The sequence below is a fragment of the Chenopodium quinoa genome, unplaced genomic scaffold (assembly GCF_001683475.1).
Source record: "Chenopodium quinoa cultivar QQ74 unplaced genomic scaffold, ASM168347v1, whole genome shotgun sequence".
In the NCBI taxonomy this organism is placed as follows: domain Eukaryota; kingdom Viridiplantae; phylum Streptophyta; class Magnoliopsida; order Caryophyllales; family Amaranthaceae; genus Chenopodium; species Chenopodium quinoa.
Genome location: NW_018742966.1, coordinates 1,414,185 through 1,486,273, shown reverse-complemented (window position 1 = coordinate 1,486,273; position 72,089 = coordinate 1,414,185). Strand labels below are relative to the sequence as shown.

General features: G+C 32.1%; 3 protein-coding genes across 7 annotated transcripts in view; 1 reads left to right on the top strand and 2 right to left on the bottom strand.

Moving 5' to 3' along the window:
- Positions 1–31,557: 31,557 nt before the first annotated feature.
- On the bottom strand, positions 31,558–37,666 carry LOC110729025 (4-hydroxy-tetrahydrodipicolinate reductase 2, chloroplastic-like). 4 transcript variants are annotated; one of them, XM_021908726.1, is made up of 9 exons: positions 37,565–37,666; positions 37,217–37,429; positions 35,625–35,862; positions 34,727–34,860; positions 34,563–34,637; positions 33,825–33,926; positions 32,775–32,884; positions 32,599–32,686; positions 31,855–31,923 (listed from the first exon to the last, which is right to left on the bottom strand). In XM_021908726.1, the coding sequence occupies exons 2-9, from the start codon at positions 37,415–37,417 to the stop codon at positions 31,855–31,857; spliced, it is 1,017 nt and encodes a 338-aa protein (XP_021764418.1). In that variant the 5' UTR covers positions 37,418–37,429; positions 37,565–37,666. The 4 variants fall into 4 exon arrangements, with proteins under 4 accessions (XP_021764415.1, XP_021764418.1, XP_021764416.1 ...); XM_021908724.1 differs by having other exon boundaries at positions 37,516–37,657; XM_021908725.1 differs by having other exon boundaries at positions 37,537–37,642.
- Positions 37,667–38,439: 773 nt separating this feature from the next.
- Positions 38,440–42,830, top strand: LOC110729024. Of its 2 annotated transcripts, XM_021908722.1 has the most exons (3): positions 38,440–38,585; positions 38,940–40,015; positions 40,375–42,830. In XM_021908722.1, exon 2 carries the CDS (start codon positions 39,331–39,333, stop codon positions 39,859–39,861), a length of 531 nt encoding a protein of 176 aa, XP_021764414.1. In that variant the 5' UTR covers positions 38,440–38,585; positions 38,940–39,330; the 3' UTR covers positions 39,862–40,015; positions 40,375–42,830. The 2 variants fall into 2 exon arrangements, with proteins under 2 accessions (XP_021764414.1, XP_021764413.1); XM_021908721.1 differs by having other exon boundaries at positions 38,940–42,830.
- Positions 42,831–69,365: 26,535 nt separating this feature from the next.
- The window catches only part of LOC110729023 (membrane-bound transcription factor site-2 protease homolog), a 9,563-nt gene continuing 6,839 nt past the window's right edge, over positions 69,366–72,089 (bottom strand). The window contains exons 10-12 of the mRNA XM_021908720.1: positions 71,453–71,610; positions 70,495–70,774; positions 69,366–70,390 (exon numbers count right to left, since the gene is read on the bottom strand). Coding sequence (XP_021764412.1) covers positions 70,771–70,774; positions 71,453–71,610 — 162 coding nt within the window. The 3' untranslated portion in view covers positions 69,366–70,390; positions 70,495–70,770. The remainder of the gene's footprint in view (positions 70,391–70,494; positions 70,775–71,452; positions 71,611–72,089) is intronic.

Genomic DNA, 72,089 nt, shown 5'->3' with positions numbered 1-72,089 from the left:
GCTAAGGTTTTTGTAATGATCGAGTCAAATTTTATATAAAGACTATACTAGATAACAATGCTATGACGATTGACGACCAATGTAACGTGGATGCGATATGATGCTATTCTTTTTTGTATACAACACTTCATCCAAACGGCCAACTCATTAACTAACATTCACATGGCATAACAATAACCTACCTTCGTGGTCCCCGGCGATCTCCTTTCCCTCCAAACCGGTCTTTTTCGAATTAACTTTAACGTTAGACGAAAATAAGATGAGTAAAAATATCTACTCGTAGTATAGTACGAAGTACATACATATTACATTATATAATATGGAGTAATCTTTTTGGTATGGTTTGATTTGATAAAGTCGAAGTTAGTGAGTGGTAAAAGAGACTTATTTCAAGTGGGGTACGAACTTGAAAGAAGAGACAAAATTATTGATGCTGAATACGAAGGTATTTAATTTGCCAAAGATGTAAAGTTATACGAAATATGTAAAGTTGTTGGAAGGAAAGGAGAAACAAAGGGGTACATTAGTATATGTGCTCCATATGTATGATGTTTCATACTATCCTTTTCAAAGTCTAGATAAAGTAAGAACATTAGATAATTCTATGTTTTTTTTTCATTTTGTATGAGATCTCCGTCAATAAGACTTATGACGGTCTCTCAACCGACAATGCACATCCATTTGATGAGCATTTCTCCCTGAAAGCAAAACATTTACGCTTGCAACACACACACACACACACACACACACATATATATATATATATATATATATATATATATATATATATATATATATATATATATATATATATATATATATATATATATATATATATATATATATATATATATATATATATATATACTACATTATATTCCTACCCAATAGGAGTATGTATTTAAAATAAAGCAAATCTGTATATTAATATAAGAGTTTGTTTTAAGTCTTTAACCACGTATGTCTTCATGTAGTATTCAATATTTATTTTAATTATACCGTATCAATTTTCTCATGTATGTCTCCATGTAGTATTCTACAAATAAAATTAAACTAGTCATAAATCGTTATTATAAATAAAAGGGAATAATTTTGAATATATTAAAATAATTATATATAAACTATTGTTTTTTGAGTGGAATGACTATTGCATGCATAATGCCTAAATAGTTATACATCTGTAAGTATGCATTAATATATATTTAATTAGTTTCTTATAATTAACCAAAAACAAAAAGTTTACGCACTAATATTATATTGCATGCAAACATTCGAAAACAAAAGGATATCGTGGGCAAATAGTTTAAGGCTCGAGAACATGATTTAGGGTGAAAATTAAGCTAAGATCGATTCAACTTTAATTTGTGAACCGAGATTGCGGCCTAGGGAGGGGTTGGTAAAAGAGACAAATTTTGAAATCTATGATTAACCAATTCAAGATTAAATTAATTAACCCCAATTGACATAATTTATGTATAATCTACGCAGTGTTCACATGCAAGCTCCATGACCTTTAGCCTGTTTTAAGATTTGGATGATACGTAATTAGTTGATTTTACATGCTGACAAAGACGGCATGAATTCACAAAAAATAAATCGGGAGGTAACATGCATTAGAGCTCGCTACATAACAAAACAATATCACGCATTGAGGGTGCATTATGTTCATCTGATTTTAAGTTACTTATTTTTATTAGCTTATTTTATCTGTAAATTAAACTTGCTTAACCCTTAACTACTCATACCATTTTGACTGATATATCTATACGAAGAAAGTATATTTTCCCAAACTTACTAACCTAGATAATATGAATAATTTTTCATTAAATTAGTAGAAATAAGGTAAATAGAACCGAGCACGTGATCAGGGGATATCTCTTTTATCGGTGTTGAAAAGATTTGTACATAAATTGTATTCTTTGACTTGATTTCTATGCAGCACATGTTCAATCATTAATATTTTTAATTATGTATGAATCTATGATAAAGGAATCCAATGAAATCTAAAACCATGACAAGGACTGAGCTAAACTATAATCCAAATTCCTACTTAGAGGCAGGCGGGTACAAAATTAATAACTTAATTAATTAACGACAAATAATTTATGTATTTAAACTAGATTGGGGACATTTTTAGTTTATGCAATGATAGTATGATACTCATATACTGGCATGTTGTTGGAGACGTTGCCAGTTTTGGAAACCGGAATACCATGCTAGCTTATGTTAAGCAAATGTTTATTTTTTAATCTTCTGATTTTTTGTACATTTGACTGTGACAATGTATAACACTATTATATAATTTCCCAGATATATAGTATTGTGCTTATGAAAAATTATTTAATAATCCCCCCTTTATTTATCACATCATTTTATTTGCTTATTTGATTTATAATAATTCGTTGTTATAACATGAGAAAGAATTACTCCATTATTTATTAAATTATTTAGTAATTTAGAAAACATATTATTACTCATATATATGCACTTGTGATAAATAAGTCTTCGTCTAGTCACCTTATCTTCACTTATTATTTCAGAATTAATTGTTTCTTTGTTGTATTTGTGCATTTAAATAATTAAATATCATTAAACAAGATTTACATTACTGATAAAAACAGTGTTTTACATTATTCTTTTACTTTACATGAAGAGGACACAACTTCAAAAAGTGTGATTTTTTTTCAAATAGGAATAACCTAAGTAGAAATAACTTTATCAACAATATAAATTAAGTTTAGGAAATTGAATATATTGAAGAAAATCAAGTTTTAAAGTAGAACCGCCCATGAGCAATTATTAACGCTTATAATTAACCAACAATAGGGATACATTATTAATCAAAACAAATTAATCTATAACACTATAATTAACCATTTTGACATATCAAACCCTATTTTCTCAGCATGTATAAGTTTTGACATGTCTACCTACAACTAACAACTAGTATACCAGATGATTTCCTATAAATGTCCCTTTACAATTATTCAAGATTTAGAATTGACCAAGACTTTAGGACCAATTTGAATAGATTGGGACCCAAATGTTTCCACCTAAAAGGCCATATAATTTATTTGCCCATACCATTACCATGTCTCTAAAATTCCAAAAGAACAGCAACCGAAAGGAAGACGACTTGAAGAAATTAAAAAAAATAGAGAAATAGATAAGTAAAGAATCCTAACTTTTCCGCAAAGAAAGAAAAGTAGTCGTTGATGGTTTTATGTAATTGACTAAATGAATATGATCGAAATAATTAATATTAGGTGTATCAAAAATTCAAAAGAATATAAACCATATAATAGTACGTAGTATAAAGTTAGGAATTTTACCCAATTAAAACGAAATATGGTACATTTATGGGGAAGTATCAACGACCAAACCAACAACCCATGCACACGTACATTACTTAGGTAGACCCTTTTTTTTTTTTTTTTTTTTTTAACAAATACTTGGGTAGACCTTAGAAAATGTTTATAATATCTCCGGTCCAAATTACCTTTGGGTATTATTTGTGAGATAATAAAATATTCTAAATTTGCGAGTAATTTGGATCGAAGGTAGTATGTAAGAAGTAATTTTTTTTTTTATTTAAAAATTTTAATTTTGATTTTAATTTAGGAATCTAAAAAAGAGAAAAGAAGGATAACTGTGGAGATGGACACGCCAGCTAGTTGTACCATCAACTTACGTGGTGCTGACTTGGTTATTCACATGCAGTCAGGACAACTCTTTCGTAGTTTTTGACTAAGAATCTTGTAAATTATTATTATTATTATTTTTTTATTTTTTTTTGGGAAAGTAGTTATTTCTAAATCTTTGTTTCTGGTGTAATTTAGTTTGATTTGTTGTCTCGGTTTAACTAAAATTTTGGCTATATACGGATTTGTCATAATATTCAATTGTTTTTTAAAAAAAAATTCTTCATAATATTTACTCTATGAATTTACAATTGAAAATAAGTACTATGTAGTCTAAAATAATTATTTAAAATAAGGGGAAGGGTAGAATCGAAGGGATCATACAAGTTCTAAGTGAACTAGTGTAAACAAGTTTTGGTCTCTAATTTTCCACAATTTAACATTTTGACCAATATAATGGAACTAGCTAGGTTTATTTATTAAAAGGTTATTTTATAATTATTAATGTTCATTACATACCAAAGAATGAATTTCTTGCTTTATTTATCATTGATAACTAGCTAAGCATGCATTCACCAATTTCATACATCTACATATATACCTAGGTTGCTTTTCCCTAGTTATGAATCAATTATGCGTGCCATGGCTGCGGAACCATGCTTTAGAACTCCTTGTACTAGCTACGTACAATAATTAGGTGTATAGTGATAAATATAGAGTATCTTGATAAATACGACAATTGTGTATTTCATCATCTTTTATGACTCTCTTTACACCAGGAAAAAAAAATCGCAATGAGAACTACTGAGCATCATCCATTAACTGCTGGCTGAATAAAGATTATGCATTGCATATTTGCATGCATGAAAACAACGAAGGATGCAGTACTGGAGTAGTGGAGTGCATGCAATGTAACCAGATAATTCTTCAAAAAGAAAAAAGAAAAAGCAGCGGGTCAATAATAATATTAAATGTTGAATAAATAAGAAAAGGGAAAAATGGGCTCCAATATGATAGTGCAAATCAAACACACGCGTAGTGGTGTCAAATTTCAAACCGAAACCGTTTAACTGCCCGAAATCGACCGACCCAAATGAGAACCGAACCGATTAAAAACCGATTTTTTTGAAACCGAAAACCGACCCGAACCGTATTTTAGTAAACCCGAAATCAAATCGACCCAAATAATGTTAAACCGTATAAGAACCGAACTCGTTAACAAACCGAACCGAAAAAGAACCGAACTGAAAGAAAACCGAACCGAAAAAGAACCGAACGGTATCTAACCCGAAACCGGTTCCAACCCGAAACCGTTTAAACTGGCAAAAAAATCGATTACACCGAACCGTTAGCAAACTGCTATCCGTTTGCACCGAACCATTTAAAAACCGAACTGATTATAAACCGAACTGGTTATAAACCAAACGGTTTATGAACCAAACCGCTTCTAAATCGAACCGTTTACAAACTTTTTTATATAATTAAATGGATTTTTTTTTTTTGACGGGGATATAATTAAATGGATTAAATATTAGAAATCTTAGAATATTTTTTTTAAAATAGCAAGGCAAATCATTCATTAAGGTCTTAAGGATAATCAGTGTTCACAAACAAGAGCAAAACAAGCAGGCTCAGGCCCTGCCTCAAACTATTAGCAACATTACTGCCTCTAGTCATGTATACATTTGAGATGATGAAACCAAATGAAAAAAAAGCTTGTAATATTAAGTACCAAGGCTTGGCTGAAAGCGTAATAAATAAAATTAATTCACAGAGACTATTAAGCATATGATTACATTAATTCTGTGAGTAATAATGAAATAAAGATGGGAGTGTGCTAGTGACATGAATATACTATTAGGCTATGTTTTAATTCAGATTCAACTATAATTTAGTAAACTTGAAATGGAACCGATATGAATAACGTTAAAGTGGTTAAACAATCGAAGAACCGAACCAATTATAAACTGAACTGAAAAAGAACCGAACCAGTTAAAAACTGAACCGAAAAAGAACCGAACCAATTATAAACTGAACCAAAAAAGAACCGAATTGTTTCTAACCCGAAACCGTTTCCAACCCGAAACTGTTTGAACCGGGATAAAAACTGTTTACACCGCACCGTTAACAAACCGCAACCCGTCTGCACCGAACCGTTTACTACCCGGACTGTTTACAACCCGAACCGAATTAAAACCGCTTAAGAATAAACCGAAACCGAATCGAACCGATAACTATTTAAACCGAACCAAAACCGACCCGTGAGACAATTAAACCGATTCCAAACCGACCCGATTAAATACCGAACCAATTTCAAACCGAACCTAAACTGAACTGTCAAACCGTTTTGACAGTGCTACACACGCGTATCTAAGTCATTTCATATCAAAATCTCTTCATGCTTTGGCCGGGGTCGGGGTCGGGGGCCGTGACTTCATCTGTTTTCTCAACACACCGAATCTTGTTTTGCTTTTTTATCAAGCTAACTACTGCTATTTCAATATTCGCTCCGTTTCATAATATATTTCCATGTTTTTCTAATTTAGAGTCTATTTGCATTTATTGAATTAAACTGATTGGAGCTGAACTGAATAGAGCTGAAATAAATATTTTATGAGAGAAAAAATTAAAATATGAACTGAACATAAATTAAGCTGAAGTGAACAAGCCCTTTCAGACTTAAAATATTGTTTCTGTTTTTATTTTTGAATAGTACATAAAGACCATTATACTCTTTTTTTTTTTTAACTTTATTAATTGAATTTTTTAAATTACCCTTGAATTATTCACTGACATTGCACTTTCACTCTAACTTTTATCTATAATTGATGTGCTTTTTATTTTTTTTCAATGTATTTCATCCACTTTTTTCTCCCATTTCTTAAGTACCGTGAAAAAACACAAATATAAAATATAAACCGAAACCAGAGAGTACTTTTTTTTTTTCTTAATAACTAAACATGCATTGCTCCATTTTAATTTTTTTTTTGAACTACACATTGTGACTATATGATTGGTTAATTATTAATACTACTATGTATTAATTACTCCGACCCGTTCACCTCTTTTTAAAATACATGTTTTACTTGATCTTAGCCAAAAGGCCGAAAAAGGTATAAATACATGTTTATTAACTAGCGTGAGTGCTGCAAAAGAAAAGTTAAGCAAGTAATTACAAACGAAGGAAATATAATTTTATCAACATATTGAGAGATGAAAAGTAAACAAAACAAGGATAATATTGAAAGGAGAAAAAGGGGTGTTTTATTTGATTTTTAGTCACTATTATGATCTACTTTCTTTGGTACTATATATCTAAAGTCAAGAAGTGTAATATTCAATATTTCCGGTTAGGACAAAACATAGACATCATAGTTAGGAAGTAGGGAGTAATGAATACTCAATACTACTATAAGTCGTAGTACTAGTGAGAGTTGAGAGTGAATGTAGCCGCTTAGTAAAGAAAAAACGTTGTCGTACGTATATATATTCTATATAAGACTAAGGAGTGAAAATGTGTGGAATTGAAGCCTAGTCAGACATGATTAGGGATGTGTTGGACATGATTGTATGCCTCATCAGCTCTGATGTTGCACCTTACTACTCCCACCTCCCCCCCTTATGCCACTTTATTTGGTTTGATTTGTTATTTTTAATTGTATAGTAATTGATTTAAAATATATAAAATCGCGTTTTTATTAAATTAAAAGGGGATGTTTTTATAGAGGTCGTTAGAAATATGACTAACATGGTTTTTAATTTATATTATAATTTTACCATTTGTTTTAATTATAAAAAGTAATTCAATTTGTATAGGACATATACTCATACAAAGATAAGTTATTAATTTATTAGTTAAATATCAAGATCATTGAGTGCTCTTATATATACCCGTAATAAATTAAGAGGATAGATGTAGGGATTTTTGAAAATAAGTGCATTGCTTTTATAATAATGCCAAGCCACTTGATTTGATTTAATTTGTTATTTTTAGATGTAAAATAATTAATTTTAATATATGAAAACATGATTTTATTATTACTTGTATTGTAAACCAATAAAAGGATTGATGAAGTTGTACTTCGAAATTGAAAAATACAATTAAATGTTACTTTGTATAAAATATTTTAATATTTCACAAGTAAGATATTTTTTGATTCGATCTAATCCAAAAGAAGAGAAAAAAATAATAATAATCCGTATATCCGTATATGCATGGATAATAAGAGGACATTGACGTGATCCTAAGCTAGAGACTAGTATAACAATGAATATTAATTTGGAAAAACAAACAGAAAGTATATTCTTGTAGCTTCCAATAAGGTGACACATGCATCATGTTTACAAATTAAATTAGATTAGCTACAATTAAAATTGCATATATATATATATACACTATTGCAATATATAGACTTGACTTTAGATTATTTTCTTTCAAGTTGAGGAAGACAACAAACTATACTATTGCAATTTGCAAAGATGACGTAATTAATAAAACAAGGAATTCGTTAGTTAAGGTGTTTAATTTGCATATTGCATTCTTAGGGCTTTAGTTAACATCATGACAGTTTGGGTAAGATTAGGCGAAGCCGGCAGTCCACATCTTGTTTTGTGATGGTTAATTGAATAATTGTGGTTTTAGGATTGGATATTTCAAGTAGTTACTTTCAAGATTTATGACTTCTGAATTATGACCTTTAAATATATAAAAACCAACAATTTTCATGAGTTAGTCATCCCACTTTGATCAATGGGATTTTTTTTATTTTTTTTTGTGTGTGTGTGTTTAGAGAGCCACAAGGGCGGGGGTGAGAATCGATACCAGGATCTCCTGAAATCAGGAGGGAAGCTCTAACCACTTGAGCTATCCCTCACTCTCACCTTGATCAATGGTTATGAATAGAGGGGGAAGTAAGAGAACAATCTTCACTCTTAATTATAAGTAGTTCGTGAGGCTCAAACTTAAATATAAGTAGTTTGATTTTAATGCATTTGTTTGTAGCTTCCATGCTTGGTCTAATTAATCAAACTAATGTACTCCAAATATGCACTCTTGCACATTTTAAATATACAAAGCTAAGCAAAGCTTACTTTTCGATCCCTAGCTCAATACATATTGTAAGAAACCCAACAGCTAATGGTGATAGAAAATCTTATATGATACAGATTACCTAAGTGTAGGAATACTCAAATTAGTATTCACAAAATTAATCATTGAAATCAAATATGATAAAGAATACAAATTAAAGTAATAACGTACATGCATCTTGAAATGATAAAATGTTATATAAAGGTTTAGAATAAGGTAGTGGGACGTAGTTACCCTCTGAAAAAGAGATCGAATATAATACATAGATCACTTATAAACATACAAATTATTTCGTATTTCACAATGAATTATTCGTCAATATCCATATATACACCTACCCTAAGTATTTTATTAATTGAATTTTGAATTGAGTCATGTACTCCATAATATTGAGATTAGCTGAAAATTTATGTCCGTTAAATTGATTATACACACTCCATGTCTATTTAGATCAAATTAAAAGCCTAAGCTAATGCAATAGCTAATTAATGTTCTACACAATACCATCATATATAACTAAAATTTATCTTGATTGTAATGATATTGTGTCATCAACATATTTTTTAATTAGTGCATCCAAGCAAACATAGAATTTGATAATATGCAGTGCATCAATTTTATTTTATTTTTCGTTTGTGATCACTCTATTATATTTACCTATTTGAAGTCCTAGTAAAAAGGACACATGAGAAAAAGGTTAAGCAAATAATGAGAAAAATTACCCAACATATACATAGTTTGATGACAATAATCAAATCACTTTCCTTACTATTTCTCATTGACATGTGTCTAAACCTTACATATTCATAATATGTGTTACATGTTACAATGTTTCACCAAATGAGAAGTTTGGACGTGTCAGTCAAGGAAAAGAAAGCAAACATACATTATATATCCTTCATTTTTCCTTTTCATCATATTAGCAAAAAAACAAACTAGATAACAATTACTATAAATTGGTAAATGTCGTTATATACCAAGCTAAGAATTATTATTATTTTCACATAAATTAACTTGTATGTTTTCATACAAAGTATTTCCTCCGTTACAGGTTATGTGCAACGATTTGACATAAATCAGAGAGGGAAAATGTCTAATCGTTGCACATAAACTGTAACGGAGGTAGTATATTATATAATGTCGTGGTTCATATTTTAAATCAACACTCAATAAGAACATGCATGAGATATAAAATAAGGAGACATAACATGGAAGAGTGTGACTAACAAATTCTAGGACTTGACAGTTATTAGCTAGCTTTTTCTTATTAAGTTTGTTATACTAGTACTCCGTAATAGCTAGGAGCTTTTATTTCACTTAATTATATTGTCTTACACGACATTAACATATCATGATATGTGGTTTCCATTAATTAAGTACCTAACTATCTCTTGTGAAAGGCTATGTCACATGGATTGATTATCCTTTTCGTTGATTAGTATTCCAATTGTCTATTTTTCATTTTCCAACGTGTTATTTAGCTATTTTTATATTGCTAAATATTATAGTACAACACATTTTGTTATAAAACTTGAAAATTTTAATGTAATTTTTTTAAAAAATAATTTTACAATGATTATGATATTGTACTTTGTAAATATATTTATTATTATTGAATTATTCTCAACAAATTTATCTTCCAAAATCACATGTATTTACAACGACATACATTATTTAGCGATGTAATCATTACACTTATACATACTGAACACACCATCCAGCTCTTACTGGCCGTTCACATCATACATTAGGATATGTTCTCTTCAGATTATTTCCAGTTTAGTTCGGTTTGGTTCACTTCAGTTAAGTCCTTAATTTCCTTCTCTCATAAAATATCTAGTTCATTTATTTCAACTCCAATAAGTTCAGTTCAGTCAATCAGAACAGGCCCTAAGATATTTAAGATAGATATATTGTCTTACAATATGATACTACATGCTTATTTAGTTTAATCTATCATTACTCATAAGATAAATAAAAAGTGATCATAGTATGATGTATAAATTCGGTAAAAAGTCAAAGCGTCACTAAAAAAATACTCATAGAGTAGAACACATTGAGTATGTGTATACTTCATGCGTATACATATATATAATATATACGAAGTATGTTATAATGGATGTGAGAAAGAGCAAATATTGAATGTATAATTGACAAGAAAACACACACACAGATTTACATGGTTCACCAACGATGTGTTGGCTACGTCCACGGACAAGCGGGAGTAACAATTTTATTAATCTTGGGAAAACAGAATACGGATTCAGAACATATTTGAGACCAGTCATAGAAAACAAATTGATTGTCTTTCATATTTCTAATGTTATCTCTCCCAAATCTCACAGATGAGCGAGACATTCACAAAAGACTCTCGGATTTCTGAATAATCACTCAACTAATCTGATTCAGCTAGGAGTAACCCTAAGGGGGATATATAAAACTTTCTAAAACAGAAACTGATTTGGACCAAAGCCCAATTAATAACCGCACGAACCAAAGCCACACGACCGTGTACCTTGACCCACACGACCGTGTGATATGTCTTGTAGTAGCGGAACTACATGACCATGTACCATGAACCACATGGCCACGTATATTGAAGAGTACATATATAATAACACTGACTACACTGTGGTGTACAATACACTTCATAATCGTGTGCCTAATCGGTCACCGATTCAAGGCATATTTCTCAACAATATAGTCAATGCTTGCTTTACTACACATTTACACGTTGCATGTAGTGATGCTATTTATAGTGAAAATAGATGTAATGCTGAAATTAAAAACTCTCTAAATTGAGTGAAGAATGTAGCAAAGCGAATCATGTGACTTGGTTCTGATGCTCCTATGATTCAGCTTGTATAGATTCTGGTGATTCGGTTTTTTCCTACATACAACTTGTTACTTTGTTAGTCAGACGTAACTAACGTTAATTTTTGTTAGGAATATACTTCTTATAAATTTAGCGTGTCGTCCACAAATTCATGCATTATTTATTATATGCATTTAATGTTAATTAATATGAAAAACATCAGAATCATCGTATTATGATTGGAGAATTAGTTGAGTTGGATGAAAAAACAGCTAACTAACCCTATACTCTTGCTTTGCGAGATGGATTTTTGGTATTTGCTCCTTTTACATAATTTATTGTCACGTTATCGTGTTGATATATCCTTTTCGGGTCTATAATCGTATATATAAGTTAGTTTTGAATGAGACACTGACAATACATTGATTTAAGGTCAACAATATTATTGTACGCATAAAATAGATTGCTAATAATCGTGAATATTATTCATCTTTTTTTTTTTTTTATTATTTTTTCTTTTTCATTGTGATACAATTTTAAACTCAACTTGCCGTATATGAATATATTAAACTCAACTTATTGCCGTATAAATACTTTCTTAGTATTGCCATCACTTGTAAGTCTATCTTTTTTATTACAATATGATAGGTTTTCACAGCATATGCACAGATTCTTTCATAAACATCGACCTAACATGACTACATGAGATCAAATATCTTGTCCCCTTAGTATAATTGTGTAATCACATTTATTGTTAGTTTTTGTGTTTCAAACAAATTATCTAATCCTTTATAATCAAGATACTTTTATTATTAAAATAATCTCCCTAGGTTAGTTACATCATGTGAAAATAGTGGTTGATAACTTGATACCATACAAGTCCATCAAAGTTTCATTTTGTTAAAATGTACAAAAATAGGTGGAGTATGTAGTTGCTAATCACTGGTATTTTATATTTGTTCATTATTTTGATTAATTATCCCAACCTCACATGTGGGTTCATTCTTCTAAAGCATGCATGTTGCACAAAAAATACATGATAATTAATGTCATATTTGTATCAAAATCGCTAAAATAACCCTACAATTTTTGGACCACCACTCTCATATAAGTTGACCACTTGCTTCTTTAACAAGGGTTTTAAATAATAAAACTAAAATGTCAAAAAAAAAAAAAGAAAAATCTAATTTATTTTTCAATTCTAGTAATTAGTGCAAAACTTTTTGGCATGAAAAAGACAAAGAAAATTTTGTTGTCAAATCATTTGTCTATTAATATTCACTCAACCCATATGCATAGAGGTAACTCATAGGCATTACTTTTACACAAAATATCTAGTTTAATTAAAGTTATTATATATATATATATATACATATATATTAGGGCTTGTTCACATTTAGTGAACTAAACTGAACTGAATTGATTGGAGCTTAATTGAACTGAATGTTTATAAGAGAATGAAATTAGGAGCTGAGCTGACTTAACTTAACTTAACTTATTAGATTTGAATTGAACTGAAATTAAGCTAAACGAAGTAAACAAGCCCTTAGACAAACTTATCAAGCTGAGGTGTTAACAATTTGAATAGGCAAGGAACGATGATGAAAAGAAAAATGTACATAATTGATGATAAACACAAAATTAATAGTCAAATGGTTTAGAGCTAGAATGACAAAATAGATGAGTAAAGACTACAATATGTATTTTAATTTGTATCATATTCACCTTGTTAATAAATAAAGATCCTGACCATATACTACCGTATATTTTAAAAGAATGGTTTAAGTAGTTGTTTCTGGTTATTATAAAACGGTAGACGTTATCCCGACTTGTTTAATTACTTTTAAAGAGAGGTTGAATCCTAAAATTAAACATAGGAATATGAGAAAAAAAAATGGTGAAAAAGAAATCCATAGAATTGATAAGAGCAAAGATCACGGCTTGGTTAGAGGGAGTAAAACAAGGGGAAGAAGTCAAGTAGGGAGGCAACAAACTAACCAAACCAACTCAACGAACCAAATTTCCTTTCTTGTCGTCTTTTTGGGTCCACCGTTATTGTCCGTTATTCACAGTTGCCACGCTATTGCCACGTGTTTCTCATTATATGGTCCAGCACCTGACGGTTGACTGTTTTTATCGTACGGCTCTTCTGTGGGTCCCTTTATCCTAACCGTTTCCATCTGCCGACAAATCCGTTTTTTTTTACTCTACCGTTTTTTATTTTGGTATTATTACTGTTAAGGGTGCTCCGAATTAATACGTGTATTATTTCTATTAATGCTTTTTTTTTTTGACACCTATTAATGGAAGTATGGAGTATAAAGTAAGTTGTCTGTAGCTTTGACTAATGGTCTGTTCTATTAAGCTTAATTTCAGTTTAGTTTTAATCAATTCAGTTCAATTCACTTCATTTTCTAATTCTATTCTCTTATAAATAATACATTTCAGCTATATCAGTTCAGCTCAGTATTTTTTAGTAAATCGGAACAGATCCTAAGAGGCATCAAGAATCGATCCGATTAAAACTAATTACAAAAAGAAATTCAAATTTCACCTTGCATAAATACAAGAATTTCAAATGACTCGGGGTTATATCTCTTAGTAAGGCCTCGTTCACTTCACCTTATTTTTGCTGAAATAAAATTATTTTTGTTAAATTTAAATTACTCTTACTGAATTGAAATTAATTTTACTGAACTAAAATTATTTTTACTGAAATAAAATTAATTTTAGAACTAGAATTATTTTTATTAATCTGAAATTATTTTTACAAAATATTATTTTTTCAAGGTGAAGTGAACATGATCTAATAACCGAAACCAAATTCGTGTTTGTCCCTCTAACCGGAGAGTGTAATTAGTATAAACAAAATTCACTTTCATTCTTTGGTATTTTTAATTACTATTTTTAGAATTTTACACTATATACAAACAATTATATATTTGACCTTTGTTACTCCTATTACTTTTATGTTTGATTCATCTCGATTAAACTTTCAAAACGTAAACTTATTACTTCATACGTGAGTACGATATATCGAGTACAAATATACTCCATAAATATATATATATATATATATATATATATATATATATATATATATATATATATATATATATATATATATTTATTTTGTTGTTGTGGAAACTCCGTATTATATGTACATTGACAATCGAAAAAATTGTTGCCAATAAAAAAAAAAAAAAAAGAACAAGGATTTATTACAGCGTGATTAAATTTAAACACTCCGTAATAGAAGTGTTTAATAATACGGAGTAATAAAAAAAGATTAATCCAGCACCCTACTAGTGATTAAGTGATTTGCGGAGGAGGTAAAAGGGGACACATGACTGGTTTGGCCGGTCATTGACCATGCAAATAGCCGGGGACACGTGACCCCCTTATCAGATTTCTACGCACATTCATTTATACAATACTTTTTTTTAAAAAAAAAAAGTAAAAAAATTGGGACAATGGTGTGACTTAAATAAATTGATTTTTTTTTTTTTTTTTGAAATAAAAATAAATTGAAAAATTTAAGGCTTATTTGACCTTTTTTTTTTCAGTTTTGTTTTTGGAAGAAACGGGATACAAAAAAAAAAGGGTGTTTTCACTTTCCTATTGTCAGTTTTCAAAATTATCATGATTTTAATAAGTTTAAATAATTTTTGATTCATTATAGGTCATATATTATATACTTTTTTAAAAAAAAACAAAAAAACACAGCAATGTCAAACGAACCCGTAATTATTTGTTGCTCTGAGATTTATAGTGATATTTAAGATATGAGATAAAATACCTCTACATCGCTGTCCTTTGTAGACTTTAAAGTTAGTTTGGTAGCTTAGGCCCGACACACTCCGCGATCATATTTCTACACAAGTGTTGTGTAGGGTCGTAGGAGTGCTATTTGAGCAAGTCGATCATGAGGAGAGATTGCTTGACTTGAGATCGATAAGTTTTGAGTGGAGCTGAGTCGTCGATCACGAGCGGTTTGTGTTTAAAGGTTTAGGTCTCTTGAATTTTTAATGATTATTTAATAATTTATAAAATTTTCCTACTAATAAATATTAATCTAAATTTATTAAGTATTAAGGTATTTTTTGTTTTTTAATTATAGAAGAGCATGCAAAAAAAAAATTGAATTTCTTTTACACATATCAGGTTTCGAGCTAATTTGAACGAGCAGAACCAACTCAAGTCGAGTTTTGACCATGTCGAGGTCGAGTTGCTTGCGAGCTGCACATACTCGATTAGCACCCTAGTATTGTGCTAAACTTTACAAAAGACTGGCTCTTGCACATCTCAAACCCATGCGTCATTGTGTTGCATTGAGTCACGTCTTACTTGTGTGCCTAAGCCAAATATTGCTTATTACTTTATTAGCATGCTTTGTTATGTTAGGCTAGTGTGTATCTCTTATTGTGCCTCACCTTGATAAAGGTAGTGTGTGTCTATCCCACGGAATAAAACGCTACGCTACAATAAGTCGTGCTATGACTACACTGTGCGTATGTGCCTATGTTGTTTACCCGTGTAGTTTTTTTTCTTCGTGTTATTAGGTTGTGCTTATGTGCCTTGGGTCAACGCGTCCCAATACCATCTTTACCAAAAAAAAAAAAAAAAAAAACTTTATTGTTGTCATCTAAAACAAAATTCAAATATAATCCATAAATGTGTCCATCGGTCAAAGTTAAAGGAACAATATTAATAAAAAATAACAAACAGAAACAAAGGATAAATGTGGATATGACAAACGAAACAAGTAAGATTGAGATGTTTAAAGGTTGCTAGCAAGGTGGATGTAGTGTCCTAATCTAGGAAATAATACTCTAGTAGCCGACTAAAGCTAGCCGCAGCAATAACTAGTAAGTTGGCACCATCTCACTAGTTTGTTAGTTTTTTTCTAAGTGAACTATTATGTCATACTATTAGACAACCACAACAGTTATTTTGGGTATTTTAGTTAATGTTGACTCATTATTAGTTAACTTATCTCAAACTTTAACTACCGTATTACATTAACATTAAGTGAGGTAAATTACACTTGTCCAAAACTAGTTTATTAACTGTTCAGCATTTCTACCACCCATTATATGCTACACGCATAATGCATGGTATAACCACTTATATCAAAACACTTACAAGGTTAAGAATTACAGCTTTGGCGTGCGGGTTTACTTTTGATGTGCTCGTCACCAGGCGATCTATAAAAAAATAATAGTCAAATAGTCAAAATAACGTGATCGTAATTTATCAGGAAATAATAGTCAAAATGATGTAGTCAGTAGTCACTAGGAAATGATAGTCGAATCATTTTTCATTATATTACTTTTCTTTCTTCGTTTCATTTTTTTTTTGTTTTGGATAATTCTAATTTAATATTGAGGGGCCTTAAATTATTTTGCAACTAATATCGCTTTGTTGTTAACTTGTTATGGTAGTTGTTGTATAACAATTAAAAAAATATGTATATTGTTGATTTGAATGAAAAGATCAACCAAGTATACACGATCCTTTAATTTGTTTTCATTCTTGTATTGTATTATCACAAGCTTTTACATGAATAAAATTTCAACTCAAAATCACGTCACCTTATTAGTTTGAGACTGATAAAGACTCATGCATACATCTTGTAATCTCTAGATAATAATGCTTTACGTCGCCAAATTTGTTTTATACGCCAATTTTGTTTTATATGCATGCTTAATTAATCATTTTTTTTTGGAAACGGCTTAATTAATCAATTAATTAACTGTAGATTCAAGATTCAACCAACTAACAAGTCCATAATGATGTCCAAATATTATCATATCTTGTTAATTAAATCTATATTTCAAGAAGTGATCGAGAGTGATAGTTTACGTAAGACTAATTATCCCTTTTTATTTATGTGTGCATGTTTACAAGATATTGACGTTCAAACTCCACCTACTTCCGTATCGATCTCAAGTAACGTATGCATTCACAAAATAACAATGACAATATATTACACGGTGAGGTATAATTCGAGATATATGATCTTCTTCGTACGTGTGTCGCGTTACATGGAACGCAAGCGTTTGGACACGAAACGATCTATGTATAATGTATTGTCGATCCAATGTATTGTCAATCGCATATTTAAATCGACCCGTTCCTTCGATTCATGATGCAAGCCATGTAATATGAGGTTGTTCTTTGTTATCCCCTAATCAAACAGTGAGTCAGAAGTTGGATTCACATTGACAATATGTTTTACAAATTATTATTACGGAAAATAATTTATAAATCTATTAAAGGACCAACACAACTAAGGTTAAATTGATAGTTGAAGTCCAAAAAATATGTTTTATACTCTATTATGACCCCTCATTACACGAGAGTCATTTGTGTTTGAAATGTGAATATAATGCATTGTGAATCTTCTACATGCCATTCGCGAAATATTCCACTTGAAAGTGGGGGGAGAATAAGATTCGAATTGAAACCATAACCTCTTTGTCATGCTTGCTCTAATACCATGTCAAGAATGTGAATCTTTCGTTTGTATTATCGTGTAAGGGGATAATATACAAACTAAACAACTGCCTAACAAAACCAATTAATTAAATACAATAGAAATTAGGCTCAACAAAATCCCATATCAAATTTTTTTGAGTAAGAACGGTCATATGTTGCAAAATAAAAGGAATACTTCGTATAATGTTAAAAAATATGAGTACTTTAACAAAAGCATCTAAGGGCCTGTTCTCTTCATATTATTTTCAATTCAATTCAGTTCTTAATTTTCTTCTCACATAAAATATTCAGTTCAGTTCAGTTCAGTCAATCATAACAAGCCCTAAATTGAATATTTTGTATTCACGTGGAGATCCAAAGCAAATTACTAAGCTTTTTTGTATAAAAATAATAATGTAATACATAATACACAAAATTCTTTCAATAAGTAAGGAACCCTACCAATTTGACCTAATAACTATAGCCTAGTCATGTTTGCGTAGGATGTTACTCACATACGTGTTTTTTGACTAGGTGTCTATAAATCCTGCCCTGTTAGTCTAAGGCCAAAGTATTATATTGTCATGCTAGATATATCTTAGCTTGCTTCCTTATCTTGGAAATTGATGAGTTGGTGAGATGGGGAGTGAATTCGACTCATCTTGGCCACAACAAATGAATATGTGACCTAACAATCCCTACCATTACCATCCTTTATTGATCCATACCAAATATTAGTTAATCATATTAATTTCGCACACCATATATATACATATGTACGACATGTCATCATCAATAATAGTAGTAGAGTAGGTTCTATTAACCTGATTTTCACTAATGTAATACGGAGAAACTAATATGAGCTCATTTAACTTTGTGGGAACCTTTATTAATCCTTAATTGAACCAAGTTTTTATGAAATAATAGGTGGAAATAACTTGAAAATAAAGGACGAAACCTAAATGTCCAATAAATATTTTGTTGCTCTTTATTAGTTCTTGCGTTAATACACCAATCAATAAATTGTGCTAAATATGACATAAAGTTTAGTAATATAAAGAATTTTATCTGATATATTTTGCAAAAATAATAAGCATATCATTACCATATCATAAAAGTGATAGGCTATGGTAAATGTCAAGCATACATTTTCAATAAAATTATCAAATTGATGGTATACGATATTCCACTTTTTGATCAGTCATACCACATATTATGAAATTTGAAACTCTTTCCTCTTTTTTTCTCACTTTCTTTGATGTTGAGACTTGAGAGGAATGGCTGACGGCCGACCCATGAAAAATGAGTGTGATGAGTTGGGATAATTATTAGGCACATATGAATAGTTGCTTTCACAATTTCACATAATTAATATTGATATGTAAAAGCTTGTACTACTCCCTAACAAATTTTGAAATAATATTAAGGTGCTGAAAAGTATATTTAAATTTATACTTGAAAAGTAAAATAGTACACGCTAAGAGTGGAGTAGTAACATGTTCTTTGCATTGTGGAAGATCTCCCGCTTACATCGCTGGAATCTATAACCTAACTAGCTAGAAAGACGATCTAAATATCTAATGATTTGTTTTAGACTTAGAGATAAAATTTACTTCGTATATGATTCATTTGACTATATTATTCGAGAAATTGATAAATTTTGCAATGTTATAATTTTTCACCAATATCAAATAATAATAGTATCATAATTATAATTTAATTCACTTTGGTTCAAGTCATTTCTAGCTATTCACTTTATAGTTCAATTCAATCCAGTTCAACTTAAAGGAACAATACCACTAGTCCACTAATACATGTGTTATTTACTAAGCGACCTTATTTTTTTTTTTTTATTCATCTTTAGAAATAATAAGTTTCTATAAATTTATACAAACACGTTAATATGGGTTGTACCCTAGGCTTAATAAGTACCTACTTGTATAAGTTAAAATACGTAGTAGTTTAAATTTTTTCAAAGAAATATAACGAATTTGAATATGATTAAAACATGATAATTGATAAACTCATTACCACCTCATACGTTAAAATCAAAACTTTTATAATGTACTCTTGCAGTTGCTCAAAGTGTAGCTATTAAATCCAAGTGTGTGCATATGATAGATGGCCTCGTAAGCCTAGATTGATGATGGGATATCATATCATATCATTCCAACAAATTAGTGTCGTCTTCATTTCTTTCAATTTTTACAAACACTCTTTTTTATTGCAAACTGCCAGACCGTCCTCTTGCTAGACTTGTATACGTATGATTTATGAAGTTGTCAATTATTATTCTTATTATGAGTGCCTCATTATCGAATATACCTCGTTTATCCGCTTCAATAATGATATTATTCTTGTCACTCTACGTTCATTCATGTCTAAGAATTAACAAGATAATATAATTATATAAATATATTTTCATAGATATAAACCAACTCCCAAATTGCGCTTTGAATAATCTATGTACTCTGGAGGGAGTAAAAGCTAATAAGGTTTTGCGCGGGATCGGATACATCATTAATAGATAGTTTATTTGAATTATTTTCTAAATTTAAAGGAGGTTTCATCTCAATGTCAGATTGATAATCATGTATAGAAACAGCCTTAAATACCGCCATTCAAAATGATCAAAACCGCCAACATTTAGTGTGAATGAACAACCATGCCCTTAGTACTTCACTAATATCTTCGCTCTTGCCACCCATCACTAACACCTTGACACCACCATCCTAATTGACAACTTACACTGACCACCACCACATTAACTGGCGATACCGCCACCACCATAATCCTGACCAGCGATGTCCACCACCACCACCCTAACCTGATGACCCACCACCTTTGGCGGGAAGGTGGTGGGTCGTCATAGAGGGGGGTGTGGTGGGTTGTCGGTCAAAAGGGGTCGTGGGTCGCCGGTTTGAGAGGTTGTGGGTTGTCGGGAAGATGAAGGGATGGTGAAGTGGTAAGGGTACGATTGTCCATTCACACCAAATGTTGGCGGTGGTGATCATTTTTGTTGGCGGTATTTAACAATCCACATTATAAAATTAGCTTTCTCTTCTTATATCAACATGGGATGTTCACTCACATATGTTCGGTTTGAAGTGATACTTGTACTAGTCGTATATATTTGAACACTATTAGTACTCATAAAACTTAAGAAAGAATAATATAATAGGCAAAGTTTAAATATCATGTCCCAAACAAGAACGAAGAAGTGGGGATCATTATGTTTGAGGTAGGTAAGCAATGGATAAAAAGTGGTGATGTATACATTCATATATTTTTTCACAGGCTTTGTGGTCGGTTTTTGTACTCACACATCCACTACTTTAGCCACATAAATACTATCTAAGAGTACTAACATAGTTGCATATAATTAATCAACTGTTGGAAAGCAAAGTTCATTCAAAACAGAAATCAACAAAGATCACAAATTCAGTACACCATGCATGGATAATCTTATGCAACGTATTCATGTAACAGTATGTATACTTGATTATTTTCTGTTGCCTAAATAATGTAATGTTACCTTTGAAGATTTTGAAAATGACAACTAGCTAATGTACTATTTTATTTTTGGACAAGTATTATGTAAAAATGTAACAGTTTGAAATTTGGCAAGTTATGCCATGTGATTTTCAATCTTGATATACCCCACTTTGATCGTCCTTTCATGCGATACTTTGATCATTCATGTCATGTGTAACGTAGTAGTTTTACTATAATTTGCAATTTGCACCGCGAAATTAGTACTGGTGTACACACGTAGATTGTATTATTGGAGGATTTCTCTATAAATCTTTGACCCATTTACGCTAGGTCGCTAGCAAATCAAATAAGAAGGGAGAGTCAGTCAACTTATATAATAGTCTTAAAAAAAGATTATATATATATATATATATAAAGAGGAGTTTTTAGAGAGTTACGTAGGATTTAATTTTTTTAGCTCGAGCCATAAATATATAACAAACTTTAGCACTCAAGTTTATATATATACTCAAGTTTATTTTTAAAAATTCAATCAAACCGTGTATCGCACGGGGTTCATCTAGTTTAAATACTTCGTATATGTGAGATACTCAAAGTCGATTATAATGGAATTTTAATACCGAATATAAAGGAAAAAAATCTTAAAAGTAAGATAAAAAGTGTATGAAAATGTTTTCTATTGATTGGTTAGTTCAATAGTACTTTATAAAATTTATTTTCTTAATTATAGTACTTTTCATTCTTTTCAATGGCTATTATTCCTATACCTATCATGCACGTCAAATTGTATTAAGATATCACAAAAATGTAACTTTCAATTTATTATCTCTTAAACTGAGATTGATTTTTCAAAGAAGAAATTCCAAACAAAATTCTTTGTAGAGAATTTTTAGCAAGATTTTAAAACTATTTAGTCAAAAAATCTAGCCAAAAATATTCAATAATGTTGAACAATTTGGGATCAGAAATATATATAGTCTTTTAGACACAGTAAATTAAATTTTTGATAGGTCTAATAACAACTTTATAATGTAAAGGGTCATTTTCGTTACATTACGTGACTTGTGTCATTCATATGTGGACATGCATATTACAAAGTTGAGACAATAGATTTTCTCCAAATTTTCTCAAGAATTCTTTTGGATAAGATGACATAGAATTTGGAATGAACAAAAAGTAGGGCCAAATTAAACAGAATCAAGGGATAAACTTAAGGAAGCTTCATCATATTCCATATTCCAAATTGACGGTTTTAAACTTTTAATAAAATTAAGTGAGACATTATATTATCTTTCTCAAGTGAGTGGAATTTGTTCAAGAATTAATTGAACATGTATTAGTCATTTGTGCAATAGGAACCTAGCACGTGTTGATTTATGTATTAAAGGTAGGTTAAAATTAATATACTAAGATGACATACGACCTAATTGAAAGTTTGTGATGATCCTTAAGCAAAACAAAGCATAGCATGATCTACTACAATTGAGATGAGGAATTTTCTTTGATGTTGACATGGACAATCTTATCTGGCCTAATCGGTTGTCCAATCAAAATAAGGGTAAATAAATAGAGAGACCCGTATTGTTCCAATTTTATTACAGAAGAGCCGATAGAGGTTTATATAAAATAGTTAGTATATGAACATCATTTGTAAAAAGTTGTTGATATCAGAATATTTGATAGTCTATCAAATTAATGTAATTATAGAACTTAACATGACCTGCAGTCATGTATACATTGTTTATGTCAATTTGCATTGTTTTGCGTAAATAATCTCTTTAAACGTCCTTAAACTAATTGCTAATTGCACAACATCAAATAATTGTACCTTGCAATGCTGTTTAGAGTGGTTTACTTTCATTTTTTGAAAAGCCATTTGATTTGGTTTTATCTTTTTATTTTGGTTTTAGTTTGTCATTTTTATTTTTTATAATTTAAATTGTCTTTAGTATTTTTGATACGAGTACATTTTTGTGCAACTTTGACGTTGTTATCAAATTGCACCATAAATTAAACAAAAGCAATGCTTTATGGTTTTTTTTTTTCACTTTTTAAAAATTAGCTCATTATAATATTTTAATGTACGTAACGCACAAATGCATGACCAAAACATTAGAGTACTAATAAAAATTCTTATATACGGTATACCCATACACCTTGCACCAAGGTGCACTTAAGGATTAAATCATCAACTAAGTGAAAAATATATTATAGTGCGCCTTACATATGAATGTATATATACAAAGATCTCTCGCATATTACGGATTAATAAGATCAATACAAGAATACGTACTCCACCTTTGTAAAGCAATTAATACTCCTTACTACAAACCTTGAAGAGAACAAAATTTCCTAAACAAAAAACTATAAACATATGATGCAATGCATTAACTTAATCATGAAGCGTAATCACAGGCAAGTGTAGTGGACTAGTGCGTTCTTGTATTCCTTGTCTATAGCTAGAGCCTCTTCCACTGTCAATGAAACATCCTTATTTCCAGGGTCCCTTTATAATTACCAATTTATTAAACAAAACTATATAATAACAAGACATATTCTAATACTAAAATTAAACAAAACTATACATTATAATTCTACATATTTAATTAAACTAGAATTAAGGTAACACATTGCATATAAATTTTATTGTTGGTTGATGAATATGTGGGCAGTGGTTTTGACACGCCCTAACCCAACATCAATTTATGAATTACAGGTTTTGCTGGAGGACCAACTAACTTAAGTTTTTAATTTAACATTAAGATATACTCCTTATTAAAGAACAACCCAGGTTTTATAAATGCAATCTGATCCTAAGTCAGGTTACTACTTTTAAAATCCATTTGACAACCAATTATAAATAGCGGTAATAAGAATAAAATCTTAATGTCCATTGTAATAAAATCTTAATGTCCATGGTAATTAAATCTCATTTTAGAATTTATGAATCACAAACTTACTAAAAAATCGAGTGTACAATAATTGTTGTTCATTCATTATAAAGAAAGCCTAAAGTGATTAAAAGTTACCCCTGAAATGAATAAAAGTTAACCCAATATGCATAAAAGTAACATAATATATACAAATAAAAATCATCTATGCTTTATTAGTAAAGAATCTGTTAAAGAATAAACCTCTCAAAGTGTCACCACATGTAAGTGTCCCACATTGATTTAAGAATAGAGAATTAACCACTTTATAAGGCTAATGGGTTACTCCTCCTATTGCCATATGGTTTTGGGATGGAACCTCCTTAGACTTGTGAAATGGATTCTCTCTCTTAGTTTGTGGGTGCGGCCCAGACCAGCGTTTAACAGAATCACATTTTAAAGGACTAAAAACCAATTATTAGTGATTGAATGTAATTAAATTACTTTTATAGTACTTTTCTTTTTGTCTAATTGTATTAAAATTATATTATGTTTAAAGTTACCCAAAAAAGACAAAAAGTTACCCTAAAATTAGCTAAAAGTTATCCTTATACTGCTCGATATACACTAATACTCCATTAGAGTACTCGATTTTACCAATAAAAATACAACCTCTGTTTCATATTAGAGTACTCTACTTTATGTCAAATTGTTGCAAATAATATGAAAATGAGATAATAGTCGATATTTCGATATCCGTGCCTTAAAGTACAGTAAAAAGTTAAAATAAAATGTTCTACTTAGATTTATGTACCAATGAGAGAAAGTTGAAGATTTTTTAATTGTGATAGTTAAGTTTAAACCCCAACCAACTAAAGCCATCTAGCACGATTTTCTCCTTAATCTACTGTTAATTAATTTGGATCATATGCAACATTATGTTAACCAAATTTAATTTAGCAGACATTATGAAAGTAACAAGTCCCACAAGGCGGATCCCAATGTTGTCATACCGCCATTCCCTATATTTAGCACTCAGGAAATGCAGAGTACTAATATTTGGTAATCCACATTCTATTAAATTGTTTTACCTTTTTTTTGTCTTTATAATTCCCTTAGGTTATGTTCTTTTAAACAGTCGTGGACTGTTTTCTCTGCTAAGCTCTGTTGAGTATAAAGCTGCTCTGTTATGTTGAGTTTGTTGACACCTTCTCTGCTCTGCTCTGCTGAAATCTGTTATACTCTGCTCAACAACTCAAAAAAACAGAGTCTTAGAGTATAATATTTAGTAATCCACATTCTATTAAATGGTTTTATTTTTCATTGTTCCTTCATAAATCCCTTATTATAATTTTAACACTAAGGGTCTGTTCTGATACGATTATTTTCAGTTCAGTTCGGTTCACTTCAGCTCTAATAAGTTCAGTTCAGTTTAGTATAGCTTTAATAAGTTCAGTTCAGTTTAGCTCTAATAAGTTCAGTTCAATTCAATTCAGTTCAGCTCTTAATTTCCTTTTCTTATAAAATATTCATTTCACTTCAGTTCAACTCTAATAAGTTCAGTTCAATTCAATTCAGTTCAGTTTAGTTCTAATAAGTTCAATTTAGCTCAATTTAGTCAATGAGAACTGACCCTAAAGCCCTAATCTTTTGAACCGAACTAATATATTTTGAAAGCTAAATACAATTGCCATAATGCCATGAAAATAAAGAAAATGACAAGTCGCAAATTGCATAAGAAAGAAACCCCATAAATTCCATATTAAAAAAAAACTGCAACAAACAATAGAAATACAAATACCACCATTCATAAATTTGTTACGAATTTGTTATGTAGGTGATATGAAAATCACAAAGAATCTTAATGAAAGCATTGTAAAATCAACATCGAATTTCCTAAAAGATTAAAAGTAGGCCCAAACTATATTTATTAATTTATTATTAATTACAAAACCTATCGACCAATACTTGTAGCAAACCTCTGACAATCAAATTAATAGCTTGCGGTTCGTTGCAATCACTACACATGGGTCAGTCAATCTGCATGTTGGATTCCTGAAGCTTTAATGATCACTCTACTTCCGTTTAATACCAAAATAATCGCAATATTTTGATTTTTACACTATTTATATACAAAGTATTCAATACTTCATATACGGAGTATTTTTTTTACCAATAATAAAATATTTCTTACATTTTTAGATTAGTCTTAACAATTATTTTCAATATATCAACCTTTTATATTTGTTTCTACCGTAATATGTGCTTGTAATAACAAATTCTAACGTCTAATGGTCAAAGTTGTGCATCATTACGTGTGTCATCACTCAAAACGTTGCGATTATTATGAAACTAATGGAGTCTCAAAACTTATACGGAATATATATATATCAACTTTTTAAAATTTTACTATATGAACGATTAAAGGTATTGACATGCATTCAAAGTTACATATTGAAGCCCGAAGGAGTATGTACCTATATATGACACATTGATTAGTTATACTTGTTGATGGCTAAGTATATATTGTTTTCTTAATGATGTTTGTGTTGCAAGCTAGATTAAGAGGTTTTGGTGCATTATGATAAAGACTGTGAAGTCAACAAGAGTTTGAAAATAGATCATTTGATCATTGCTTAGTGAAGGTGATGGAGATTGTTAATGATTGATCTCCAAATAATACTTACAATAACAATCATCATTAAACCATACGTAAGTAGATTTAAAATTTGTAAGATCCAAAATGTATCTTATTCTACCTTGTATAATATTACTAAGACAAAAACATGATGTACATAAAATGCAATTATGGCTTCGTTTCTTATAAGATATATCAACTCTACATTTAATTAAGGATTTTGTTAAATAAATTTAAGTCAACTTTTGATCATCAATATTCCAAAAGTTATGTTGATTGCAAATACAATATCATGAGTGTCCACATTCGAAAATGAAAAGTGTTCTTTTTTTGTCTTTCTTTTATTTCAAGGGTATATATATATATTGGATGATTGTATAGTTGTCGTTTGAAAAATAACAATTATAATTTTTTTAAATGAATGATTTTGATTTAATAATTTTTAAATTTTTTTTAACGAGGATTTTAAAATCATTTTAAAATGTTAATATTAATTAAAAATTAATTCAATTATTTCATAACTATAATTAAATTAAATTTTCTAGTTTTTAATTTTATTAATAATTAAAACTGATTTAATAAATAAATTTGAATATTTTTTCGAAAATTAAAATATTTAGTTTTCAAAAATTAAAAATGAATTCCTAAATTAATTTTTTTTGATTAATTTAAGCATTTAAAAAAAAAATTCAAAAATACTAAATCAAAATTGTTTAGAATTGTGGTTCAAATGACTACTTCCCAAAATAATATTTTGAAGATTCATAATAATATTTCGTTCTTTACTACTTCCCGGGTCTTTTTGCAGTACATATTTTAGTCAAGTCATACGAGTTCAAACTCATAAAAATCAAGTGCACAATTTTAAAAAATTCGTATTATTGTGTTAACAACGAAAAAAAAAGAATTGGTTTAAGGCCCTGTTCTTTGAGCTTCTGGCCTGGCAGAGCAAGAGTTAGCATAATAGAGCATATTTCGGCTAAACAGATCAAATTTCAGCAGAGCAGAGTAGCAACTTCCAACACTGTAAAGTAGATTTCAGCAAAGCATAACAACTCAAAAGAGCAGGGCCTAAATGCATCACAATTAAGAAGGAAATTAACGTAAAGATACATCAGTGTATTTTTATAAGTATGTCTAATTATTCATATAAAACGAAGAAAACCATCTCAACAGCAACGACCATTCGTGTCATAATAGGATTCAATTTTGGCCCGCAACATATGTTCTATTTTTTTTTAAAAAAGATGGTCCCGAACCAATACTCCGATCATATCACTCCCAAAATCCCAAGTCACAAAACACTTTAAAGTATAAATATGGAATTTAGTACAAATCAACAACACTAAAGACTGAAAATTTATCTTACTCATTATAAACATCATGCATGTGAAGATCATAGGGGGGCCATGTGAAGATCAATAACACTATGCCTAGCCAATTTAGTAATAAAACCGACAAGTTTTCAATACTACTAACCAAATTAAGACCATTTTATGCAAGAATAACTGTTTTTTCTTTCATATTGCTCAACAAATGGAGTATCATACTATTAATCAAAACCATATTATAAAATTTTTATTATTAAAATAGAGAGAAATATCTTAATTACTTTAGTCGGGTCATTAAAGGCAATGCACCCATGTGACTCCAAGTCATGGTAGTTATGGCAGTTGGAGGTCCCAATAAAACCATATGCTACACTACCTATAATTCTATAAATGTGCAAATATGCTTCAAAAATAAAATTACTATTCTTGGTACTAGAGTAAAGTTAAAGGTGGGTTGGTTTAATTAATTAATATTATATATGTATTAATCAATTATTAATTAAGTGTTAAGATTAAGGAGAGGAGGGGGGTGTAGCTTTTTTTTAATGATGGTTGTCTCCTTAATTAATTTAATAATAATGTTAAGCTAAGTATGTCCCACTAAGATTTTATACGATTATGAGATCATATAACATGTTTATAGTGTATCTCTAACTGACCAACTGTCTTAAACAAGAGTCATGACCCTCTAACTTTTGATTGGGTCCTACTAATTAACCCAAAATTAATTTGCACTTTGCCTTAAGTTACTAATTTAATTATTTGTATGGTCCCTCTAGATCCCTAATTTTTTCATCATTTTGGAGCTAAAAGTTTTTTTAATTTTCATCATTGAAAAAGGTTCCTCCTCACACTAAACCTGATAAGTGACAAATGTCAATTAGATATATTATGGAGTACAATAATTTTTTTTTTAGACAAAGTACAATAATTATATTGTTGTTTTTAAATATAATTTCATTATATTTATAATGTGTATGACATGTTTGATGTCCCTATATTACATATTATGTATAGAGAAGCAAATTTAAACTTTTCAACAATTAAAATAAGATATTTGATAAATATTACTTGTACTTTTTAATTTTTCACCCGCTCCGACCTTACCCCTAAAAAGGAATAGTTTTCATAGACTTAATATAAAGTTTGAAAAAAATTGTTCCTTAAAATTAAACAAGGTTTAAAAAGAATGACATTGAATATGAAAGATTATTAGCATAATAACTTAGATAACAAACGCTACAAAATTTTAAGAAAGTGGATTATATATTTCTTAATGAACCAAACAAGAATTGACTTTTGGTTAAGGGGTGTGACTTGTGAGAAAGTCATGTATAAATTAAACAAGGCTTCTCACCAATTTTTGGTTGTAATAACTTAAGGTAGTTATTATTATTATTATTATTATTATTAATTTTTTCACAGGTATTATAGGACTTATAAAAAAATATACGTAGTATATGTTAACGGGATTTGATATTAGGTCTTTAATTTAATACCATTATCGGATTTACTATCCTGTAAAGTAGAGCTAGTACTATTTTACAACTACCAAATAAAATAGATGGTACTATAGTATTCATCACTTGATTATAAAATTTTCAAGTTTGTGGGAATATAATGACGTATAATTTACTTTGACCGTGCTAAAATGTCTTCCAAATTGCTTGTTAACAAAGCACTTTATCTCATAATATATGGGTCGACATAAAAAGAAATAATAAAAATAAAAAATTTAAAACCCCACACTCATTTAAATTTATAATTTAATTGGTATGAGCTTATTAGTGGGAGGACCACGTACTACATATTACATTAATCTCCTCGAACTAACGCATGGCAATTTTTCATAAAAGTTGGTGGTTTGGATTAGGTTGCTTTTTGTCTCTTTTCCATTATTTTATGTCCTTAATTCCTTTTACTAAAAGTAAGAATTTGAGATTTTACATGAATATATTTGTATCCTTTACAAAAGATTATCACACATTTACTAAAAAAAAAAAATCACACATTTATGCTTTAGCTTTTCATCTTTTTTCTATTTGACTAGCTGGTGCAAGAATAAAATTCCTTGTAAAAAGCACAACTTGAGTTTTGGAATCAAGTTTATACTCCGTACATGAATAACTTATTAATTTTTTTCCCTCGGTTTGTAATATGCCATATCTTATTCTATATGTTTGCTAAAGAAGAGCAATAGATAATTATTTATTTCAATTAACATCACATAAATATCTTATTAAAAAAGTATTAAAATTAGATGGAGTAATTTAATTATTTATTTTTTATTTTTTTTATTTGAGCCATGGCCTAAATTTTTAAAAAGCAAATAAAAAAAATCATAATATTATATGATAATAATAGAATTTACTAAGTTCTATACCATACAACTTTAATATACAATATATGCGTTTCAGTTGAATATAATTTTAAAACTCTGACTCATATAATCCCCACGGTTCATGATTCCTTTGAAAAATTTGTATACAATGATATATAATGTGAAACAGAATCTCGTCTAGCTTTAAACCCTAAAAGAAATCGACTTTAATAAAACCTAAAATTATCCGGTGTAGAAATTGACATCTAACCTTACAAATTTTTAGAAGGGAAAAGAAGAGTTCAAGATAAAAAGCAATGTGAATAGAGTGATTCACACTAATTTGAATAAGCATAAAGTAAACTTTTTTTATGCCTTGGAGAAAAAAGGGAGTCATTAAGAGAAATTAACAGTCTTTTAGGAAGCATGGAAGGGTATCCAAATTTCATACATAAAATTAGGGAAAATATTCGTTTAGAAGATGCTTTACTTGTCATATCTTCACTATACATTAGAGCAAACATACAATAATTTCCAAGAAATTAAATGGAAGGTTGAGTCATTAAGCAGGATCATACATATTTAAAGTGCATAGACAATGTCATTATGCTACTACCAATTTGAGTAAATTTAGCTCTTAAGTTTGATGCCATTCTTTTAGACAAGATAAGTCGTACTGCTTAATAAGCCCAATCCGAAGTATTTTTGTCATGGATACCGGTTCATCTCTCCCTAAACTAGGTTGGGACATTGACGCCATTCTAAAAACGTTTACTTCCTCCGTTCTTAAATAAACTCCTACTATGCTCGGACACACATATTATCTTCATTTAGATAACCAATAACCATATTACGTAAGGATTCCTAATTACCCATCAAATTATTACAAACTCTGTCTTGAATTTATTTCATAGTTGAAGAGATAGGTGAGTAAAGTAGTAGTTTAACACTTAAGCCTAAATATCTTGGGCCTTCCCATGTATTCTGGATCATAAAGGCAACTTAACACCCTAAACTACAAAAATATGCTCAAGCCTGTTACTCTGGTTCCCTACAGATACATCATACATGCTACCCAACAAAGATCTCTCGTTCTAAATGGTACAAAGTTGGAAAATGTGAACCATTGAACTGAGTTGCTAACGATCTCTAATTATCGCAACAGCTCAGACATATCATCGCATGTTGCCTTCACGCAAGACATCAATCATATTGTAAATCCGTTTTGTAGCCTTGGATTGAACCTGTACAAACCGCGGTGTTAGTCCTCATGGGTTTATGCAACATCAATATTACAGCAAAAATATAAAGAAAATCAAGTTCAGCAACCTATTTTGATGCGCCAGAAAACTGTGTTTTGAAAGTAGGATTTCACTCTAAATTTCTTTAAATTGATATGCCAATACAATAAGTTCTTGATTTCAGAATTTCATACTAACAACTATGTTACTCGGAATTGATACAAACTAGCAATCAATCCAGCAACCATATAATACTCCATAACATCCCGGGTACCATACTTGCACTGAAAAACAGGTACACTATGTCGCTTACCTCATATAGCATACTAAAAAAACTCATTCTGCAGCTCTTGGAGCCAAGTTCCAAACTAGTAACTGATCCCCACCTCCACATTGCATAATTTAACAATAATTGTTACATATTAACTCCTTAACCAATCTTCCCAGTCCTTAGGGAGGAGGAAAAAATCCTCAAATTCAAGATATAAATTACAAGGTAGGCATGACAGTATGAGATAGGCCAAGAATGAGCATTTCATTACGAGAGAAATTTCCTTTCCACAACATGCACCATCATATTTTGATAATAATTTGAAATCAAATCACCACAATGTCCATTAATTTAACATCATAAAGAGTGAAGAAAAATGAAACATTTGAACAAAAGAAGCCATTTACCTTCTTTGCCAGGAAAAGTGCAGCATCGACAGTACCCTCAGCATATATAGACCTTCCACACACATTATGCTGAAACTCAAATGATACCCTAAAGGAGAAACCAAAAAGCGCTAAACTCTTTAGTAGGAATAGATTAAACATAGATCTAAAATAGGTGAGTGTGAAGTGCAGCTTACGTTTGGTCAGGAGACGTTAGGTGGTACATGTGGAATGCATGACCAGAAACATGTTCTTTCGGGACACCAACCATCTCAACTTGCAGCTCAGGATCCCGTATTAGTTGTATCTGATAAGAATACGAGTGAATGATCAGAAGAAGGAAAAAATTCACATTATGATCAAATACAAATGATGATGACAGCAACTCAAATCACACAAGGACAATTAAGGTTCTTTAGATGATGTTCTCTAAGAAAGCTCCAAAGGTATTCTAAAGTTCTAAACACATACATTGCAAATTCGCAATATACAAAATATTATGTTTAGTAAAGCAATAGCCTTACTATGATTTGAAGTTGATGATCATAAGCTGAAGAGTTTTAGAGAAACTTACAAAGAGAAAAGAAAATAAAAGGTTTTCCACAAATTGTCAGTTTAAAATTATCATATACTTCATATTAACAATTTTATGAGCTACACTGTTGCAAGGTGCACAGGACTAGCATCAGGAAAATGCAGGCTCAGAAAGCATTCAGAACCAATCTCTCTTCTTGTGTTCCTATCTAACAAAGAAGCATGGAGTTTTAAAGCTTAAGGTAGTAAACTACAGTACAAACTTGCTTATCATTCTCCATTTATGTATTCCCAGGTCCAAACGTAAAATTAACAGCTCCATGTCTCCATGCCCAAACCCCCCCCCCCCTACCACACACACACACAATAAAAAAAATTAAAATAAGATAAAGCGTAACACTCCATACATTCATAACAAACTAAAACAGAGATCAGAAAGAAGGTCAAGGTTGAATGAGATTAAATAAGTGAATATATACGCATGTCATAACAAATCCAATAAACCTACAAGAAGAGGTGTAAAAAGTCAAATTCAAGGATAGTAATGTTAATTATCCATGTGAAAGTAATATGATGTTATCAGAAAGATGATTTGGATTTCCCTAACTTGCTGCGGGGATCAAATAGTCATCCAAAGGACTATTGTAAAGTAAATTGGTCAAAATTAAAAAGGGTTCACCAAAGTAATTAACCCGTGTACAAGAGACACCTACCTGATCCATATCAAAGTCCACTCCAAGCTTCTGAAAGCATGAGATAACAGCCTTAGCAGTCCCAGATGCATCCTTTTTGTTGGCTTGATGAGACTCCATGACCTTCAAAACACAAGTTATCAGTCATATCCAATAATTCAGCAGTCAAACCATGCCATCTAACCTATATATATGACTAGGCAACAGCAAAATCAAACTCACAACTGGCAGACAATACTCAACCATATACTTCCTCCGTTTTTTTTATTATTGCACCGTAGGGGTTGGGTACAAATATTTTAGTAGGGGAAAAAAGTAAGAGAGAGAAAGGTAAAAATACAAAATTACCCATGTGATATATTGATAAATTAAAAAGTAAGTGTGAAAAAGCAAGGGTATGTTAGGTATTTGTAGTGTGAACACAAATTATTTTTTTCCTAAAGAGGAAATGGTGCAATATTTGTAAAACTTCCTAAAAAGGCAAGTGGTGCAATAATAAAAGAACGGAGGAAGTATCAGATAACGGATATGAGTCTATGACACTGCTTGAATCAGACTGCTTTAAGATTGGTCAGTATCAACAAAAAACTACATTCATCTTTAAGACTTTAAGTACTCAAAAATATCACAAATGCAAGCACATGATATTGAAATGGAAACTTGCTCCAGACAAACAGTAAATGGAACTTGTCATGAATGCTGAAACCAGCTAATAAAAAAAGTTTTTGTATGCGTCAGAGAGAGCATGAGAGGAAATACCTGAAGAGAATATCCAGAAAAGGCTCCAGGGAATTGTTCCGCCATAATTTCCATGGCTGCAAGAAATGCCACAACCTTAAAAGCCAAGGGTTTAGATATCCAGTGAAGAGAACAACAATAGATATTCTGAAACTGGCTTAGGCTACAGGACTATAAATGAACACCTGCTTTCCCATCTGCGGTGATATGACAGCATAATTTTTTGAGTCCAACACAGTCTTATGGAGTCTCTCCCTATCTCCACCAGTGGTTCCAATCACAAATGGCACCCCAATTTTGCAATACAACTCTGCATTGTCTGCATACCAAGTTATACAAAAATATCATTCAAACTAGAAGGTATTTCCAAGAATCAAAGCTGATTGGATACTTCTCCAACAATATTATTATCATAGAGCCTTCTACATATTAAAAAAAACATTAGCAACTTTGAGTCTAGCTCGAAATTATTCAACAATCAGGCCATAACATTTATGGCACATTTTAAAATGTTTGCAATAGGGTTCTGTCTTTCTGCATCTAGCTTGACCGCTGGCCAACAAAATTGTTGCATATCTATAGAAACAAAAGGGTAGAGAGCTTGGTTTAAAGTTTCACTGGTCAAATCCACGCACGCGCACACACACACACACAGAGAGTATTCAGCAGAAAGGAAGAACTCAATATAGATAGAATGATATGATTAAGCCAAGACATGATAAATATTGAAAACCTAATGATCACACATTGATTATTAAACAAAATAGTCAAATGCAAGATAGCAAAGAAAAAGAAAAAGAAAAAGAAAAAGAAAATTCTTTATTTTGATTGCACATAACTAAAGAGATGAGGTATTGCACATAAGATAATGATTGATGATTGCTCTTCAACAAGGAAGCATCCACATTGAAGGTGTAAACCTGTTATTTTACGGCCAATTATTTACAATGGGGGCTTTTTTAATCTTCTAGTAACATGATAAAGTTCAGATGGTGTCAATTATCAAAGAGTTCACCCCATTCAGCGCTTTTAAGAGAAAAGAAACCGAATTATAAGTTACCAATTTTCACATGTTCTGCCTACCATTTACTGCACTTGGCACAGTATAGTCTACCACAATCAGCTCAGGATATTCATCATAGACAGAAGCAAGGATATCTTCTCTTTCTGAAGGACTGTAGACCTGAATTTCTTTACCCCCCACTTGGACAAGCTGCCCACTTTCTTCCTGAGCACCAAATGATACAGGAACAATATGAAGTCCAGCATTAGCTGCTGCTTCAATAACTGCCTTTCCCATTTTCCCCATGCAACTATTGACCTACAATCAAAAAATCACATAGAACAAAGATTCTAAGAAAATATATCTGCCTAACACATGATTTTGTTACAGCCATGATATTCACATAAAAATGAAATGCCATCTCTAAAAACAACAAAATAATAGCAGAGCAATGACTATATAATTCTATCAACTTCCGTCGAATGAAAAACAATTAAAGATAGCTATCTTAGATTTCTTTAAGTAGCTCCAAGAATATAATCAATAGCTGACCACATTGTTATAGGTACTTCTGCATCTAAGCATTATTATTATATTTTTCTAGACGTTAACATTGATGTTTTATAATTCATCAAGACATTAAATTGATGCTAAGCTTTGGAAATCTAGGAATTAGAGCATGCCATAATCCACATGTTATAATTTCAAAAAGCCATTCTCTATAGCCAGTCCCACTACCCATGTTAAAAGAAAAAGAAAAAAATTAATTGTGTGGTAAAGCCGTAAAGTTGAAGATTCTGCCCCCATGTCTCTTGAACTCTATACATCCCCCCATTGCAGTCTTATGGACTCGTATCTAAATATTAACACCTAAACACACTGATACAAAAAGGTATCCCTCTCTCCCCTTCCTTATGTCATTTGAAAAGCACTGAGAACTCCCTGAATATAGCCAGTTCCAATCTCAGCATCCACACTCATTCACCATCCTCTCATATTTTATCAGAGCACAAATGTAAGTTACAATCACGAGGAAGTAACAGACACATACAAGTGACAATCACGATAACATTTCAACATTGAGTTGCGACAACTTTTCATTCATCTAATTGTTTTGACGGCAGGGTATCACTAGGAATCTAAACAGCAAACATCAGGTTTTATATCCATTGTAAATTAGGATACTTAACGCGTTAGCTACAACACTGCACGGGTCGATACGCACAGCGCCTAGTATCCATCGTTTACGGCTAGAACTACTGGGGTATCTAATCCCATTCGCTCCCCAGTAGAATTTTCGATTTTAGGGAAATTACTGTCGTTCGTGTACTACCATTCTACAAATGAGATAAATGTGTTATAATTCAAGTCTTGATAAATTGAAATAAGCACCTATCCATAACAATTGATGGTTTATACAGCTAAGTAAAACTCATACACTCCTTCCATCCTCAAAACATAGGCCAAGTATACATTTCCGGGGCTCGAAAATCAGTAATTTCAACAGTTTCTCAGGAAATTATATCAAATTACAAAACGAACCCACTTTAGCAATTTAACATGAAAGCGATTACAAGAATTACAAATTAAATATACCAATTGAACATGATAGCAAGTACAAGAATTACAAATTAAACATCAATTAATTAAGAAAAAAGTAGAGGGTTTATACCATAAGGGGCAATCCAATATCTTTGGACTTGATAGAAAGATTTTCAACATTTGGAGCAGGGCTACTTGACATTGCTGCTGAAACAAACAAACTACGCCCATTTTCATACCCATAATTTCTAAATTTATTCCCAGGAAATCCCACAAATTTGCATTGTGAAGAAATGCTCAAATTCACAGGAACTTTAACTGCAAATGCCATTTATCTTCTAACCTGCAACCAAAAAAAAATTAAAAATGCAATCTTTACTAAGTGAATTTACAGATTATCTACCAATGAAATGAGTTGAAGAAACAAACCCAAGAATAATTTGTGCTTACAACAGTAAAAACGGAAATAGAAAAAAACCTAATTTGGGACAGTGCAGCCGTGCAGGGAGAAAGCCAGAGACTAGTAGCAAATTTTAAGGTTGGCTAATACTCCGTACTTGTTAGCTTAATGTGCCATATAAGATAATTAGCAATTAGCCAAATAAGCATCATTAGCAATTAGCCAATTAAGCATCCGGCTAGGCGGCTAATGGCTAGGTTCACTAATCTGGTCCAACATAATACGAGTAGAAGAATATGGAAGACTTTACGTTAAATTCTCGGTTCATTTCGAAATAGCAAGTAATTTTCTTTAATTTTATTAGGACTTGTGAAATATTAAAATTGATTGTAACTAATTGGAAAAGTATTAAAATTGATTGAGTAATTAAAACTTGTTAGATTTGATATGGAATGAACTAGAAAGGAGCGATTAGAAGAGTTTACGTTTGCTTAATAATCTTGTATTAGTTGAAGGCATATTAATTAGGGTTATTAGTGGGCAGGTCAAATTAAATAAGAGAGTTACATGTCCCCCTTTGGGATGGATAGAGGTTTGGCGGTTGATTTCCTACCCACCTAATTAAGAGAATTATGACAATATTATATGAATGTATGAAAGTATTATAAGAATGTATGACAATGACACGTATGTCCAATTAGGGTATGTTCATGAATTGAACTGAACTGAAATGAATAGTTTATGAGAGAAGGAAATTATAAGCTAAACTGAAATTAAGCTGAAGTGAACATGCCTATAGTTGTTAGAGTGCTTGGGAGATTTGTGATAATATTTTAAATTTGTTTGGTTAAAAAATTTAGAAATTAGTGAGTACGGGACATATGTAGTCATGTACCTATTGATAAGTGTATGTAATTGACTAATTGTGTATTTCAATGAAAATAATGAAAAAATTGTACCCATTAAAAGTGAGAAAATATACGAGTAGTAAGATTAAATCAAATCAGACCTTCAAATACAATACCCATTGAAGCGCACTCCACATTCTTCACTGAGGTGGCTTCTGATATTTATATCTTCCATTGAAGTAGCTTCTGAGGTAAGATGTTTTTCTTTTTGTAATCATCGAATTTCAATTACACAATCGTCAATTTAATTCTTAGTACACAATTTAGGGTTCTTCTTAATTTGGTAATAGAATTATGGTTTATCTTTATAATTATTAATTCTAGGATTTTATAATTACTAATTGAGAAGAAAATTATGAGTTTTATTTGAAATTTGGATTCAATACATTGCATAACCCTTTAAGGTAAAGATCAAAATTTGGATACAATACATTGCATTCCCCTCTCCGGTAGAGGTAGATGGATGAATTGTTGGTTTTTAATTTCTATTATTAATATCCGCCATTGTTGCATAGTTGTTTGAACTGATGGTAAACCGAAAGCAGGTGCGCTTGATTTATTTTGAAAGGAAATGGAAGAAAATAGGATGCATTCATGTTCTGAGGGGAAAGAAGTTATCTTAGCAGAATTTATGCATGGAGGATGGCAGTCTGAATTTTATGTGATGGACTTGAAAGCAGAGAAAATTCGAAAAACTCCTATTGCCACACTGTTGAACGAAATTGGATTAGGTAGTGCAGTCCGTTTGGGACCTTTGATCTATAATTTTGGTGGTGATACCAAAGCAGATTATGATTTTTTCCGTGGCTCAGACCACCACATCCACCTGGGTGCATCTGCTTTATTCTTGACCAAATCACATGCACTTTCACTGCTTAATCAGTGCGACGATGAGGATGAGTGTGATCCTTCTGGATCAAAGTCCGAGTCCATTAGATGGATGAGTGCCCCTGTCATGAAGCACCGCCGGATGGCTCTGTCTTGCGCTTCTCTTGGGGTAAAATATATGCTTTGGGAGGTTCAGAGACAGAGTTGTGTATCGGCGAGGAGTTTACTCCTGATGCTGGGGAGTGGAAGCCCTTGCCCCAACCACCTACTGATCTTCCTGTGGAGCGTTTCTGCGTCTCTTCTCCTGTGATTCCTGATGAAAACAATCAACGTCTTCTCGTGCATTTCGATAATGCTCGTGCTCTTTATGCTTATTACCCTGCCACTGAAACATGGGATTGCCTTGCTCATAATTTCTTTACCTGGTGGCCTGCTAGAGCTTTAGCTGATGGTGTCCTGTATTCCCATACCGGGAATGGGACTATGCTGTCGCGTGACTGCATTACTGCCTATGATATATTGACCAAGTCATGGTTGAAAGTTGTGTATTCTGCTTATTTTCCTGTCAATATTTGTGTCTTTGAGTTCACAGACATGCTTCATTTGGGCAAGGATATGTTTTGCTTGGCCACTGCCTAGTGCCTACCCCTTTTCTGTGGAAGGTAAGGCTTCCAAAGGTAAGGCTTTCAGAGTTAAGGGCACTACTCCTACTGAGGTGCTTGTCACTCCTGTTGCTGTCAACTGCTTTTCCTTGAAAACGCACATGGAGCCTATCCGTTTCTTAGTGCTTTAGGTAATTCTTACTTATACCACATTTTGTTTTAGCTCTAAAGGTTGATCAATTAAGTGTTACCATTCTTTGTAGAGTCTTGTTTTAATATGGTTTCAACAAGTATAAACTACTGTTAGGTGTAGCTCCATTAGACGCATGCAAAATAGTTCCAACCCACTTCACTTAAAATTTAGCTTCACAGGCTGTGGACTCAAAACCAAACCCGACATAATCCAAACCCTTAAAAACATGAATGCACATCTCTAAATTTAATGATGATTGTGGTAGTAATAGTGTTACCTGTGATCAACTTCTTTTGGTTGGATATGTAAAAATACAACCCATCCTTTTTATAATAAAGTAAATGTTATTGTATGCAGGGCTTGGGTTGCTGAAATATCTATATATATCCGAGGGCTGTCGTCTTGGCTGTTCTTTACCTTTGCCTCTGAGCTATAATATGCATTGCCATAGTAATGCAACCCCTGGTTGTTTCTGTAAGCGGCTTAGTTATCCCTGTTTGATATACTATTAATTTATTATAGTGTATTTATTTAAGGACTTCAGATCTCTGTTTGATATACTATTAATTAATTAATGTGTTTTTATTTAAAGACTTCAGAGTACACCAAAGCTTAGTTAATTCTTTTTGCCTCTATTCTTGTTTCTTTTTATCCTCTATTAATGTTGAATGGGTTTATCATACCATAGGTTGTAAGTCTTGTAACACCATAGGTTGTTACTTATTAGGTACTCCCCTTATCCCTTTTTTTTGCCTCATTGTCAATATTTGGGCCAATATTAAAAACAACAATATCATACGTGCTACTTTATTCCAATATCAACCACAAACTACCAAATCATCCTTGTTCTCCATTTTCACACACAAGAAGAATCGATGCACTGTCATGAACAAGTGAACAACAACACTGCACCACCCATGGTACTTTTACTAGCCGTTACAAAAAGTGGTAGCTTTGTGGTGGTGATTTGTGACAGAGTGAAGTTTGGGAGGAGTTTAGGGTTCCCGGCAATGGTGGAGAAATTGCAGTGAGTATGTAGGATAGCAAGAGGGGGGTATTCTGATTTTCAAATTAATCCTTAAAATTTTTATTTATGGAAAGCCAATAATTATGAGACATGTGGCTAAATGACTTGTTTAACCAGTTTTATCCGGTCATAGTTCAATAGAAGAAGATGTCTTGTATAGTTTGGATTATTATAGAGTAACCTTGAGTAAGAGCTTAATATTGGAATTTAGAAGAATGACCATAATTTAAATTATTCATGTGATTTTTTTTGGAAAAATTCACATAAATAATCCAAACTATGAGAGGTCTTCTCATATTAATCCAAACTATGAGTTATTATTGTATAATCTAAACTTTAATTTGAGTCTTCTTTTATTACTCCATTAAGACTGATTACCGATTATGCAAGTAAATAGAAGATGTAGTGCTCAACTCCCTCCAAAAATGATTTACTTCTACATTAAAAAAAAAAAAAAAACAAAAAACAATAAAAAAAAAAAAAGAAAAGAAAAGTAAAAACAAAAACAATTAATAACCTATACTTGCCCCACTACCCCACCGTACAATGTAAAAAACCCCCCAAAAAATCAAGTTCTTCCATTTCACAATTTTTTGTTCATTCTTCACGCACAACGAAGAACAAATTTTCAATTTCATGGTCTACAATTATGCTTTTTAAAGGTTAGTTTGCACTTTCAATTTTTCCTTTTTTTTTTTTTAAGTTATTTGTTGAAATTGAGTTGTAAGTTGCTTAAGGTTGATTTTATCTTATTTTTAATTTGCAGGGGTTTGTATTGGTTGATTACGAGTTACTTTGATTCGTTTATTACCTAAATTTCCATATAATTGAGTTTTATTTTTTGTTTAATTTGGTTTGACAATTATTGAGTAGAACATGGACATTGTGGTGACTTTGAAAATGTGGTGTACTGTGGTGGTTCATTCAAGAAGGATAATGGGGTATTGCAATATTTTAGGGGTGAATGCAGGACCTTTGAACTTGACTCTTATCAATTATGTTTGGAGTTTGCTAAAAGTTGTGGTGGGGAATCAAAAATTTGAGACAATCTACTACCTAATTTCCAGGATTGATGGCTTAGAAAAAGGATTAAGGAGGGTTGATGGCTTAGAAAAAGGATTAAGGAGGGTTTACAGTGATGATGAAGTCAGGGAGATGAGTAAGATAGCTGTGAGGGATAAATGTGTGGAGTGCTATGTAGTATATGAGAAAGATGAGCTTGTAGAATCATTATCTCCGAGAAACAGAGTTAGTAAGGGAAAACCATGCACCCCTAGAAGAAATAAAAATGTGATTGAAACAATATGTGATACTTTGTTCTCAAAAGATGACATAGAGTAAACAAGATACTTGGTACTTTTTTTTTTATTTTTCCTTAATCAACTTAATTTCATCATATGCTACATAATACAACCAATATGTTTTTTCATAAACAAAATTAAGTTGCGTAAAAAAAAAAAAACACAAATAGTTGTTTAAAAGTAGTACATCACAACAAATAGAAAATGAAAGTATTAATATACAGCAAGAGCAAAATCAGTAAGAGTAACTAACAAATTTTTTCAAAAAACATAAAAATAAAAATAAAATTAACTAGCAATTATATTAAAAAAAATATAAATAACATGTTATAATAGGTTAAACAAGTAAATGGAGTAATAAAAGAAGACTCACATTAAAGTTTAGATTATACAATAATAACTCATAGTTGGGATTAATACGAGAATTGATGGTTTGCTATTAAAGGGTAGTTGTACAGTACAAAGATATTGCACAATTCCATTTATGTCCTACGGAGTTTGCTGCTTCTTACTTTTTTTTTTTTTTTTTTTTTTTTTTTTTTTGGGCTTACGTTGGTGACTTTTTGTAGGTTAGAGTTTATCTACCAAACATGTCCTACTAATATGAAGTGATAAACTACATTTTTTTTTTGGAAGTATTCTCCTTTATATTACATGGATAGTTATTATATACTCCCTTCATTTTTAAATACTTGTTCCATTTCTATTTTTTACACTATTTATTTGTCCTACTTTGACTAATGTTTGTGATTTATACATAAGAAAAAATATAGTCTTGTGGGTACTTGTTGGAATTGTCTCAATGAATAGATTATTAATTTTTAATTGTTAGAATTTATACTTATTGATTATTAAACATATAATTGATCAAAAATTAGCATCGGCATACGTGCCCAAGAGAAATGGAGCAAGTAATTAAAAACAGAGGGAGTATATAGACATTATAGGTATAACCGTATAGACTATAGGACACCTTTATATACACTATATATTACTTCATCCGTTTTACAAAATCTTTCTATTTACGTATTTCGATCGTAATTTTTTGATAACTTGGTACACATATCGATGTAAAATGTTGACCAATAATATATTTAATTATTAATAAGTATAAATTACATATTACTCATTACACTTTTCGTATTTTAATAAGTTTACACTTATCAAATGCGGACGTGTTTCAATAAGTATTACATTATTTTAGCAAAAAATTTACACTTTAATAATATATATATCTCTCTTATCATGGTTCTCCCTCAAACTCAATATATATTTTTTTTTATTCTTTTTTTTCCCCTCACATTCGTTACTTTTCAATAAACTATTAAACCTACTATCTTTCTTGTACAATTTTTTTAATACTCTAACTATCCCACTTACCTCTTATTTTATTTGAGTTAATAAAAGTGTCTAAAATTTTGTGCTGGCCAAAATGTAATACTTATTAAAACACGGAAAGAGTATGAAATATTAAAAGATATGGTACGGAGTAGAAATTAGTGCATGTTATACATTCTCGTTCACTAATAATCTAATATTTTGCTCCATTTTTTCCAACCGAAAATTCGATTTTGTCTTGTTTAATATGAACTTTCCCTTAAGGTTGTATTATTACAAAATAATCAAAAAGTTGTGTTATTAAAAAAGAATGTGCCAAAGGTTATATTATTTTTAACAATTTTTCCTTTAACTTTTTGGGGCTTCACGGTCTTTCTCCATTTGGCGTGTAAAAATTTATAAAAACTACAATAGATAGATATTGATAAAATATACAATGAGACAAATCCAAAATATATTGTCTCTTATAGATTTAGAGTATTTTATCATCAAAGAATTTAATGTTTAATTTGGCCCGTATTTTTGCAAAGGAGCAAAAAAATAGGAACAAAGAAGTACTCAAATTTTCCCCGGCCCTTTTTTAATTTTTTATTTTTAGAGAGTGAGAGATAGCTCAAGTGGTTAGAGCTTCCTTCTTGGTCTCAAGTGATCTTGGAATCATTTCTCACCCCGCCCTTATGTGGCTCTCTAAACACACACAAAAAAATTGCTTTTATTGTGGTGGGTTTTGTTTATTTATTTATTTTTTTTATCTTCGTTATTTTGGGTTTTAATTGTTTATTTTATTTATTTTTCATTTCGTTTAGGTTTATCTTCATTAGTTGAGTTTATTTTTGTTTATATGGAGTTCATTTCAATTTTTAAGGGTTAATTTCATTTACTAAAAGTTTTTTTATTATTATTCTTAGTTTTAATAACGTTTATTTTAAACTATCTTTCGGTTCTAACTAATTATTCTTAAAAAGAGGTGTGGTAGAAGGGCCGACACACTCTAATCTGTAAAATTGAGCTTATAAAAAAAGTTAAATAAATAATCATAATATTCATGGTCACTTGCATGTGTGTATATACATCTTATGATTTACATATTTTTAGTTGTGTTATAATAAAAAAAATTGATATTATATAAATATATTTTGGGAAAATCTAACAAGATCCCACACAATTTTACTGTTATATTTTTAATGTATAAATTATAAAAGACGGTCAAAAGAGTGTGTGCAAAATTATGTTTTGTAAATGTTGTGATTTAACATCTTTTTTTTTTTTTTTTTGAAAAATATGATTTAACATCTTAAAAAGACTAAGAGAGTCTTTTCCATTTTTTCATTGTATTTGTTGTTGTTTTTAGAGGAACCTGAGGATTAATTCCGTATTTGAAAAAAGAAGAAAGAAAGAAATGTTGTGATTTTAAAAAACGGAGAAAGTGTAATGTTGTGATTTAACTTATAACTCTAATTTGTCTTTATATATTATTATTATATCCTAATGTTGTCTAAAATGTTTTTTTTCAGGTGATTAGTCATTCTTTTAATCTTAAGTTGATTCATATTTGCATTTAAAGTTGGTTAACGCGGCGGTCCAACTAGTATGAATAAACGAGAAGTAAAATAAAAGAAATATAAATCAAACCTTTGTTGACTCTCATTTGGACTATCGATTTTGTTGATTGCTATTAGAACTTTTTTTGATGCCGAGGGTCGAAATCAAGAAAATAAACATTTGTGTTTGTTCTTGTTTTTCAACCTCATCGATTTCATTCTCGTCCTCGCCGAGAGATACAAACTGTATACAGAACAAACTTTAGTACTTAAAAATCAATACATATTGTTGAAAAAAAAAGTACTTACCAGGATAGCTATGTCGGCCGCCCTTGCTTTATTCATCAATTAAAAAGCATAACGAAAATCACTCTACATTAAAAAAAAAAAAGAAGATAAATATTTGCTATAATTATGTTCATTAAAAGACTTTTAAACCAACAATATAATAAAATATCTAGTCCAAAACAAAATAAAATACTGGGGCATCTAAAAAGTGAAATACAGATCTCTCTGATTCATATTTGATTTCTCCAAATGGGTCCTGCCACAAACATGACGGTAAGAATAAAAACGTTAATACAATACCCGTTTCCAATCATTATAATTCTAAATAAAACACTAGAATAAACTAACTGTGAATGATATATTCCTTTCCCTTTAAAATCATAGGTGTAAAATTCCCCAGAATAGTTGTCACTAATTTTCCTTCTCTTTATATACACATAGAAGGAGTCAAATACACACCTTTTCTTGTTAATTGAGCATTTCTTAGTCTTTAAGTTGCAGAACATGGAAACAAAACTATTAATGATGTTAGAGGAAAAATAGACTTCCTAGGGCTCTAAGAGGTCATAGGGTCCATCCCTCTTATGCTAGGGGACCGCTCGCCCTTACCTCCCTTTCTCTTCCTTCTTTTTCCTACTCCTCCCTTTCCCTAGCGTAATGCAAACAAAATGATTTAGAGAATTAAAGAAAGTGAAGGAAGTATAAAATACGACTTAGAAGTTACTCTTCCATAGAATAATCCTATAGGAATGCAATCCTTGACTATTCACTTCACTGGGTATATATACAAATTACAAAGGGCCTAAGTTAAGTAATACATGATGCATAGGGAAACATTACATAATCATTAATAGCAGCGGCCTAGGGAATAATGTATACATTGTCTAATACACTCCGCAGTCGTAGCGGGGGGAGGCAATCGGCTGGCACGAACAGAATATGTGGGCTTGGTAAAAATGTCAGCTATTTGGTAGCGAGAGGAAATGTGAAGCACGCGGACTTGGCCTCGAGCTGAGTTACCTTTTGGTCTCAATTGATGTATTAATCGGACTAAGTTGTACCGTGTTTTTTGCACTAATTTATAATGAAAAACATAAATAACTCTAGTTCTTAAATTCACGTTATAGTGTACATTTTCAGATCAAATAGGTAACTTTATACCAGTACAATTTTTTAATAAGCAATTGGAGAGGATTTTTGTGTTTTTAAATACTTCATTAATGATTGCATATAACCCTAATTAATAACACCATAATTACTTGATTTTTAAGTGTATTATCTTCTTCTTCCCAAGCTTCAACAATGGTGGTTTAACAAAAACCCTTAAATTGAAGCATAATTAACACTTAGATGATGTAAAATTATACCTTGAGAATTGCACTCTTTCCTCTTCCTGTAGATTTAGATTTATTTAGATGAGAATGCCCTTCCTCTCCCACCCCTCTTCCTCACCATTTTCAATTGCTTGACGTCTCTTTCCGGAAAAATCGGCCTGATATTGCGAATTTCACCTCCTCTGCTAGAGTGCTACCAATAGTAAACGTGTTATACAATCAAATAGTAGCAAGAAGTATAAAATTCAGTTTGTCCTCTCAAATCTTTTATCGTGCTTACTAACTTACTATATTACTTTACACTGCTGTAACTTTTTTTTCACTAGCCTACTTTCTTAGTTTTTGTAATGTATTCGATTGAATTTGACACACGTAATTAGTAACATTAAATAGATTGATATAGCTCATTAAAAATTTTATATTATTACTTTCCTATATAATTTTATATAATCAAAGGATGTATATTCCCTTAAATTAAACTATAAAAAACAAAATATAGCTACATAAATGAAAATTAAACAAACTATAAATACAAATAATGTCATATTTTAATGTCACATATTTTGCATGAGAAGCTTTGTTAATTAACAAATAATGTTCTTTTAAAAAAAATAACAAATAATTGAAAAAAAACACAAATGTAACATATTCTTGAATCGGGACTTTAGTTGTACGAGCATATGATAATTCAAATTTATCCAATAACTCAATGAAGCATATGATAGGAAAGATTTAAGGTTTTTCGAAATTAAATTTTTTACATGTACCAGCTGTAAGTCCAAAAAGTACAGATCCACTAATCAAAAAATCAGTTATTTCATTATATCTGAAATTGAAGAATAACAAAAATATTTTCATTAATTTAATATACATGCACGAGAAGTTAAATAGAAAAAAATATGAATCAAACCTTTTTTGATTCTCATTTGGATTATCAATTTTGTTAACCGCTGTCAAAATTTGATTGATGCCGTGATAGAGATCAAATAAATAAACCCTTTTTTCTGCTCTATTTTTTCATCCTCATTAATTTCATTCTTATATTTGTTTACAGATACAAACTAAATATGAATACAAAACAAAGTTTAGCACTTAAAAATTATATTTGTAAAAAAAATGTTTTTAACAAAACAGCTATATCAGCCTGTATTGCTTTACTCATCAATTTAGAAAATTAATGAAAATCACTCTACAAAAAAAAATATACATAAATATTAACTCGATATAAACTTTCACTCGTAATGGATTCAATTGACCCACAATTTTATTTAAAATATATTATTATAATATATGTTTTCACATAATTCTTTAATATTTATATAGTTTAATATAATTTGTTTACGTAGAACTGTACCCAATTATAAAAAAATAGTGTAATGTCAAAATGAACACTTTTTTTTTTTTTTTTTTTTAAAAAAATACACATAATATACAAAATACTCATCAAATCAAATGGAGTACATTAATATAACAATAAATCCAATATAAGACCGAATAAAATACTGGCGCCTCTAAAAAGTGAAATATAAATGTTTCTGTTTCATATTTGATTTCTCCAAACGTTACCGTTCTCAATTGCTGCAAACATCATCGTAAAACTTAATACAAATAATTTTTTTTCTTATTAAGGATTTATTATAACATAAAAAATCCCTACCTCAAACTCGTCTTCATTTTTTTTTTATAATATGTTCTCACTGGCCCTGAATACTTTCATCCATGATTACTTCTGTAAGATTTTGAGTATATTTCTTGAGTGCATCTCTACCATTTTCAAGGTTATTTATTCTGTGAAGTGCCAATGATTTTCCGGCAGCTACAATAAAGACCAAACATGATAACAGTTAGTATTTATATCGATCATAAAAATAATAATAAAAAAAACTACAAAACACAATGAAGTAGTTTGGATGGGTATTTCCCTTTTCACTTCATTTAACTTACCACGATGTCCGAGTAATAAAACATTTATGAAGTAGGTTGTTTTTTTTTTTTTTTTTTTTTTATGTTTTTTGAATACTTGATTAATGATTGCAAAAAACGCTAATAACCCTATGGTTACTCTCAAGCGTGAATGAGGTATATAGCGTTAATTAACCACTAAAGTGTAATGTGGTATCTTCTTCTACGTGGTGTAACAAATTAAAGACTCTTAATTAAACAAAATTTTAAAAAAAACATACGATTAATTTTTTTTTTTAAAAAATCAAATACATACATAGGTTTATACACATTATATTAGAAGTAAAATTAATTAATTAGTTGGTTATAAAGGTGGAACTGTGGAGGAATAACATGGCTTTTAATCGAAACCATGAAATTCCTATTGATGTTAAAAGCTTCCTGTGGGGAGAGTATACTCCACAAATTACATGCATAGAAGCCTATATTAAGTGGGTTGCTCCTCATTGGTGGTATACTTGTATGCACTCAACTTGGATGGCGCGGCAATAGGTTGCTATGGGAGGTTGTGCTATGGGTTTTTCTCTCAACTTGGGATTATGTTCCTCGTTCAAAGCAGAGGTGAGGGATATTGAATGTGGTCTTGAGCTGGTACCAAGAATGAAGATCATTAAGCTACAAGCACAACGTGGTTTTTGTGGCTCGAATGCATATACAGGTAAGAGCAATACAAATAGGGTGAACTTCAGTCATGACGTCAAAGATTCTAATAATTCAAGTTATATGTGCCTTACATTTACTACATGTGCCATAAATTTCCCAAAAAAAACATGCTGCAACATTTCCCATAAAGTTACAACAATTTAAACAGATCCAAGTCATTCAACTTTCATACCCTAGTCATGCTCATCAACTTGTTCGTGCTTGAGAAACACTTGTTATCCACATTTTCCAAGCTTCGTCAACCATTTGTTGGGCATAGGTCTTCAGGATATCTTTAAATTATTGAAAAATACAGATAAAATAGATTAACAATAAGTACACACAAATGGTTACAAAATACTGTAAAAAGATGTACATCCAATTCTAAATTGGCCTGAGAATAGGTATTGAGATTTGAGAACAGCTTGAAATACTTTCCCCAATACGAAGGCTGATTGATGGAACCAACATGGTCTTAAAACTGAGCTCTTTTCATAAAAATAAATAAATAAATAAAATAAAATTAATAAAAAAAATAAACAAGTGAAGTCTGACCATCAGTAATTTGCATCTATGCACATATAGCAGGTGCTCTATCCATTGCAGCATTATAGAATCCTAAGAATGTTTTGAACTGTATAAACAATTTTCCAGAGGACTTTCATTTCCATACAATAGTAACTCATTCAAATAACTGAAACGAGAAAATGAATTATGAATGAGAATAGATCAGATGAGGCAAGCAGTGGAATAACAATCAACAAATCACTTCCTATTTTCCTAACAGGTTCAATGCTAGCTTCTAATAATTACATTTCCTAGGATGCAGTTAAGGTATGAAGCTAAGGAGGCCGTAAATTTAGCGCATAGCATTTTAAGGTAGGGAGTAAGTCTAACTTTGACAGCAAAGCAAAAAGCCGAACCATAAGTTGCATTACCAACAACAAAACAATCAAACTCCCAGTAACACAAATTAAATTCCCTACAATAGTTGTTGCCAAGCCAATGACAAATAATTCACCACAATGCAGCTCCAAACTGACCTGAATTGACTACATTGAAAGATCAACTCTCATAAATGCATCCTGAATCATTATTATCTCTCTTGACATGCTTTATGATAACACAACTTCAAGCATATACCGGCAAACATAACATACATAGTTCACCAAGTCAACTCACCTTCCAACTGTGACGTGATAACATCTTCAAATCTTCATGTGTTAAGCAGCCGCTAAAAACAAATACCATAAGAAATAGCAACATTATAAATTATGAATTATAACAAAATCATTACCTATAGAAGCTTATTTTTATAAATAAACATTTACCTTTCAACGCATGCAAATATTGTATCCACCAAATGTATATAAATCTTTGGAAAAATTTGCATTAATTGAACTTCTATTGCCACATCATCCAGATTCTGAAGAAAGAAATATATAAATCTTAAGTTGAAATGGCACACAAGTTAACCCGACATTTGAATAAAAAGAAAAAGAAAGAGTTACCTTAGTTCTATATGAGGCGTACGCTCCATCATTATAATGATGATATACAACCATCATATATCTCAAAATATCATTATTTGTCCGGTAAGGGGCCACTTGAATCCAACCATGATCCTTGAAGTCTTTTCCATCCACAATAGACTCAATAGGCTGACGTTTCGGATCCCCTTTTTCCAGATTTCTTCAAATATTCCAGGAGGAATATGTTTTGCCCAAAAGTACGAAATGTCGTCTTTCCTCATCACATATGCCAAAGTCCTAGGAAAGTGGGCAAACTGTTTCATCTTTGTCAACCTTATGAAATTGTTGATGAAGTTTACACGTTCTTGTGTTGTCCACAACACAGGGTGATCAAGCAACCACCAACTAGGAACATGTTTCCTATCAACAAAATTTCAAAAACAAACAATTAGGAATACACAATTCCAAAAACATGATAAAAAGTTAAATGTTAAAAATTAAATAAATTTTAAAACAAAAATACATACAGCTTTCTATGATCCAAATATGTGAAAAAATGAGAAAGATTATCATCAAGATTACTCAGAGCAAGACTATGCCCAACACATGGTAGATTGATCACCCCTCGTATATGCTTTCCCAATTCTTGTATATCACTAACAAAAGTAACATCTTTATCTAAAGAAGGAAGCAAACGAACATGCTCTTTATTGGTGATGTAGATTGCATTATGTTTCACCTCAAACAGATTTCCACATCCATAATTCTTGGAGTGTAGATACACCAATGTATCTACTACATCACTGTAAACAAAAAAAAAAATTAAAAATGCTAGTTAATTTGATGTATAAATATTAGAAAGACACCTATTAATTGACTAGCAGTAATAGAACATACCGATAAATTCTCTTAAACTTGACCTCAATTACATTCCACCACATTCTTATGGCATTATCTGAACGGTTTACTTCATTATTAAACTTTGTGAGCTCCAAGGAAAAAAAATCCTCAATTGTTTTCACACGCTCGACTACCAACAAAGTTACCGAAAGTCCGTCCTCGATAATTTGTACTTCATCTCTAATACTTAAAATACTAGCATTATCTAATCCCAATGATACCAACTGCTCAAAATTTTTCAATTGAGATGGTGACCCAGGAATAAACGAAAATGGTAGACAAACTTCCGCACTCACAATCTTCATCCCTTCATACATTCCAAAATTGTCATCAACTCTATTTATTTCATAAAAGACGAAAAAGTTCGAAAGTATTATGGCTTTTACAGATGATCAAACTACCTTGATCTCCTGATTGATCTAAATATCTGATGACAAGTCTTCTTGGGCTTGGGTTCCAGGACTACTGTTATTAAATGACAACTCCTCTTCTTGGGCTTCGGTTCCAAGACTACAGTTATTTAATAGAAACTGAAGATGATTAAAAACTACTGTTAAAGAAAAATGGAATATCATTAAAAGTCTAAACCAAAAAGAGAAATTTTTTACATCAATGAAAATCACTAAAAAGCTATACTAACCTAGTTTCATCCTTCTCATTATCATCATCTTCTTCTTTGCTTAACACAACACTGTTATAAAAAAAAGTCAGTCAAAATAAGATATGTATCTTATAAGAGGGGATAAACAATTTCGGGACAAAAAAATAACCTTCTCTTTCCCTTCGGTTTTTCTGGATCTTCCCACTCTTTCCATGCTTGGTTCAAAACATCTTGGATAATGTGTAGACGTTGGTCTTGTTTTCTTTTGCATAAAAGTCTCTTAACAGAATGAAGCATTCGGTAGCAGCAGAAAAGTGGAGATCAGTAAATAAACCTTTTTTCTACTCTATTTTTTCATCCTCATTAATTTCATTCTTATATTTGTTTACAGATACAAACTAAATATGAATACAAAACAAAGTTTAGCACTTAAAAAATTAATTAGTAAAAAAAAATGTTTTTTTTACCAAAACAGCTATATCAGCCTGCATTGCTTTACTCATCAATTTAGAAAATTAATGAAAATCACTCTATAAAAAAATAAATATACATAAATATTTAATCGATATAAACTTTCACTCATAATGGATTCAATTGACCCACAATTTTATTTAAAATATATTATTATAATATATGTTTTCACGTAATTTGTTAATATTTATATAGTTTAATATAATTTGTTTACGTAGGATTGTACACAATTATAAAAAAATAAGTGTAATGTCAAAATGAACACTTTTTTTTTAAAAAAAAAATACACATAATATACAAAATACTCATCAAATCAAATGGAGTACATTAATATAACAATAACTCCAATATAAGACCGAATAAAATATCGGCGCCTCTAAAAAGTGAAATATAAATGTTTCTGTTTCATATTTGATTTCTCCAAACGTTACCGTTCTCACTTGCTGCAAACATCACCGTAAAACTTAATAGAAATAATTTTTTTCTCATTAAGGATTTATTATATAACAGAAAAAAAATCCCTACATCAAACTCGTGTTCATTTTTTTCTATAATATGTTCTCACTTGCCCTGAATACTTTCATCCATGATTACTTCTGTAAGATTTTGAGTATACTTCTTGAGTGCAACTCTACCATTTTAAAGGTTATTTATTCTGTGAAGTGCCAATGACTTTCCGGCAGCTACAATACAGACCAAACATGATAACAGTTAGTAGTTATATTGATCATAAAAATAATTAAAAAAAAAAACTACAAAACACAATGAAGTAGTTTGGACGGGTATTTCCCTTTTCACTTCATTTAACTTACCACGATATCCGAGTAATAAAACATTTATGAAGTAGGTTGTTTTTTTTTTGGTATGTTTGTTGAATACTTGATTAATGATTGCAAAAAACCCTAATAACCATATGGTTACTCTCAAGCGTGAATGAGGTAGATAGCGTTAATTAATCACTAAAGTGTAATGCGGTATCTTCTTCTATGTGGTGTAACAAAGACTCTTAATTAAACAAAATTAAAAAAAAAACATACAATTAATTTTTTTTTAAAAAACCAAATACGTACATAGGATTATACACATTATATTAGAAGTAAAATTAATTAATTAGTAGATGATGAAAAATTATACCGGATGAAATTGCAGTGTTTCCACTCGATCTGGATGATGATGCCCTTCCTCTCCCACCCTTCTTCCTCACCATAATTTTGCAATTGCCTGACAAGTCTTTCGGAAAATTTTGGCCTGCTATTGCAAAACTTGACCTAAACGTGTTATACAAGTAGTATCTTTGTAGTTTATTTATTTATTTATTATTTTCTAATTTATAGGCATATAGTACGGTGACGGGAGTATAAGATTGGGTTTGTCCTCTCAAAATCTTTTACCGCATTTAGGGTTGTTCACATTTATTGAACTGAACCGAACTGAACTAATTGGAGCTGAACTGAGCTGAAATTAATATTTTATGAGAGAGGGAAATTAGGAGCTGAACTTGTTGGAGCTGAACTTAAGTAAATGTAAACAGATCCTTACTGTAGTAATCTTTTACCGTAGTTATTATAGTACTTTACACTGCTGTATTTTTCTTTTTTACACATACTTAGCCCTCTTTTTTTTTAAATAAATAAATGCTATGAGCCTACTTCCCTTTCTATTTTTTATTTATTTTTATTAGGTGCTCCATTAAATTTGACACACATGTAGTCATATAGATGAATTTTTTTGATTAATTAGGGAATTTTGCAAAAAAAAATCACCTTTTAAATCTTTTATTTATTTATTTATTTATTTTTGCATATAACCACCTTTTAAAAAAAATGTTGCAAAAGACCACCATTTTTCAAATTTTGTAAATTACCACCAATTCAATGTAAAACAATTGATAAATTTGCCTTAAAAAGTGATAATTTGCAACAAAATTTTTAAAATAGGTGGTCTTTTACAACATTTTTTTTAAAAGGTGGTTATATGGAAAAAACAAGATATAAAAGGTGGTTTTTTTTTTCTTTTTTTTTTTTTTTGCAAAATTGCCTATTTTAAATTACGGATTTTTCACCATATACCATTGGGTTTAACGTTAATTCACCATACACCACCCAAAATTTTCAAATTCACCATATAACCTTCAGTTTTATGAAAATGTCACAACATGACATTTCCGTTAACTCAGTTATTGATTAACGTTAATTAAGCCACGCGGCAGCTTGTAATAGGTGATTAAAAATATTATTTATATAATTAAATAATTATTCTAAAATTAAAAAAAAAACCTCAACCAACCACCACATCGTAACCCAGCCACCCACAATGCCCCCAACCCCCAGCCACCCTACACCGACACTTCCTCCCTAAACCCCGCGGCAGCGCCACCTTAACCCCGAACCTCCCGTCTGCGTCTTCCTATTCCCCTAAACCACCATCTTCTCAATCTAAAACCCCCTCCCTTCCTCGAAAAGCCTCCCTCCCAACCCCCCCGCCGTCCAAACCCCCTTGCAAAAGTCGGCAAACCTAATCCGCGCCTCCCTCTGCCATCTCCATCCTCCTGCTCCCCTGAATCACCACCTCGAAACCCTTAAACCAAAATATAGGGTTTCGATTTCGGGGTTTTAGGGTGGTTGTTTTCAAGTAAACTAGGCGACGACAACGTGAGGGAAGGGAATTAGGTTCGCCGACGCAAGGAAAAGGGGTTTGAGCGTCGGCCGGTGGTTAGGGGAGGGTTTTTCGAGGGAGATAGGGGGTTTTTAGTGTTCGGGAACGGTGGTTCAAGGGAAGGGGGAGAGCGCCGACGTGGGTTCTGGCCAGATTCCACGTCGGCACAGGGGTTCTGGTGGGTTTTCGCGTCGGCGCCGGGGTTTTGGTCAGATTACGTGCCGGCAGGGGTTGTCGGGACAAGGTGGTGTCTGTGCTGCCACGCCGCCTTTGGGTGGTTGGGTTTTTTTTTATTTTTTTATTTTATGATAATTAGTTAAATTCTAAAATTAAATAATAATTTAAAAGGGAACCAGTTATATGTTGCCACGTGGCATTATTAGCCTTAATGACTAACGGTGTTAACGTCCGTTAATCAATTATGGTATGTTGTGACATTTCTAAAACTGAATGGTATTTGGTGAATTAGAAAATTTTGGGTGGTATATATATGGTGAATTAATGTTAAACTCAATGGTATATGGTGAAAAATCCGTTTAAATTATCAATGACTATAAATTACAACCATTAAATTTTAATAATCTATTAATTGAGACAATTTCAACATATAACGCAATTTTTTTTTATTTTTTATTTTTTATGAATAATTAACAAACATTGGTCAAAGTAAGTTAAGTAAATACTGCAAAAAGTCTCAATAAAGCACTTGAAAAAAATAGAAGGATTACTTGACCAATGTTATAGGGTTACTCGCTCAATATTATAACTTAAAAGATTATTTGGCCAATGTTATATGTGTTCTTTCATCTGTGTTATGAGGGTCATTTTGTTCTTTCGTAAGCGGTCACACAACATGGTCAGCCGCACAAAAAAATTACGCTATTAATATAAATTATAACTAGTTTCCATCTCGTGCAATGCACTAGTAGAAATGATTAAAACAAAGATAATAATTTCAGTTCAGTAAAAATAGGAAATTTTTTTTTTTACCACCTCACAAAAACACGAAATTTGCTTTTACCACCTCCAAAAAAAACGCTTTACTTTACCATCTCATAAAAAACACGAAGATAGGTTTTACCACCACTTAACGGTTTTCATCCAAAAATTTTGCTGAGTGTGGCCCACAATAACACGTGTCAGCATTTTATTTGTTCAAAAAAAAGAGAAATTAAAAAAAAAACAAAAAAAAACCTAAAACCACCCCAGCCACCACCACAGCGCCACCCCCGCCTTCCCCCAACTCACCACAGCCCTCCCCGAAACCACCACCCGCGTCGCACCACCAACCCCAACCCACCTGAACCATCCCCCCTTTCCCGTAACTATATCGCCCCCCAAATCCACCAAACCCAAAACCCTCGTCCCCCCTAAACAACCACGAATTCGGCCTTAAAAGGCCGAAATCGGCCGGTTAAGGCCACTAATCCCCAAAACCGGCCGATTTCGGCCATTTGTGGCCAGATTCGTGGCCGTTTTGGGGAACGAGGGTTTTGAGTTTCGTTGTTTTCGGGGGCGACAGGGTTGCGCGAAAGGGAGGGGGAGGGTTCAGGTGGGTTGGGGTTGGTGGTGCGACGCCGGTGGTGAGTTCGGGGAGGGCAGTGTTGGGTTGGGAAGAGGGCGGTGGTGGCGTTGTGGTGGTGGCTGGGTAGTTTTAGGTTTTTTTTTATTTTTTTTCTTTTTTTGGCCAATAATAACACGAAACGTGACTTTATGAGCCCACTTAATGGATAACTAAAGGAATCAGTGAAGTGGTGGTAATACCAAATTTTTGAAAATTTAGCTGGTGGTAAAGTAAAACTTTTTTTGTGGGAGGTGGTAAAAGCAATTTTCGTGTTTTTGTGAGGTGGTTAAAAACAAATTTCCGTAAAAATAAGTTAAATTCAGTAAAATTCAGTTTTCTTCAAGAAGAATTATAATAGAAAATCAGTAAAAATAATTTCAGTTCAGCAAAAATAATATTAGTTAAGTAAAATTAATTTAAGTTCAGCAAATATAATTTTGTTTCAGTAAAAATAATTTCAGTTTAGCAAGGTGAAAGAAACATCACACTTAAACGGGACCCTAAATAAAACATCGCACTTGAAAAAAAAAACGAAAATTTCACCAAATGCCACTGACAAATTTAAAAATTCACCAAATGCCATCGGACTTTTCAGAATTCACCAAATGCCACTCCGTTTTTAAATAATTCACCGAGTGCCATTAATGACTAACGGAGGCTTAATCATGACACATGGCAATCGATTATTGGTTTAAAAAATATAAATAAAATTAAATTAAAAAAACTCTAAATCCTAACCCAACCCAACCCCACCACCGTTGCCCAAGCCAACCGACGGCCCAAAACCAACCGCCGGAACTCCTTAACCTCCTGCCGGAACCCTCTAAACTTCCGTCGGAACCCGCCAGAACCCATGACATCTCGCTAGAACCCCTTGACCCCATCAAAACCGTCGACTCCTCTTAATCCCTCGAAAAACCACCCCAACCACCGCAACCATCTCACGCAATGCCCAATAACTCCAGCACCCACACACTGAACCACAAAACTCCGTTTACCCGACGACCTTGCGTTGATGCCCACCCCAACCCCCGCAACCACCTCACGCACCAACACGACGCATCACATAGCCACCACAACCGACCATGGAAACCTAGAAATCCAAAATAGAACCCGATTATGGAAACCCTTCACCCTCAAACGATCGAAATCAACCATGGAAATCTACAATGGTCGATTTCTATGGCCGATTTCATCGTTTCAAGGGTGGAGGATAGGAGGAGTGGTTTTGAGCGGTGGTTGGAAAACGATGGGTGTTTAAATCAAAGCTCATGTTGGTGGCATTTAGGGTCGGGGCAGGTTGTGTGGGTGGTTTTGGGGGTCGGCGGTGGTGTAGGGAATTATAGGTACTACGCAGCGGAAAAAAAAAAACTTGAATCATATTCATACAATACCTAATCCCAAGATCTAATGTATAACACATAAAGAACATATAATCGTACCTTTGAAGCGTGATTCCACGTGCAATCGAGCAAGAAAATTAGGAGATAAAGAACCTCAAGCGTGATTCCTCTACTTGGTTAACGAGCACAGATTAAGACCTCCACTAAGGCTAGTTAGTTGCAATTGAACCCTTCAATTGACCTTCTATGGAAAAGTGCGAGCAACGAACCACCATAAACCACCACGAACCACCACACGCGCCACCAAGGGTGGCCGGCCGTGAGTCCAAAGGGGAAGGAGAGGGAGTCGTGAATTAGAGAGGGAATAAGGGTTCCTTGATGTCAAAATTCACCGTGTGTGAATTATGACTACTTGCTTGCAACCCTAGGCATGGATCTTATTTATAGATCTCATCTCTAAATAAGAGCCCATGTCAAAAGCCCAAAACTTATTTCCAATCTAACTATGCTAGCCCAATCCATTTCATGATTAGTTAATTACTCATGAGGCCCATTAATGGGCCTCTAACTTGCTTAACCCAATACCCTTGTGTGTGACCTCATAGGATCCATTCTAGCGGGCTTTGGACCATTCGACTAGCCCAAAGATCATCTCTCATAGTCTAGCAACAGATGATGACGCCCCAAGAGAACGAACTTATTATCTCCATAATAGTGATCCTTGATATATCTAGTAATTGCACTTATCGAAGACACAACTCCTTCAATCTCCCACTTGTCCGAGACAAGTGCGCAATATTCAAATTCCTTAAGTCATTTTGTGTCGATTTGATAATATGATTGCATCTTATGTAATCATTATTAATCTACAAATAATTTCCTGAAATCTGAGTTAGAATTACAAAACAAATGGTTACTATGTAACACATTTGAGCACGACCATGCATTTTATGAATTCTCCCTCTTCAAGAGGCCAAAATAAGGCACACTCCTAATTAAATAGGAAGACTCTATCCAATCTTGTGGCAACCAAAGCTCCCACTCAACTTCTGAAATAACCAGGAAACACCTTTTATAATCTCCAGTTACGGGCAGACGTTTGAATGTACCACAGTTATATCATCCAATGAATGAGATCAATGTTCCACTCATGTCAAAGGAATCCACTAATATATCCGGAATCTCTATACTTGAACTTCAAAGTAGGTCTATAGTTCGATCATGCATCATTCATGCATATCCATGTGATTGACCGAGCATCACTACGCTCCTATAGCCCATGAAACTACGCTATCCAATCAATCTTAACATGCTAGTCCAAATCGAAATCATTTATGTCCAGTTTAATGACTTCGAACTAGGAACTTAAATAATGTATGAATTTTGTTCACCTGTAGGGTTTCATTCAAAAGGTCATCAACCTAGTGATCCCATCAATTCATAATTATTTTGGACATTTTATTTAATATAGAAACCACGATTAAATAAGATTGAAACTTTGTTTCAATTGATAAACATAATTCTGCAAATGAATGTATTACACATGTAACTTGTTTTTCCCCAAAAACAAATACAACTTCTAATTACATTATTTGCCACAATCCAGTTTCATTAGCATGTTTCCCATGCTTTGGAAATGGAAGGGGTTTACTAAGTTCATGAGACATTCTCATAAACATGAATTTTGCAATTTCTAAATCTTATAATCATTTTCATCTCCAAACACTAAGAATTTTCCTTCGCCCTTTCGCAAGGAACTCTGGAATTTCTAATTTGTATTCCAACGTTATATTGGATTTTGATTGAAATCTATCATCACTTGTTCTAAAACGTGTGAATCAAATAGATGAGTATAGTCCACGACATGCATGATGCATCCTTTGCATATTGCATGAGGATCATCACTCAACACCTTAATTTCATCAATCTTTCTCAAAGTATTGAATCATTAAGCAATGTGCCATGTTACATGGGATTGAAACTCCTTTCAGTATAATGTTGAACCTTATAAGAATCTTATCAATATAAGATTCTTAACAAAACTCAAACATCAATCAAAACCTATCTCTATAGATTTTGAATCCCAAATATACTCATCTTCTTCTTCAAGATTTTCATACAAAATGCATTAGCCATCACTCGACCCTTCAAGAAATGAATAATTGCTCTTTGTACTAGACCAAGAAGACTTCATAGCTCCCACTAAACACCTTGTACACACAAGACCTTTTCTTCATTTTACGAAAACATCAAACGATTTGATTTACTCACAAAATTAAGAACACTAACTCCATGGTGCTATGCATCCCTAGGATTATTGGATCTTCAAACTTTTGATTGTATCATATACAAATTTTCTTTCATGAACAATTTCAAGAAAGTGTTTTGAAATCCATCTACCAAATCTTATAAGGTAGAAATCACTGAAACATCTTTAATAGATCTTTGCAACGTGACTAATGTAAAGGTTTCATCATAATCATAGTCATACTATGAATTAGTTGAATCCTTTAACAAGTCTTTGCTTACTTAGAAAACATTTTTCTTTCTTGTCTGTTTTTCTTATAATGGGTCTCACCCAATTAGGCAAATTATTCAAGTGTCATACACTTGCTTACAAACTTAGAATCTATTTCAGATTTCCTGGTTTTTAAACCACTTAAAGTTATAACTTGTCAAATCATCTTTGTTACTTGCATAATCATCATGTTCCAAAATGAATATTTTAGAAATCTTAATCAATATGAAATCATATTTCTTTGACTAAGTTTTACATATGCTAGTCATCATTGTGGGTTTTGATGCAACAATTGAAACTTATACAACAACTTTGTTTAGTTTCAATGAGAAACGACAATTGAGGATGTGCACTTGGAATGTACTACCTTCGACACATGGTTATTATTCCCATTACACTTAATGAGACCACGCGTTGTCATTTGTAACATGAGGTGAATCATGCTCATATTGTTGCTTTTATTCGATTACTTCTTGAATTTCTTCAAGATTTTCGAAATCATTTTTCTTGAACTCTTTCAAGGCTCTCGAACTTTTCGAGATTCTTGTACTCCCACTTGCCTTTTTTAGGAGACACTTTTTAGCATAGGATGAACCAATCATGGTTTGAACCATATTTGTTTGTTGCTTTTCTCAAACTCTTTTGAGATTTATACTACTCCCACTTGACCTTTTGGAACAATTTCCATGAGGGCATCTACTTGAGCAACAAACATTTTGTGCTAAGTATGATTTGCGTAGTAGTACCCCGTGCTCTGTGTAGGAATTGATCGTTGATAGGCCGTCGTCGAGCCTACCAAAGATAATAATTCCTATCTTGGTCTCACTAACAATAGTAAGGGTAAGAAAGGGTCGAACCCAAGAGAGGCGTTGAATCAACCACCGAGTACTACCGTTTAAATAAGCTAAACGAATTCTAAATTGGGTTGGTTTTGAGTAACTTCTTCTAACACAATTCAACTAAGCTAAGAGGAGGTTAAAAATATTTAGGGGAATCTAGGGCTTGGGTTATACCACTCAACTTCATCACAAATCACAATTAGCATGCAACAATCAAGGTAAATTAATGGGATAAATTAGGGGAAGTCATCTAAAGCACCCAACTACTCTCTCAAGCTAGAGGGATTACTTGAATCATGAATACAACCTACTCTCGCGGTTACATAGCATAAAACAAGTGTTAAAGCATAATCACGATGACATAAACATTCCCTTGACCGGTAATCCCTATTCTCATGGCATTTCGGGTCAATCAAGCATAAGGGAGCTAACTCAAGTTCATCTCTCGATCCTTCGTTGAGAAAGCTTGGATAAATAGTTCTAGCAATGGACATATACAAGAACTAAGCAATTAAACCACTTAAGCTCAACTAATTAACATCCCACAACAACCAAATTAGCACATGCAACAAGTAACTAGTGACTACATTGAGGGTTTTTCCCAAACCCTAGAATTTAGACTACTCACAATCCATGGGGGTTAAACCAATTAAAGATTTCAAGCAATTCATGAACAAATTCAAACTAAGGATTAAGCTAATTAACAATCCAAAACATGCAAGAACTAGCAAATAATTAACAACAAAGTAAAGAGAAGTAGAAAAGATGAGTAAGAAATGGTTACTATGAAGCTTCAAGGTGAGCAACAATGGTGGATTTGTCTTCTACAATGATTGAATTTGAATAATTCCAAGCTAATAAATGAGAACTAACTAATGATTTGAGAATTTAATGTTCTAAGACTACAAACTAAGAGAAAAGCTCTGAAAACCCCCCTGGTTTACAAATGAGCTCCCAAGGGGTACTTATATGACCCCCAAATAAAAAGGACGGAGAAAACAAGGAAGAAGTTCGACTGCAGGTCTGCACGGACGTGCCAGATTTGGCACGGACGTGCAAGGCTAAGCACGGCCGTGCCAAGTTTGGCACGGACGTGCAGAGGGGGCAGAATTGAGGCAGAACGTACTGCTAAGAGTCGAGCAGTTCCGCACGGACGTGCAGATATTGGCACGGACGTGCAGCAACATCTGCACGGACGTGCTTAATTTGGCACGTCCGTGCAGGCCTTGGCAGAATGTTTTGAGTTTCAGGAGCACCCTGCACGGACGTGCAAAGTCTGGCACGGCCGTGCACCCTCTTCTGCACGGACGTGCTAGATTAAGCACGGCCGTGCAGGCCTTGGCAGCTTGCTGAAGCCTTCTGGAACCTCCTGCACGGACGTGCAAGGTCTGGCACGGCCGTGCAGGGTCTTCTAAGCCCCTTTTTTCATCTTTTCTTCTATAATGCTCCTTTCCTTGGCTTCTTTCATCCATCTTCTTGCTTCTAACCTCGGCTTTGTATCCATGGGCCCCATTTGGTCGTTCTTTTGAACCTAGAATCTCAACAAAAACACCAACAACCCGTGAAGCATAGGATACACAAAAATTGCATAATAATAGAGTAAAAATGAACCAAGACGCAATTTATATCAAGTAAACTAGGTTCAAAACACCCTAAAATCGTATCAAATAGCAAGTTATCAATCGTGCATTAAACGCTTTAATACAATATTTATTCCTTGCTTTGTAGAAAGACTTTATGAGAACCCTTCTTATCCATATCATATGTGGAGTCTTTGCTACACTTGATTTGACATATATAGTTTGTTTAGTTTTGTAGCTTATCTTAAAAGTATATCCCTTGAACAATGGTTGGAAGATAGGTAATTTTTATCCATTATCAAAATATATTTCATATAGATTGATAGCTCCCTTCATAAACACTTCACAAGGTTTTTTTTCGGAGTTTGTCGTAAAACGATTTCACAACTCTTGGATGTTCATCAATGTCTTGGCTTAAATTCTTATTATTACAATCATATCGCAATACTTTGAATGTGTTGCCAAGTATATGTCTTGACTTAAATTTTCACAATTACAATCATATTGTAATGTAATCATTATGTTGTCAAGTATCACTGAACTTCATACTAAACATTTTGAACTTTTCAAAATTTTCACTCTTATGCTTCAACTAAGCACATGTGATCATATCACAAATGAAGTTTTATTGTGCGTCTCTAGACTTTGAACCTTTGGTTTTCTTACATCAATATGTATTCGACCTTGAGTTCACATCATCATTTCTCTAAATGGTGATTTTGTCAAAATTTCAAATTAGAATGATAATTACATATATCAATGGATTCATAATCTAATGATATTGAAAGTCCATCCCTTTGGATCTTTCACATGCAATGTTCATTTTGTTCGAATTATTTGACATTTTAGAGACAAATCATTTATAGAAATGGTTCAATTATTTCTATCATATAGAACTTTGAACCTATTTAGCAACTCAAAACACATTATGACTCAATGAAGCATAGAATAACATTTATTCCACGTTTTTTAATCTTCGATGCGTAGTCATTACTAACATTGAATGGTGTTTTGATAATGGCAAGAATGAATAACATTTATTTAATTCTAGCCAATAACAAGGTAAGGTGAAGTATAAGTTCTACTTGTAAAGTTGCAACTTTTGCTTCCAGACTCGTAGATTCTACTTGTGAAGTAGCAACATTTGCTTCTAAACTTGTAGATTTATTTCTCCTTTAGCTATACTTCTTCATTTAATTCAACCTCTTTCTCAATGAGAGAGAACTAAACAAGACATCATATGTCCAAGAAGTAGTAGCAATGTGCTAAATCAATTTCTATAATATACTTCTTAAATTGGAGCATTTCCATTCTTTTATCTTCCAACTATATGAGGTAGTTTCTAATCAATTGGAATTGGTCCATTTAATTTGAAACATTTGTTGTTCATAACAACTTTTAGCATGTAAGTAGTTCTAGGTTTGAGAAGTAGCAACTTGTTTGCATTTCTTGGCCTGTAACTTCTTAATGCAATCCTCATATATTCCTAAACCTTTCCCATTTGAGCCACTTAGAACACTTCTCTTAGGTTCAAAATGATGCTTTGCTTAACTACTTTAAGCACATTTCATGATTTTGCTAAGTCTATTCAATCATCATTCATATTAGAGTTTAATCAACTATTTAACTCTTATATAAAGTGGATGAAGAATAGCGTCATTTGATCAACTTTTGATCATAGAGATTTCCAATCACTTTCTTATATTCAATCATATTGAAGATAAGAGATTTTATTGGACTTTTATACTTGTCTTTTAGAGGGTTTGTACCTCCCATGTCATTATATCCCTTGAAACGCTTTTCAAAATGAAGATGTGTTGGCATTTTACTCAAACATTTTGAATAAAACCAACTCTAGACATGTGACATGGATTTCTAAAACTTGCCTTTTAGAAACATCTTAGCAAAATTTGAATATAGGTTTATGGATTATGTTTTAAACTTTTGAGAACGTTTCTCAACTTTATTTTCAATCGAGGAGATTATATATAATAATAAAATTAGAACGACATGTTACTTGTAAGTAAACGCAAAATTCAATTATGTTTAATAAAATTTAAAGTACCATAATCAATTTAAAATTTATTGGTAGCTTTAAAGCATTTTATTCAATTTTAAATGATCCCCATTGAATAAAATGATTCCAAGATCCTTTATTTGTGCAATAATTAACCAGAGTGAGGCCCTGCCATCAACTATTACATTTTCAAGGTGAGTAAATTCTTTACTGATTACAACTCTTGTAATTCTTGGTTGAATAATTAACCATCACATGTTTAATTATTACCATTAGCTTCAAGGTTCTAAACGCTTTAGGTAACCTTGTTGAATATAACCAATTAAAAGTGTAGAATGAGGTCCTACCCCCACTTCCCCAAGATATATTATGACACTTTGCTGAGGGCCGACCTATCATAAACGATAGAAGGTTTCGTCGGGTTTTCAATTGGAAAAGCTGCATCAATATTACTGGGATCTAGATTTATTATGTTGTGATTATTTAGTGAACTCTGGCGCATCATCAAGCAACATAAATAAACCTAAACATGCATAATCTACTAATGCATAAATAAAACATGACATAGTATGGCCCCTTAATCCTAAGAAAACTAATAAAGCAAAAATGCTCTCACTTGAACCTTCATGGATCTCATCCATCTTGCTCCTTTGGGCCTTCACTTCATTGGCTTTTGGATCAACTGCAACCTGTAATACTATTCTATTCTATTTACTACTTAAATAAAATAAAATAAATTACAAAAATACTTAACGGCACGCAAACCGTATTTAGATAACAAAAATACATCACGATGCGCAGATCGTATTTAGAATCTATGGGCCATACTAGTCTATATATAGCAATAAATAATATCATATATTATAAAGTGTCATATAATAAATCACTCATCATGCTTTCCTAAACTACAACATCGAATGTTCACAATAAAGGAAACATGGCTTCTAAATATCTCATATTATAATTAATTACTGTAATTAGATAATATCATATATTATTCATGACCATCAATAAAATATCATATATTCTAAATTAGTCATGAGATAGAACCAAATCTTATCTTAAAAGATAAATCATATTTATCCTCAAAGATTATCCTAACAAAGTTAGGAAATTCCATCCTAATTACTAGCCAATCACAAAATTTTAAATCAATTATATCCAATATTAATTATGGGATAATCACATTATTTAAATCAATTATTATCCTTTTGGAATATGCTCAGAATATCCTAACAAATTTTATCCAAAACTAACCACTTTAATTATGGATAATTACCAATTTAATAACTTTAAATATGGATAATATCAAATATAACAACTTTTGAACATTTGATTATCCTAAAATAAAAGATTTTATCCAAATAAAACCAATTTTATCTTTTAAAAATAAAAGATCATATTTTCAAAATATTTTATCTTATCCAAAATAAAACTGATTTTATCCCAAAATAATTCATAATTATCTTGAAATAATTTTTCAAAACAGTTTTTTTTTTTTTTTTGAAAAGCCGCGTCAGCCATCGTGGTGTGGCCAGCCGAAGCCGGCCACGGTGGCCGTACACCTTGCGGTGTACGCTGTCCCTGCAGCGACGCAAGGACAGCAGCAACAGCACACACAACGGGGTGGTGCACTTCTGCGCTGCCCCTTGACCGACCTGAGCCCAGCCCACCCTCCCTTCTGGACCACCACCGGTGCGGCAGTCGCCGTGGCTGCGCCACCCAGCCGCGGCTGCCGCACCTCAATCCCCTTTTTTTTTTATTGATTTTTAATTTAAAACAAAACATTTTTATTAAAATTAAAATTAATATGGTCCATCTAACTAAATCATATTCAATTTCAAAATTAGGGTTCTTCATGAATTTAATCCCAATTTAATTCTAACTTTTAAAATTAAATTGATCATCATACATAAAACATTTTTATGCATAAATCAATCCGATTAAAATTATGAATCATAAAATAAACCAAATTAAATCAAAATCAAGCACAAAAAAATCATATTTTAGGGCTAGGATTTTCGAAAAATTCGAAATTTAGGGTTAGGGGGTTCGAAATTTTCGAACATATTAGGGCTAAAAACGGTCATCTTCATGGCTATTTGAGCATAATTAAATCACATTTAATCGATTCCAAAAGTTTAATCACATTAAAATAATAATTGAACCATAATTAAATTAATCTCCCTCTTAATTGAATTAAAATTGTGGACTATTAAAGAATTATAGTCAATATGCGTAAATGCAATAAGCTAACTGATACCACTGTAGGGAATTATAGGTACTAAGCAGCGGAAAAAAAAACATGAATCATATTCATACAGTACCTAATCCCAAGATCTAATGCATAACACATAAAGAACATATAATCGTACCTTTGAAGCGTGATTCCACGTGCGATCGAGCAAGAACATTGGGAGATAAAGAACCTCAAGCGTGATTCCTCTACTTGGTCCACGGGCACAGATTAAGACCTCCACTAATGCTAGTTAGTTGCAATTGAACCCTTCAATTGACCTTCTATGGAGAAGTGCGAGCAACGAACCACCATAAACCACCACGAACCACCACACGCGCCACCAAGGGTGGCCGGCCGTGAGTCCAAAGGGGAAGGAGAGGGAGCCGTGAATTAGAGAGGGAATAAGGGTTTTGGGATTGGTTGCCTTGATGTCAAAATTCACTGTGTGTGAATTATGACTACTTGCTTACAACCCTAGGCATGGATCTTATTTATAGATCTCATCTCTAAATAAGAGCCCATGTCAAAAGCCCAAAACTTATTTCCAATCTAACTATGCTAGCCCAATCCATTTCATGATTAGTTAATTACTCATGAGGCCCATTAATGAGCCTCTAACTTGCTTAACCCAATACCCTTGTGTGTGACCTCATAGGATCCATTCTAGCGGGCTTTGGACCATTCGACTAGCCCAAAGATCATCTCTCATAGTCTAGCAACAGATGATGACGCCCCAAGAGAACGAACTTATTATCTCCATAATAGTGATCCTTGATATATCTAGTAATTGCACTTATCGAAGACACAACTCCTTCAGGTGGGTCAGGTGGAGTGCTTAAGGGTCGATCGACCGTTTTTTAGTGGTTAAGGGGGTGGCCGGTTGTTTTCTGGCGAGAAATGGGGAGGGGGCTAAGGTTTGGCGGAGGTGGGAAGGTGGCTGGGAAAATTTGGGGTTTTTTTTTTGTTTTTATTTAATTTTTTTATTTTCTTTTAATTTTTAAGAATTAAAATAAATAGACTAATCATATCATGACATGTGTCATGATTAGACCCTAATGACTAACGGAGTTAACGACCGTTAGTCATTAATAGCACTCTGTGAATTATTTAAAAACTGAGTGGCATTTGGTGAATTCTGAAAAGTCCGATGGCATTTGGTGAATTTTTAAATTTGTCAGTGGCATTTGGTGAAATAGCCGAAAAAAAAACCTAATAATAAATAAGAGGACGATAATGGAAGTCAGGATATAAACGGCAAGAATACTATTGTTGTTTGAATGATGAGATACCTAGCTTAAAGGCTTGATCTTGAGAAATATTTATATACAAAGTAATTTGGAAGGCTATTGTTCCGGTAGATAGTTCATCTAGTGTATAATATTTGCAAGGTTTTTTTTTTTTTTTTGACAAGAAGTCCTAAAAAAGAAAATACAAACAGAAACTAGAAGGACCAACTAAGAAATTGTCGACGACGAGCCTGAGCAGCCAACCAGTGAGCAGGGGCAATCCACTGACGAGGAACCTTGCGAAGTTTGCAAATAGAGAACTGCAAGACAGAAAGCCGAATCTCGTGAAGCAACTAGTGGCAAGAAATATCTCTGTCACCACCATCTCGCAGAAGAGAAAAATTGTTTTAGTATTGACATAATACTATTTTTTTTTTCTGCCTTTTTTTTTTTTTTTTTTGGTTTTTTCCAAGATTCCAATCTAATACGTTATATTTTATTTATTATAGACTCTCAACGAAAGGCTCATTTATGTAGCAATCGACTTGTTGTTAAAATATTTTTTCTATAAATATTATTATTAGAGAAAACAATCGACTTGCTTTGTATTGATCATCACAAAAATATATCGAGTACAATCAATATTAACGTAACTTGTCCAAAACTTCTAAAAGATATATTTACCTATGATAATTACAAGATATTAACATAACCAATTGACTTCTAATACCTCCCCTTGAGTTGGTGCATGTAGATCACAAATGTCCAACTTGCATTAACAAAAACCCGAACTATTGTCGTCCAAGCCTTCGTGTTACTATAATAGAAGCCTACACACTATAGACATATCACCATAACCATTAAATTACGATGTCTTTCAACCAACTTTGAGCTATCCAAATCCAAATTGTAGCTGAAGGCAAACATGAAAAATCAGCAGCTGGAGATCAATCTTCTCAGCAGGTTAAACACCAAAGCAAAGCTATCTGCTGCCCTTGCAACACTATCTCACATCATTCTCCTCACTGTTTCTTACAACTCAGGCCACTTGGTCGGCTCATCTTTCAAAATCAAAGATATCACAACTTTCATGATCTCCAAAACATCTTTACACTGTCAAAAAATCATTCTTACTACATCTTACCCTCTGTACAGTTAGCTCACAGCTCACTGTGCTGAACCAGTGCCTTCTGAATTCGTTTGCCCGACAATTATTGATCAAGTATACAATGGCACATCCAATGATGACTTCATCATAACCGCCTTCAACCCTTTAATAAAAAAGACTACCAATCCCACCAAGAATCACCTCATCCCTCCTGTCAAAGAGAGCCAAAGGGTGGGGCTTATATGAGGTGAATTACACGAGTTAAATCCAGAGAGTTCAACCAAAGAGCATAATTAAGTTAAGTGCTTCCTTCGATGTATCTGCAACCTACATGGCCAATCTGACAAGTCAGCTAGGCTTAGAGACACAGATCATCTGCCTAGATGAATTTCCGAACAGGCCAGGACCTGTTTGAACTTTGAAGAATTAGCTATGCCATATGGTGATATTATGATGCTAAATCAGTTTATCAGAAATGTGATTTCTCAAAATGCAACAAAATCCATCTTACCTACACAACATTCAAAAATTTCCGCTTCAGAGAAGCTCTGTGAATGGGGCATCTATGGTGACTTAATCGAGGTTAATGCAAGGCATGAATTCCACTCAGCTGGTTCGATATCAATAAGGCTTACAAGCTGTTGAGACCAGATGGAGTTTTATTTGGTCACAAGTTCACAACTATATCTCATCCTACTATGATAAAGATGTCAGACAGGCTGTCAGATTATTTGCCCGAGTCAATAAGTTCCACGTCAAAGCAGATGGACAGCACTGGATGATTAATTCAGCTTGAACAGGGTGATACAAATTGAAGGAATGAAATCAATTACTGGTAATTGGAGTATGGGAGAACCAATCTAACTAGGCTGAGCATAAGAATGATTTAATGATACAAAGCAGCTTAGAAATGCTACAAGAATACAAGACTACTATTGATTTCTGTATAGGATCAAAATACACAAATTATAATGGTGAAACAATTAGAAATCTTGTTATCTGAATTTTGGGCACTTTATGTATTTTCATACTGTATTACTAAGTAAAAAATATGATAGCGACATGGATATTTTTAATCACATGGCATATGTTTTATGAAGACTGTATCTGACTTCCTATGAATTCATTTTCATATGATTTTTCATATGCAGATGTGCTATAATAAGATCAATAAGAAAATTCAGTGGCAGGACCATCAAAAGACAGCCACAAAAGCAGAAAATGGGGATATAAATTCAGTGCAAAAAGAAGGTATCATAAAAACCGGAAATTTGGCATTGACACAGAGATGAAAACATTTTTTGCAACATAACCCATATACCATGATTTCCAGGATTTAGCTGACAATACCCCCCACCCACCCACCACCCCCTCCCCCACCCCCCCCCCCCCCACCCCCCCCCCCCCCCCCCCCCAAAAAAAAAAAAAAAAAAAAAAAAAAAAAAAAAAAAAAAAAAAAAAAAACTTACCAGAATTTAATGAGAAATATTCTAATAAATACAAGGCAAGAAATGATGGAGCCCCCAAATAGGGAAGCTTGAAGCAAGAGTTTCCTCCTCCCAGGACTCAAAACAGTAACATAAAAAGAGCTTGCCTCCAAGATTGATTCACCATCGAGACCGTAGACCTGGTAAAATACAGATCAGCATCATTTCAGTATTTACTGTCCAATGTCATACATGACTTGATGATCAGGTTGCACAATAGAGCAATAATCAATTTTATTATTAAGATAAGAGTTAAATCAGACTGCGCTTTAGACAATAGATTGAAATAGTACATGTGGAGATTAGAAACTGTAAACATCTAATTCTTCAGTTCCTACTCCAGATGATAGGAAAAGTCAGCAGTCTTGAGTGTGTATGGCAAAGGAATATGGCCTACAATTTTTAGAAAACCAGAAGACCTTAATTTTCAGACCCATGACATCACTCTTAACAAGAAGGGAGTGAACACTCCACAGCATCCCTGGATCTTACAAGTTAGGCACATTACCGGCAACTTTATTGTTTTCCAGAGTCCGTCTTTTAATCTCACTTAGATTAGTTGGATGGTGTAATGAACTGACTACCGACCTGGGGAAGGGCATTACGGGTAGTCTAATAG

Excerpts from the sequence above, each read along its gene's own strand:
- LOC110729025 (XM_021908726.1), bottom strand. The coding sequence starts at position 37,417 with ATGGCATTTGCAGTTAAAGTTCCTGTGAATTTGAGCATTTCTTCACAA. Across the intron at positions 35,863-37,216 it reads ATATTGGATTGCCCCTTATG|GTCAATAGTTGCATGGGGAA; the intron begins GTATAAACCCTC and ends TTTTGATTGTAG. Across the intron at positions 34,861-35,624 it reads TGTGCCAAGTGCAGTAAATG|ACAATGCAGAGTTGTATTGC; the intron begins GTAGGCAGAACA and ends CTTGGTATGCAG.
- LOC110729024 (XM_021908721.1), top strand. The coding sequence starts at position 38,966 with ATGGAAGAAAATAGGATGCATTCATGTTCTGAGGGGAAAGAAGTTATC.